The 72,089-nt window shown below is 43.7% G+C and overlaps 1 protein-coding gene across 1 annotated transcript; it reads right to left on the reverse strand.

The window, feature by feature from the left end:
- Window positions 1-39,326: 39,326 nt before the first annotated feature.
- LOC120031496 (F-box/LRR-repeat protein 4-like) lies at window positions 39,327-55,548 on the reverse strand. Its single transcript, XM_038977273.1, has 9 exons — window positions 55,430-55,548; window positions 50,828-51,108; window positions 50,305-50,647; window positions 47,903-48,239; window positions 46,503-46,747; window positions 45,878-46,091; window positions 40,532-40,603; window positions 40,041-40,353; window positions 39,327-39,826 (listed from the first exon to the last, which is right to left on the reverse strand). The coding sequence occupies exons 2-9, from the start codon at window positions 50,979-50,981 to the stop codon at window positions 39,663-39,665; spliced, it is 1,842 nt and encodes a 613-aa protein (XP_038833201.1). The 5' UTR covers window positions 50,982-51,108; window positions 55,430-55,548; the 3' UTR covers window positions 39,327-39,662.
- Window positions 55,549-72,089: the final 16,541 nt, after the last annotated feature.

Genomic DNA, 72,089 nt, shown 5'->3' on the forward strand with positions numbered 1-72,089 from the left:
CGCTGCACCTTGGTCCAATCCATCTCTAAACGAACGTGACAGAAGATCCCACCACAAACGGACCAAGCAGCGTGGCCAGGAGGAGCAGACATCCTGGACATGAGAGGATATCTTGGATGGTAAGGGATCCTGGACGTGGGAGGAGATCCAGGCCGGAAGGGATCGCCTTCCATGGGAGCAGACGGAGGCAGCGAGGTAGGAACAACGACGACACTGGGGTTCGCGACCACGAAGGAAGCCCAAGAGGCAGCCCCCCCAAAAATCTGAGGGGGGCACACGGGGTGGTTGGCGGAGCCAGGTTTCAAACCAGAACCTACCCCCTGTACTCACCGTGTGGAGTTGGTCACCGTTCAGGTGCCACGTTTTCCGGATCTACACACCGTGTCTCCAATGCGCCTCCACAGCCCGGTGCGTTTTGTGCCTGCCTCTCGCACTTGTCGGGCTAAAGTGGGCATCTGTCCAGGACGGGTGGTGCCGGCTCAGCGCGCCTGGTCTCCAGTGCGCCTCCTTGGAACAGGATATCCTGCGCTGGCTCTACGCGCTGTATCTCCGGTGCGCCTTTACAGCCCAGTGCGTCCTGTGCCAGCTCCCCGCACTTGCCATGCGAAGGTGGTCCTTTGTACAGGACGCGTTGTGCCAGCTCTACACCCCAGACCTCCAGTGCGCCTCCATGGCCCAGTATATCCTGCGCCGGCCATACGTACTGTGTCTCCAGTGCGCCTTTACAGCCCAGTGCGTCCTGTGCCAGCTCCCCGCACTTGCCATGCGAAGGTGGTCCTTTGTCCAGGACGCGTTGTGCCAGCTCTACGCTCCAGACCTCCAGTGGTCCGGAGTCTCCAGCGACGGTCTGCAGTCCAGAGTCTCCAGCGACGGTCTGCAGTCCAGAGTCTCCAGCGACGGTCTGCAGTCCAGAGTCTCCAGCGACGGTCTGCAGTCCAGAGGTCCGGAGTCCCCGGCGACGATCTACAGTCTGGTTCCTTCGGCGACGATCCACAAGCCAGCATAGTCCCTGGGCCCAAGAAAGTGAAGGTAACCTGCCTAAACGATTACCACCCCGTATCACTCACGTCGGTAGCCATAAAGTGCTTTAAAAGGCTGGTTATGGCTTAAATGAACACCATCATGCCGAAACCCTAGACCCACTCCAATTCGCATACCGCCCCAAAAGATCCACAGATGACGCAATTTCAATCGCACTCCACCCTGCCCTTTCCCACCTGGACAAAAGGAACACCTACAGTTGAAGTCGGAAGTTTACATGCACCTTAGCCAAATACATTTAAACTCAGTTTTTCACAATTCCTGACATTTAATCCTAGTAAAAAAATTCTGTCTTTGGTCAGTTAGGATCACCACTTTATTTTAAGAATGTGAAATGTCAGAATAAGAGGAGAGAGAATGATTTATTTCAGCTTTTATTTCTTTCATCACATTCCAAGTGGGTCAGAAGTTTACATACACTCAATTAGTACTTGGTAGCAATGCCTTTAAATTGTTTAACTTGGGTCAATCGTTTCGGGTAGCCTTCCACAAGCTTCCCACAATAAGTTGGGTGAATTGGGCCCATTCCTCCAGACAGAGCTGGTGTAACTGAGTCAGGTTTGTAGGCCTCCTTGCTCGCACACGCTTTTTCAGTTCTGCCCACAGTTTCTATAGGATTGAGGTCAGGGCTTTGTGATGGGCACTCCAATACCTTGACTTTGTTGTCCTTAAGCCATTTTGCCTCAACTTTGGAAGTATGCTTGGGGTCATTGCCCATTTGGAAGCCTCATTTGCAACCAAGCTTTAACTTCCTGACTGATGTCTTGAGCTGTTGCTTCAATATATCCACCTAATTTTCCTCCCTCATGATGCCATCTATTTTGTGAAGTTCACCAGTCCCTCCTGCAGCAAAGCACCCCCACAATATGATGCTGCCACCCCCATGCTTCACGGTTGGGATGGTGTTCTTCGGCTTGCAAGCCGCCCCCTTTTTCCTCCAAACATAACGATGGTCATTATGGCCAAACAGTTCTATTTATGTTTCATCAGACCAGAGGACATTTCTCCAAAAAGTATGATCTTTGTCCCCATGTGCAGTTGCAAACTGTAGTCTGGCTTTTTTATGGCGGTTTTTGAGCAGTGGCTACTTCCTTGCTAAGCGGCCTTTCAGGTTATGTCGATATAGGACTCGTTTTACTCTGGATGTAGATATTTTGTGCCTGTTTCCTCCAGCATCTTCACAAGGTCCTTTGCTGTTGTTCTGGGATTGATTTGCACTTTTACACACCAAAGTACGTTCATCTCTAGAAGACAGAACGCGTCTCCTTCCTGAGCAGTATGATGGCTGCGTGGTCCCATGGTGTTAATACTTGCGTACTGTTTTTACAGATGAACGTGGTACCTTCAGGCGTTTGGAAATTGCTCCCAATGATGAAGCAGACTTGGAGGTCTACAATGTATTTTATGTTGTTTCTGAGGTCTTGGCTGATTTCTTTTGATTTTCCTATGATGTCAAGCAAAGAGGCACTGAGTTTGAAGGTAGTCCTTGAAATACATCCACAGGTACACCTCCAATTGACTCAAATTATGTTAATTAGCCTATCAGAAGCTTCTAAAGCCATGACATCATTTTCTGGAATTTTCCAAGCTGTTTAAAGGCACAGTCAACTTAGTGTATGTAAACTTCTGACCCACTGGAATTGTGATACAGTGAATCATAAGTGAAATAATCTGTCTGTAAACAATTGTTGGACAAATTACTTGTGTCATGCACAAAGTAGATGTCCTAACCGACTTGCCAAAACTATAGTTTTTTAACAAGAAATTTGTGGAGTGGTTGAAAAACGAGTTTTAATGACTCCAACCTAAGTGTATGTAAACTTCCGACTTCAACTCTATATACAGAGAAAGTCTATGATTGAGTAAAAGAGAGAGAAAGAGAGAGGAGGAGAGAGAGAGAGTGCTGTGGAAGATGCCAGCAGAAGTCTTGCTGGGCTTACATATGTAAAGCAACGGGGGCCCAGCAGTGTGTGAGACTGGAGGTTCTGGCTGAACCTGAGCTTCTTTCTACTTGTGTCATGCACAAAGTAGATGTCCTAACCGACTTGCCAAAACTATAGGTTGTTAACAAGAAATTTGTGGTGTGGTTGAAAAATGAGTTTTAATAACTCCAACCTAAGTGCATGTAAACTTCCGACTTCAACTGTATGTGAGAATGCTGTTCATCGACTACAGCTCAGGTTTCAACACCATAGTGCCCACAAAGCTCATCACTAAGCTAAGGACCCTGAGACTAAACAACTCCTTCTACAACTGGATCCTGGACTTCCTGACTAGCCGCCCCCAGGTGGTAAGGATAGGCAACAACATATCTACCACGCTAATCCCTCAGGGGTGAGTGCTTACTCCCTGTCCACCCACGACTGCATGGACAAGCAGGACTTCAACACCATCATTAAGTTTGCTGACGACACAACAGTGGTAGGCCTGATCACAGACAACGATGAGACAGCCTATAGGGAGGAGGTCAGAGACCTGGCAGTGTGGTGCCAGGGAAACAACCTCTCCCTCAACGTGAGCAAGACTAAGGAGCTGATCGTGGACTACAGGAAAAGGAGGGCCAAACAGGCCCCATTAACATCGACAGGGCTGTAGTGGAGCGGGTCGAGAGTTTCAAGTTCCTTGGTGTTCACATCACCAACAAACTATCATGGTCCAAATACACCAAGACAGTTTTGAAGAGGTCACAAGAACACCTTTTCCCCCTCAGGAGACTGAAAATATTTGGCATGGGTCCCCAGATCCTCAAAAAGTTATACAGCTGCACCATCGAGAGCATCCTGACTGGTTGCATCACCGCCTGGTGACCGCCGCAACTGCTCGGCATCTGACCGTAAGGCGCTACAGAGGGTAGTGCCTACAGAGGGTAATGCAGTACATCACGGGGGCCCAGCTTCCTGCCATCCAGGACCTATATACTAGGCGGTGTCAGAGGAAGGCCCCAAAAATTGTAGGAAGGCCCCAACTCCAGTCACCCAAGTCATAGACTGTTCTCTTTGCTACTTCACGGCAAGCGGTACCTGAGCATCAAGTCTAGGTCCAAAAGGCTCCTTAACAGCTTCAACCCCCAAGCCATAAGACTGCTGAACAATTAATCAATTACCCTGCTGCTCGCTGTTATTATCTACGCATAGTCACTTTACAAATTACCTCGACTAACCTGTACCCCTGCACATTGACTCGGTACCGGTACCCCCTGTATATAGCCTCGTTATTGTTATGTCATTTTCTTGTGTTACTTTTTGATACAATTTTTTACTTTAGTTTATTTAGTAAATATTTTCTTAACTGTATTTCTTGAACTGCATTGTTGGTCAAGGGCTTGTGAGTAAGCATTTCACAGTAAGGTCTACACCTGTTGTATTCTGCGCCTGTGACAAATACAATTTGATTTGACATATAAGGAAATCAGTCAAATTACATAAATTCATTTGGCCCTAATCTATGTCATAGGCCCACCGAGTGGGGAGCCAAGTCCAGCCAATCAAAATGAGTCTTTCCCCCACAAAAGAGCTTCATTACAGACATAAATACTCCTCAGTGTCATTAGCTGTCCGGGTGGCTGGTCTCAGATGATCCCGCAGGTGAAGAACCCGGATGTTGAGGTCCTGGGCTGGCATGGTTACACGTGGTCTGCAGTTGTGAGGCTGGTTGGACATACTGTCAAATTCTCTAAAACAACATTGGAGGCAGCTTATGGTAGAGAAATGAACATTCGATTCTCTGGGATCAGCTCTGGTGGACATTCCTGCAGTCAGCATGCCAATTGCACACTCCTTCAAAACTTGAGACATCTGAGATATTGTGTTGTGTGACAAAACTGCACATTTTATTGTGGCCTTTTATTGTCCCTAGGCACAAGGTGCACATGTGTAAGGATCAGGCTGTGTGCAAGAGTGTGCAAAGCTGTCAAAAAAAATTAAAAAATCTTTAACTAGGCAAGCCAGTTAAGAACAAATTCTTGTTTACAATGACGACCTACCCTGGGCCAATTATGCACCGCCCTATGGGACTCCCAAACACAGCCAGATGTGATGCAGCCTGGAATCGAACCAGGGACTGCAGTGGCGCCCCTTGCGCTGAGATACAGTGCCTTAGACCGCGGCGCCGCTCACTGCACCACCTTGTCATCAAGGCAAAGGGTGGCTACTTTGAATAATCTCAAATATACAATATTTTGATCTGTTTAACACTTTTTTGGGTTACTACATGATTCCATGTGTTATTTCATAGTTTTGATATCTTCACTATTATTCTACAATATAGAAAATAGTGAAAATAAAGAAAAAACCTTGAATGAATAGGTGTGTCCAAACTTTTGATTGGTACTGTATATATTTTTGCCAACCACAGGAGCCCGCTCTCAATGTTCAAAATACACCAGAGATTTAGCCACAGAGGATCAATAGGTTCTAAAACATAACTGTGGATTCAATTTTATCACAAGCACATACAGGTAACTGCCAAAATAAAGGAAACACCAACATAGTGTCTTAGAGTGTTTGTCCACCACGAGCTGCCAGAACAGCTTCAATGAGCCTTGACATAGATACTACAAGTGGACCTGAACCATGCCAGGAAAATGCACCCAACACCATGACATATTATTTATATCCTTCATTTAGTCAAGTGTTTCCGTTATTTTGACAGTTACCAGTTGCCTACATTTGGGAAGGCTGCATGCACGCCAAATATACAGCTTGTTACATTGTGGCAAAAGACATGCAGTGCCTTCAGAAAGTATTCACACCCCTCAACTTTTTCCACATTTTGTTGTGTTACAGCCTGAATTTAAATAGAGTAAACTGTGATTTTGTGTCACTGGCCTACACACTATAGAGTACCACAGTATGAGTAATAATACCCATAAAACCTAGCAGTCAAACAGAGAAATGGTTCCTATAATTTTTCCACCATTCATTTTTCCCATGGGGGATTTTAGAAACGCACATAAGGGCTTTGCTTCGTGTAGGCTTACCCTGGCGTGATGTTTTGATAACCGTGTAAATCTCTCTTGGACAAGGTGACTTAGGTGCCCTCCTTAGCGCAGCATTGGAAAACCTCCCTGTTCTTTGTGGTTGAATCTGTGTTAGTCCAGCAGATAGGTGAAATAATTGTTACATTTTATGATACAATATAATACATACCTAAAGGAACATTTTAAAGATGGAGGCAATCTGGGAAGCCCGTCAGTCAACCAGTGTGGTCATTTAATAAAAAGCTGCCATCCTGTCACGCCTACTCCCTCTCCAGCGCTCGGTCTACTAACCACCGGTCCTGGCATCATCATTACACAAACCTGCTCCCGATCATTATGCACACCTGGACCTCATCATCACCTTGACTACTTTCCCTTTATTTAGGCCTCAGTAGTCAGGAAGTGTAAGAACCAACGCTGGAGATGAGAAGCAGGTACGGGGAATCAACATTTAATTTGGAACGGACAGGTCACGTTCTCCTGTTTTCTTTATCTGCCTTTCTTATCATTAAACTCACCTTCTGCGCCTGCTTCCTGACTCCAAACGTATACGTTACAGAATACTGCCTCACCATATGGAAGCAGCAGAAGAAAAGGACATCTCCCAGACGGTCGACGAACAGGGACACCTACTCCGCCAACACCACGATCAGCTGGCGCAACTGGGTGCGGCTATGGATGAGGTCCTCTTCGTCCTCCACCACCTCGACACCACCCGAGAGGATTCACCTCCAACTAGTGGAGGGCCTCCTACCACAAGTCGTCCCAGCCCACACAGCAATCCGTCCAGGTCAGCAATGCTCGTATGACGGGACTCCATCCAAATACCGTGGCTTCCTACTCCAGTGCTCCCTCTATTTCACCCATCAGATGAGAGCCCCTACCACTGAGGTCCAAGATTGTCGCGGCCATTTCCCTGCTGACCGGGCGGGCGTTGGAGTGGGGTACAGCCGTCCGGGAGACAGGAGAGGAAGAGCTGGGTTCCCACGAGAAGTTCATGGCTCTGTTCAGGGCGTTCTTCGACCATCCACTGGAGGGCAGAGAGGGAGGTGAGCGACTAATCCTACTCCGGCAGGGTGCCCAGACTGGTATATGCTCTCACCTTCCATGGCAGCCTCCAGCGGATGGAATAAGCTGGCGCTCCGCACCATATTCCAAAGTGGACTGAGCAAGGAGGTCCAGATGGAGTTGGCGTGTCGGGATGACAACCTTTCCTTGGATGTGCTCATCGCGATGGACATCCCCTCGCCCTCGTCCTTTGGCCGTCCTGGGGCAGAGCCTGAAGCCATGGAGGTAGGGGCCACACACCTCTCTGCGGCAGAGCAGCGTCGCAGGAGACCGCTGGGGCTAAGTTCCTATTGTGGCCAGAATGGGCACCAGCTTCAGCGGTGTCCGGTACCTCCCAACCCGCGGTCCACAGGGACAGATGGGCGGTCCCGCGATCATCCGTCTCCTGGGGTAGGCGTGAGTATTTCTTCATCATCGCTTTCCACCAAATCCTTCTGGTTTCCATTTCACTGGCTGGCTGATCCTCGTGTGTTGTCGCTATAGCTCTAGGAGGCCCTTGCCTCCTCCCTGAACACCACCTTGCACTCGCTCTCCTCTCCTTTTCCTGTCCAAGCCTTGGATAATCGACCATTGGGATCTGGCACAATCATGCACATCCCAGCACCACTCACCCTCACCGTGGGACCCCAGCACCAAGAAAGCCTTCCCTTCCTCATCATCAACACACCAGTACACAAAGTCATCCTGGGCGTCCCGTGGCCCCAATGTCATGACCCCACCATCTCTTGGTCGAGGATGTCGGAAGACCTGCTTTCCCTTACCCTGTGGTTCAACGTCAGTTGAGAGTCCTGTGGTAGCCCTCCAGCCCGACCTCCCAGAGGTTTAACAGGATCTCCAGGAGGTTTTCTCCAAGACCCGAGCCCCATGTCTCCCTCTTCATCACCCCTGGGACAGTACCATCGACCTGCTTGCAGACTCTGCGCTTCCATGCAGCCGCGTCTACCCTCTGTCAGTGGTTGAAACCAAGGCCATAGAGGAGCTCTGCGGGGCCAGTTTTGTTTACTAAACTGATCAATCTGATCCGCATGCAGGAGGGGGATGAATAGAAAACGGCATTCAGTACAATATCTGGGCACTACAAGAACTTGGTGATGCCTTGTGGATTAGCCAATGCGCCGTCGGTGTTCCAGTCGTTCGTGAATGAAGTGTTCCGGGACATGTTCGGGCGCTAGGTGGTCATGTATATCGACGACATCGTGGTCTACTCGGCCACCTTGGAGCATAACATCGCCCACGTCCGGGTAGTCCTGGGATGCCTCCTGGAGATCCGCCTGTATGTCAAAGCGGAGAAGTGCCGGTTCCATCAGATCGCTGTCTCCTTCCTGGGATACCAGATCAGCACGCATGGAGTGGTGATGGAGGAGAGGAAAGTCGAGGCAGTCAGGTCATGGCCAGTCCCAACCACCATAAAGGGACTACAAAGGTTTTTGGGGTTTGCCAACTTCTACCGCCACTTCATTAACTTCAGCTCCAACGCCTCTCAAGGATGGTCCCCGTAGGTTGGTGTGGAGTCCTGCAGCCGATGAGGCCTTCCGCCTACTAAAGGGGCGTTTCACCTCCGCCCCATTGCTGAACCACCGAGATCTTATACTGCCCTTCGTGGTGGAGGTGGATTCCTCAGAAGTGGGCGTGGGGGCCATCCTGTCCCAACGGAAGGTAACCCACAGAAATTGTATCCATGTGCATACCACTCTAAGAAACTGTTTTCTGCAGAGAGGAACTTTGACTTCGGTGATCGGGACCTGGAGTACATACGGACAGCTAGGTGGCTGAACCCATGCCAAGCAAGGTGGGCCCTTTTCTTCACTAGATTCAACTTCACCCTGTCATATCGCCCATATTCAAAGGCCATCAAAGCCGATTCCCTGTTCCGTGTCCTGACTGCGCCCATCATTCCGCCCTCCCGAATTGTTGCCCCTGTGCTTTGGGACATAGACGTGGACATCCACCAGGCTCTGGAGAGGGAACCCGCGCCTACTACCAGCCCTCCAGAGCGCATCTACGTCCCCACAGAGGTAAGGGATCAGCTCTTGACCTGGACGTCCACATCCCTTGCCACTGGACACCCAGTTATCACCTGCACCATTCAATCCATCTCTGCGAAGTACTGGTGGCCCACTTTTGCGCAGGACATCGCCCGTTATGTCAACTCCTGCTCCGTGTGTGCCCAAACCAAATCTCCCCGGCACGCTCCAGCAAGGAAACTCCTTCCCCTTCCCGTGCCTCAGCGGCCTTGGTCACACGTGTCCATAGATTTCGTTACTGATCTTCCTCCATCTGAAGCTTTCACCAAATCCTGCCATTTTATTCCTCTCTCTGGTCTCCCTACCGCTCTCCAGGACATTAATGCACTGTTCCAGCAGGTCTTCCGGCACTATGACCTTCTGGAGGACATTGTCTCCGACCGTGGCCCCCAATTAACGTCGCGGGTATGGATAGCCTTCGTGAAGAAGTTTGGGGCCACCTGCCAGCCTCACATACAGGTACCAAATCAAATTTTATTTATTGGTCACAGCCGATGTTAATGCGAGTGTAGCGAAATGCTTGTGCTTCTAGTTCCAACAGTGCAGTAATATCTAATAAGTAATCTAACCATTCCCCAACTACCTAATACACACAAATGTAAAGGGATGGAATAGGAATATGTACATATAAATATATGGATGAGCGATGGCCGAGCGGTATAGGTAAGATGCAATAGATGGTATAATATGCACTATATACATATGAGATGAGTAATGTAAGATATGTAAACATTATTAAAGTGGCATTATTTAAAATGACTAGTGATCCATTTATTAAAGTGGCCAATGATTTGAGTCTGTATGTAGGCATCAGCCTCTCTGTTAGTGATGGCTGTTTAACAGTTTGATGGCCTTGAGAAAGAAGCAGTCTTTTAGTCTCTCAGTCCCAGCTTTGATGCATCTGTACTGACCTCGCCTTCTGGATGGCAGCGGGGTGAACAGGCAGTTGCTCAGGTGGTTGACAAGCCAAATTTCTTCAGCCTCCTGAGGTTAGAGGCGCTGTTGCGGGGGTGGACCATTTCAGTTTGTCCGTGATGTGTACGCCGAGGAACTTAACGTTTCACCTTCTCCACTACTGTCGCATCAATGTGCGCCCTCTGCTGTTTCCTGAAGTCCACGATCATCTCATTTGTTTTGTTGACGTTGAGTGAGAGGTTGTTTTCCTGACACCACACTCCGAGTGTCCTCACCTCCTCCCTGTAGGCTGTCTGGTCGTTGTTGATAATCAAGCCCACTACTGTTGTGTCGTCCACAAACTTGATGATTGAGTTGGAGGCGTGCATGACCACGCAGTCATGGGGGAACAGGGAGTACAGGAGGGGGCTGAGCATGCACCCTTGTGGGGCCCCAGTGTTGAGGATCAGCGAAGGGGAGATGTTGTTTCCTACCTTCACCAACTGGGGGGCGGCCGGTCAGAAAGTCCAGCACCCAATTGCACAGGGTGGGGTTGAGACCCAGGGCCTCAAGCTTAATGATGGTGTTGAATGCTGAGCTGTAGTCAATGAACAGCGTTCTTACATAGGTGTTCCTCTTGTCCAGATGGGATAGGGAAGTGTGCATTGTGATAGCAATTGCATCGTCTGTGGACCTGTTGGGGCGGTATGCAAACTGAAGTGGGTCTAGGGTGGCAGGTAAGGTGTAGGTGATATGATCCGGCCTCAGTCCCACGGGCAGGTGGAGAGGACCAACCAGGAGCTGGGGAGGTTCCTTCCCTGGGCGGAGTATACCCAAAACTCACGTCGTCACCCCTTTCCAGTGCATCCTGGGATATCGGCCCTGGTTCCGTGGACTCTGAGCTAGACCGAAGCCCCTGTAGTGGACGAGTAGTTCTGACGAACAGATGAGGTTTGGAACCCTGCCCACGTGAGGTTCCAATGCGCCGTCTGCCACCAGAAGGAGCAAGCGGACCGCCATCGCAGTATTTGTATTTATTATGGATCCACATTAGCTGCTGCCAAAGCAGCGGCTACTCTTCCTGGGTCCAGCAAAATTAAGGCAGTTTATACAATTTTTTATTATTACAATATATTCACAGATTTCACATCACACTGTGGGCCCTCAGGCCCCTACTCTACCACTACCACATATCTACAGTACTAAATCCATGTGTGTGTGTGTGCCAATGTTTGTGCTGCTTCACAGTCCCCGCTGTTCCATAACGTGTTTTTATCTGTTTTTTTAAATAAAATGTTGTTGCTTGCGTCAGTTACTTGATGTGGAATAAAGTTCCATGTAGTCATGGCTCATACTGTGTGCCTCCCATAGTTTGTTCTGGACTTGGGGACTGTGAAGAGACCTCTTGTGGCATGTCTTGTGGGGTATGCATGGGTGTCATTCAACATGTCAACATGTCAATACCTCTCATAAATAAAAGTAGTGATGAAGTCAATCTCTCCTCCACTTTGAGCCAGGAGCGATTGACATTAATATTAGTTCTGTGTACATCCAAGGGCCAGCCGTGCTGCCTGGTTCTGAGCCAATTGCAACTTTCCTGAGTCCTTTTTTCTGGCACCTGACTACACGACTGAACAGTAGTCAAGGTGCGACAAAACTAGGGCCTGTAGGACCTGCCTTGTTAATAGTGTTAAGAAGACAGAGCATCGCTTTATTATGGACAAACTTCTCCCCATCTTAGCTACTGTTGTGACAATATGTTTTGACTATGACAGTTTACAATCTAGTGTTACTCCAAGCAGTTTAGTCATCTCAACTTGCTCAATTTCCACATTATTTATTACAAGATTTAGTTGAGGTTTAGGGTTCCGTGAGTGTTTTGTTCCAAATACAATGCTTTTAGTTTTAGAAATATTTAAGGCTAACTTATTCCTTGCCACCCACTCTGAAACTAACTGCAACTCTTTGTTGAGTGTTGCAGTCATTTCAGTCGCTGTAGCAGCTGACGTGTAGAGTGTTGAGTCATCCGCATACATAGAAACTCTGGCCTTAGTCAGTGTCATGTCATTAGTAAAAAAGAATAAAAGCAGGGGCCTAAACAGCTACCCTGGGGAATTCCTGATTCTGACTGGATTATATTTGATAGGCTTCCATTGAAGAACACCCTCTGTGTTCTGTTAGACAAGTAACTCTTTATCCACAATATAGCAGGCTGTGTAAAGCCATAACACAAGTTTTTCCAGAAGCAGACTAGGATCAATAATGTCAAAATCTGCACTGAAGTCTAACCAGACAGCCCCCACAATCTTTTTATCATCAATTTCTCTCAGCCAATCATCAATCATTTGTGTAAGTGCTGTGCTTGTTGAATGTCCTTCCCTATAAGCATGCTGAAATTCTGTTGTCAATTTGTTTACTGTGAAATAGCATTGTATCTGGTCATACACCATTTTTCCCAGAAGTTTACTAAGGGTTGGTAACAGGCTGATTGGTCGGCTATTTGAGCCAGTAAAGGGGACTTTACTATTCTTGGATAGCGGAATGACTTTATCTTCCCTACAGGCTTGAGGGCACACGCTCTCTAGTAGGCTTAAATTGAAGATGTGTCAAATAGGAGTGGCAATATTGTTTGCTATTATCCTCAGATTGTCAGACCCCGGTGGCTTGTCATTGTTGATAGACAACCATTTTTTCACCTCTCCCACACTGACTTTATGGAATTCAAAAGTACAAATCCTGTCTTTCATAATTTGGTGAGATATACTTGGATGTGTAGTGTTGCTGGCATGTCATTCCTAAGTTTGCTTATCTTGCCAATGAAAAAGTCATTAAAGTAGTTGGCAATATCAGTTGTTTTGTGATAAATTAGCCATCTGATTCAATGAATGAAGGAGCCGAGTTGGCTTTTTTCCACAGAGTTTAATTTAAGGTGCCCCAAAGCTTTTTACTATCATTCTTTATATAATGTATCTTTGTTTCATAGTGTAGTTTATTTTTATTAAGTTTAGTCACATGATTTCTTAATTTGCAGTATGTTTGCCAATCAGACTTAATTGCCATACCTTTTGCCTCATCCCTCTCAACCATACCATTTTTCAATTCCTCATCAATCCAAGGGGATTTAACAGTTTTACAGTCATTTTCTTAATGGGTGCGTGCTTATTAGTAACTGCAATAAGTAGTTTCATAAATGTGTCAAGTGCAGCGTCTGGTCGCTCCTCATTACACACCACAGAGCAGAAAATATTCTTTACATCATCAACATATGAATCACTACACAACTTATTGTATGACCTCATACACTATATTAGGCCCAGACTTTGGAACTTTGGTATTCCTAGATATGGCGATTATATTGTGATCATTACATCCTATGGATTCAGATACTGCTTTCAAGCAAATATCTGCAGCGTTAGTAAAAATGTGATCAATACTTGTTGATTTAATTCCTGTGCTGTTTGTAACTACCATGGTAGGTTGACTGATAATCTGAACCAGGTTGCAGGCATTGGTTACAGTTTGAAGTTTTTTCCTGAGTGGACAGCTTGATGATAGCCAGTCAATATTTAAATCACCCAGAAGATATACTTCTCTGTTGATATCACATACATTATCAAGCATTTCACACATATTGGTGAGGCTCCCGTGTTCCATCCTGGTGATCACATCTGGCTCTCCACCCCCGGTTTGTGGGGCCCTTCAAGGTCCTTCAGAGGGTCAATGAGGTGACATATCAACTACCCGATCTCACCCTCTTTTTATGTTTCCCTACTCAGACCGGTGGTTCCTGGTCCCCTGGCTGGTGCCGTCCCCTTCAACACCCCTCCGCTTCCCATGGACATCGATGGGACCCAACAGCGCTCCTCTGGGCCGCACCCCTCCCAGTCGACCAGGTACTGGAGCCGACCCCCACAATGTCGGGAGTCCAGGAGAGACCTGGAGACCTTAATAATCTATGCCGTCAGGTTTCTTCTGGACTCCCGACGTCGGGGGGGGGGGGTCGGCTCCAGAACCTGGTGGACTGGGAAGGGTACAGCCCAGAGGAGCGCTGTTGGGTCCCGACAGCCGACATCCTGGACCCCAACATCGTCCGAGATTTCCATCTCTGGCGTCCAGACCGGCCCGCTCCTTACTCTCGGGGCTCTCCCCCTGGCCCACGTCGTCCTGCGGTTGGAGTCACGCGTCAGAGAGCACACCTGCTCCCCATCATTACACACACCTGTCCCTTAAAATTACTGTTCTGTAATTTGAATTGGCCATAACTTAATTAGTAAGTGGCATATTAAATTACGTTTTAGAAAATATGACCAAAAATATGACCAAAATGATGTCCAAATCACTGATTTATAAACATATTTTTCATTCTTTGATTGAGGATAAAATTTCAAAAGTGTGATATCTGTGGATTAGAATATATAACATGTACCAAAACAGTGCTTGCTTAATAATTAATGTAGGCTTAGTAGTTCGTCCCGTACATTAAGTTATACAACGGGTGGGTTGAAGGCTGATTGCTTAAAACTGCATTCCAGCAAGTTACCACCGGCTAAATCTATGACGTTAAATGGCTATTTACTCTGTTCCATCTGACTGCGTAATCCACTGTCTCATCAGCCCAGCCAGGCAATTTATAAACTTGATCACCACTAAAAAAAGCATCTAAACATTATCTTACATTTCTTTTAGACTAACATTTCTCCCGAGTGGTGCAGCGCTTGAGGCGTCACTACAGACCCGGGTTTGATCCCAGGCTGTGTCACAGCCGGCCTTGACCGGGAGTCCCATAGGGCGGTGCACGGGTTAGGGGAGGGTTTGGCTGGGGGGGCTTTACTTGGTTCATTACGCTCTAGCGACTCCTTGTGGTGGCCGGGCGCCTGCATGCTGACGATGTTCCCTCCGACACATTGGTGCGGCTTGCTTTCAGGTTAAGCGGGCGGGTGGTTAAGGAGCTTGGTTTGGTGGGTCATGTTTCGGAGGACGCATGACTCGACCTTCACCTCTCCTGAACCCGTTGGGGAGTTGCAGCGATGAGACAAGATCGCAATTGGATATATATTGAGAATATATTGGCAAGGTTTGCCAGCCCGCGACTTCATCTCGGGCCTAACACCCATGCCAATATATCCTCCAAACACCGGTTTCGACGGCATTATCACTTAAGTAGAGTTCTAGTACGTAAAAAATGTGTCATTTTGGTAGATTTTTGGGCACTTCACCACTTTTCTACCAAATATTTAAAGGATACATATACAGTATATGGCATACTTGGGCCATTTTATTGTGTTCTCCAGACCCCCTCAAATATTTTAAGGCATCATTGGGCTGTATGTAGGCCTAACAATTATTTATTGAGAAATGGCCATGTGAATCCTGTTCATTACGGCCCTTTGGAGCTGGTTGGTGGTCATTTTGGAATCCTGAGTATAATCAAGGGTGTAGTGCTGCTGGAGCGCACCGGAGCAATGAATTACTGTCTCACATCACTTACTGAATTATTAATTAGTATTCTACATAACAGCCTGAATATAATAGCATACTATACCGTTACTGTAGGACCAAAAACACCACGTAATTTAAGGATGATTGTGCTGAATGTTAGCTTCTTTTTTTCTCATGATGCGGCCAAAATCAAACAACGCGTGGCATACGATAAATATGCTCTGATAGAAACAATACAGGGTGGCTAGTCTGAAATTGCATTTTTGTCCCTCCCCAGTTTTATCATTGCATGGGATTCAAAAGAGGCGATGGGGTGCTTTAGGACCATGCAGACACCCCTGAGAAGTCAGGTAGGCTGTTTGGAGTGTTCAGCCGGCTAGATTTAGGACCACTTGTGGACACCACAGAGCGGGCTGACAGGCTGTGTGAAGGCAAAGCTTCTGGAAGGCTGGCTGGACCAGCATTGGAGAGTTGAGAATAGTTCCGTGTGTATGTGTTGCGTTCTTTCACCGAGTTGTAAACAAGCAGAGCAGAAATTGTCTATCCTTTAGTTGACTGATGTAGCTGGCAAGGTCACCAATGTTTAACTTAACAGAACAGTGCTGAGTAAGTATTGTAACCTGACATGTAATGTTAGCTAATGTGTCATCCCCTCTCGACTGAGGTGAATGAATAAGCTACGCTAGCTAGTAGCTACCACAGCCAGGTCAGCTCTAGCCTCTAGTTATCAGTCAGATAGCGATAGCCTGTTGGGACTCTGCTGTTGGGACAGCTTTAGGTAAGCCCTAACAGTTGGTGGGCACCGTTTGAGTGCAATTAATGTATTGTTTAGTGTTGTGGCTTTGCTGGCATCCATCCCCCCAAAAATTTGGGGACCCCACGAAGATTTACATGCTAAAATCGCCACTGAATATGAGTGATCAACATTTAGGCCTATTTCTAGGCAATGTAGTAAACTATGGCCTAGTCATAGGCTTATTTAGGAATAACATTTCCTTGGAAAGATAACTGCTCCGTTATTCCCCGCCCATGAATAGGCTATAGCCTACTATTTAATTGAGAACACCTGATCTTGCAGGTATGGCTACTGAACTGGAGGCAGCAAGGATGATGACAGCAACACTCGCTATGCTTTGCACAGTCCTCTAGGATATAGCCTACCTTTATAGGAGGACGATTTGCAGGCAGAGACAAATGGGTAATCAATATTTGTAGAAAAAGGCTTGCTCACCATTAAGTTGAAGCAGTGAATTCTGAGTGTGTGAATAATGTAACAAAAAAAAGTGCTTTTAATACAATATGTAGGCTAATGCATACAAAGCAGAAAAGAGGACCGTTCCAAATAATCTGTGGGACAACAAAATATGTTCATCCCAAAGTCGTCTGTCTGACAGCCCGCTCCCGCCCGCAGCATGAAAAATACAGACCGCGCCACAATGATCTCCGTTGGGTCCCGCTGGCATTCAGTGGGGATGCAGCGCTCCAGTGCAGTCAGTACACAACACTATACTCATCATGTCTTAGCAGGATCAGAGGGCGATAGTGTTCCCAGCAGGGTCAGACAGCAAGGGAAGATCAGTCTACGGAGCTCAGGTGAATTTTGCAGTAAGCCTTTATTAACAATAACAGTGAATGATACAACGTTCCATCTTGAATTGATGGGTAGACCTGCAGTAGCTACAGGACAGCAGTTTAAGCTTAAAGCTACGGTCTGGGAACTGGGAATAATGGCCATTTCAATTATTGAACCATTGATTATATTATTGGATAATATAATGTATAAATGTACACCAAGGTAATTGTTTGTCATACCTCATTTTAGGAGGATCAGATGGTGACAGGGGTTTCAGCAGGGTCAGGCAGCCAGGGAAGACCAGTTTGTGACAGAGGTGAGGTGAATTTTTGCAGATGCAAAACATTATTGGACAAGCCACACTGGACAAGCCAGATGTTATTTTAAGGCAGTCTGACAAACGTCGAAAGTTGATTTCCAAAATGTATCAAGGGTTGAAAGAGAATGGCTACAGATGTGTTTGAATGCCCAGTCATGTTCATATCATCTCAGACATAAATTACTGCAGTTGAAGACCATCCGTAGAACATTCCATATGCCATTGAAACTGAATTACATGCACTCAGAAATGTAAGTCCTCCGCTGGAGGTGTAAAACACAAAAGGGGACATATTTGCATATATTACAGTCTTATGAAGGCTGGCTGAATTCTTGCAAAGAGTATGGTCTTTTATCTCAGCATGTCTACAGATTCTCCCTTCTCCCGGTTTTTGTTTGCTTGGAAATGTTGATTCTGGAGACTTATCTTAAGAAACTGTGTAACCAAGCATTTATAGCTGCTAAGAAATGCATTGCCATTTATTGGAAGGCTTGTTTATCCTCCCACAATGTCAAGTCATGTATCCCTAGATTTGATTTATTACTAGATTAAGGGTATACTGGGAAACTTTCGTTAGGTCTGGGTGCCTTGTATGGAATACAGTACGACTAAAGGAGTCTGTATTGAAAAGGGGGAGATACGTATTTAGGCAATCCCTAGCTGCTGGGCTGCTCAGTCCTGGCCCTGGTGGTCTGCCATCCTGTGGGTTATCACTCTGGCTTTTGCCAAACACACCCGAAACCAATATGAATGTTTCACTAAGATCCTAAAGGTGAGTGGGGTGTGTTGGGGCGCTGCAGGGTAGTGGATCCCTAGGGACAGGACGGGGCGACCCAGCTATATTGTGTGCAAGGTCTTTTTTTAGGTTTCTGTGTGTTCATGTATATTTGAGGTGTATGTCGTTTTTTTTTGTTTAGTTTGTTTCCCCAAAAAAATGTAAGGTATGAACTGTGAAGGAATTTTTGGGGGGAGAGTTATTGTCTAGACTGGTGGGGGTTGTGCGTGCAGGCAGCTAGGGCTGGCTGGTCGGCCTGGCTGAAATTTTACTTAATAAAGACAATCAAAAGTCTTTATCAAGAGTTGTTCATTTGTTAGGCTATTCGGTAAAAGGTGCAACACAATATTTATTATTCAATTACCTTTGATCTAGTTCAGTCTTTTGAATCACTTAAACATATTTAATAATGATCTCTTACCTAGCTTGTTGACTGTGGGCGTTTTTGCTTAAATGCATTAAAATAAAGGCTATTTTTATACGGAGTGGACAGGCAGTGGACCAGGAGACTGTTTGTGGAGCCACCTAGAAATAAATGGTTTAAACCATGACAGAGAGGTGGGGGTGTTAGTTTCATTTGGAAGCATTTATTTTCATATTTACCACAGTAAAACATATTTCCCACTGCATTTTAAACAAATAGGATAATCGTAAAATTAACATTATTTAGAGACCCCCCCAACCAAAGTTTGACTTTTGTTGCATTTCGGGGAGCTAATGTTTCATTCAGGGGATCCCCCATAATTCGCACCCTGCTGCCTCCAATCTTTAAAATGTTCTTAAAAGGTATCTAGTATTAGTGTACCAAGTTTGATACCTACAGTTGAAGTCGGAAGTTTACATACACATAGGTTGGAGTCATAAAAACTTGTTTTTCAACCACTCCACAAATTTCTTGTTAACAAACAAATTTCTTGTTAACAAAAGTTTTGGCAAGTCGGTTAGGACATCTACTTTGTGCATGACACAAGTAATTTTTCCAACATTTGTTTACAGACAGATTATTTCACTTATAAATCACTGTATCACAATTCCAGTGGGTCAGAAGTTTACATACACTAAGTTGACTGTGCCTTTATACAGCTTGGAACATTCCAGACAATGATGTCATGGCTTTAGAAGCTTCTGATAGGCTAATTGACATAATTTGGGTCAATTGGAGGTGTACCTGTGGATGTATTTCAAGGCCTACCTTCAAAATCAGTGCCTCTTTGCTTGACATCATGGGAAAATCTAAAGAAATCAGCCAAGACCTCAGAAAAGAAATTGTAGACCTCCACAAGTCTGGTTCATCCTTGGGAGCAATTTCCAAATGCCTGAAGGTACATTTGTGTGCAGAACTGTATAAACGTTCATCTGTACAAACAATAGTATGCAAGTATAAACACCATGGGACCACTCAGCTGTCACATCGCTCAGGAAGGAGGTGCGTTCTGTCTCCTAGAGTTGAATGTACTTTGGTGCGAAACGTGCAAATCAATCCCAGAACAACAGCAAAGGACCTTGTGAAGATGCTGGAGGAAACAGGTACAAAAGTATCTATATCCACAGTAAAACGAGTCCTATATCGACATAACCTGAAAGGCCGCTCAACAAAGAAGCCACTGCTCCAAAACCGTTATAAAAAAGCCAGACTACGGTTTGCAACTGCACATGGGGACAAAGATTGTACTTTTTGGAGAAATGACCTCTGGTCTGATGAAACAAAAATAGAACTGTTTGGCCATAATGACCATCGTTATGTTTGGAGGAAAAAGGGAGAGGCTTGCAAGCCGAAGAACACCATCCCAAACATGAAGCACAGGGGTGGCAGCATCATGTTGTGGGGGTGCTTTGCTGCAAGAGGGACTGGTGAACTTCACAAAATAGATGGCATCAAGAGGGAGGAAAGTTATGTGAATATATTGAAGCAACATCTCAAGACATCAGTCAGGAAGTTAAAGCTTGGTCGCAAATGGGTCTTCCAAATGGACAATGACCCCAAGCATACTTCCAAAGTTGTGGCAAAATGGCTTAAGGACAACAAAGTCAAGGTATTGGAGTGGCCATCACAAAGTCCTGACCTCAATCCTATAGAACATTTGTGTGCAGAACTGAAAAAGCGTGTGCGAGCAAGGAGGCCTACAAACCTGACTCAGTTACACCAGCTGAGTCTGGAGGAATGGGCCAAAATTCACCCAACTTAATGTGGGAAGATTGTGGAAGGCTAGCCAAAACGTTTGACCCAAGTTAAACAATTTAAAGGCAGTGCTACCAAATACTAATTGAGTGTATGTTAACTTCTGACCCACTGGGAATGTGATGGAAGAAATAAAAGCTGAAATAAATTATTCCCTCTACTATTATCCTGACATTTCACATTCTTAAACTAAAGTGGTGATCCTTACTGACCTAAGACAGGGAATTTTTTACTAGGATTAAATGTCAGGAATTGTGAAAAACTGAGTTTAAATGTATTTGGCTAAGGTGTATGTAAACTTCCGACTTCAACTGTATATCATGAAGTGGAACAATACGGGGTACATTTGGTTCTTATTGGCGGGACTGTATCAGGAGAGCAGAGATTACTGAGGATTAAAGAGTCCTCTCTCTCAACTCTGTGTTCTTTTTTCACTTTCTGGTTGCTTAAAGAACTTGAAATACAGTACAAAACCGACACAGGTCAGCTCAAAGCATGGGCATGATGTATATGCAATGATGTATATAAACACTGGATTGCTAATGCTATGTATTGGCCATTGAGAGGCTTGGAAGCCACCAGTCGGCCATATTGGCACTCCCCAGTAGGAGCAGTCCTCCATACAGTAGGAATGAATGGAATTCTACAGTATTTCAATAAAAAGTTTCAAGGACAAAATTACATGTATTTAAGTCGTTTTTTGTTGTAGTCGGGATAGAAACATTAGTTATCTAAAAAAAATCATACTTTAAGAAAAATGTTTTATATATTTGTAATATATATATATAGTCGTATGAAAAAGTTTGGGCACCCCTGACAATTTCCATGATTTCCATTTATAAATAATTGGGTGTTTGGATCAGCAATTTCATTTTGTTCTATCAAATAACTGATGGACACAGTAATATTTCAGTAGTGAAATGAGGTTTATTGGATTAACAGAAAATGTGCAATATGCATCAAAACAAAATTAGACAGGTGCATAAATTTGGGCACCCCAATAGAAAAATCACATCAATATTTAGTAGAGCCTCCTTCTGCTAAAATAACAGCCTCTAGACGCATCCCATAGCCTCTAATGAGTGTCAGGATTCTCGATGAAGGTATTTTGGACCATTCCTCACAAAACATCTCCAGTTCAGTTAGGTTTGATGGTTGCCGAGCATGGACAGCCCGCTTCAAATCATCCCACAGATTCTCAATGATATTCAGGTCTGGGGACTGGGATGGCCATTCCAGAACATTGTACTTGTTCCTCTGCATAAATGCCCGGGTAGATTTTGAGCAGTGTTTTGGGTCGTTGTCTTGTTGAAATATCCAGCGCCGGCGTAACTTCAACTTTGTGACTGATTCTTCAACATTATTCCCAAGAATCTACTGATATTGAGTGGAATCCATGCGACCCTCAACTTTAACAAGATTCCCAGTACCGGCACTGGCCACACAGCCCCACAGCATGATGGATCCCCACCAAATTTTACTGTGGGTAGCAAGTGTTTTTCTTGGAACGCTGTGTTCTTTTGCCGCCATGCATAACGTCCCTTATGACCAAATAACTCAATCTTTGTTTCATCAGTCCACAGCACCTTATTCCAAAATGAAGCTGGCTTGTCCAAATGTGCGTTTGCATACCTCAAGCGACTCTGTTTGTGGCGTGTGCAGAAAAGGCTTCTTCCGCATCACTCTCCCATACAGCTTCTCCTTGTGCAAAGTGCGCTGAATTGTTGAACGATGCACAGTGACACCATCTGCAGCAAGATGATGTTGTAGGTCTTTGGAGGTGGTCTGTGGACTGTTTTTGACCGTTCTCACCATCCTTTGCCTCTCCGATATTTTACTTGGCCTGCCACTTCTGGCCTTAACAAGAACTGTGCCTGTGGTCTTCCATTTCCTCACTATGTTCCTCACATTGGACACTGACAGCTTAAATCTCTGTGATAGCTTTTTGTAGCCTTCCTCTAAACCATAATGTTGAACAATCTTTGTTTTCAGGTCATTTGAGAGTTGTTTTGAGGCCCCCATGTTGCCACTCTTCAGAGGAGAGTCAAAGAGAACAACAACTTGCAATTGGCTACCTTAAATACCGTTTCTCATGATTGGATGCACTTGTCTATGAAGTTCAAGGCTTAATGAGCTCACCAAACCAATTGTGTGTTCCAATTAATCAGTGCTAAGTAGTTACAGGTATTCAAATCAACAGAATGACAAGGGTGCCCACATTTTTGCATAGCCTATTTTTCACATCTGATTTAATTTCATACAACTTAATATTGCTACACTAAAAATCTTTGTCTGGACAATAGCCCAGTACTCAGCTTTTATTAGAAAATGAATGGCATGCCACTGTGATCATTTTCTGTGACGACAGAGTAAATTATTATGCAACCTCAGAGGGGTGCTTCTTCATACGACTGTATACACACACACACACACACACACATATATATATATACATATATATACACATATAAACTCAGCAAAGAAAGGTTCCCACTGTCAACTGTGATCCGGGCTCTTCGCTGGCCATGGCAGAACACTGACATTCCTGTCTTTCAGGAAATCACGCACAAAACGAGCAGTATGGCTGGTGGCATTGTCATGCTGTAGGGTCATGTCAGGATGAGCCTGTAGGAAGGGTACCACATGAGGGAGGAGGATGTCTTCCCTGTAACGCACAGCGTTGAGATTGCCTGCAATGACAACAAGCTCAGTCCAATGATGCTGTGACACACCGCCCCAGACCATGACGGACCCTCCACATTCAAATCGATCCCGCTCCACAGTATAGGCCTCGGTGTAACGCTCATTCCTTTGACCATAAACGCGAATTCGACCATCACCCCTGGTGAGACAAAACCGCGACTCATCAGTTTTTGCCAGTCCTGTCTGGTCTAGCGACGGTGGGTTTGTGCCCATAGGCGACGTTGTTGCCGGTGATGTCTGGTGAGGACCTGCCTTACAACAGGCCTACAAGTCCTCAGTCCAGCCTCTCTCAGCCTATTGTGGACAGTCTGTGCACTGATGGAGGGATTGTGCGTTCCTGGTGTAACTCGGGCAGTTGTTGTTACACGTGGTCTGCGACTGCGATCAGCTGTCCATCCTGTCTCCCTGTAGCGCTGTGTTAGGCGTCTCACAGCACGGACATTGCAATTTATTGCCCTGGCCACATCTGCAGTCCTCATGCCTCCTTGCAGCATGCCTAAGGCACGTTCACACAGATGAGCAGGGACCCTGGGCATCTTTCTTTTGGTGTTTTTCAGAGTCAGTAGAAAGGTCTCTTTAGTGTCCTAAGTTTTCAAAGCTGTGACCGACCTTAATTGCCTACCGTCTGTAAGCTGTTAGTGTCTTAACGACCGTTCCACAGGTGCATGTTCATTAATTGTTTATGGTTCATTGAACAAGCATGGGAAACAGTGTTTAAACCCTTTACAATGAAGATCTGAGAAGTTATTTGGATTTTTACGAATTATCTTTGAAAGGCAGGGTCCTGAAAAAGGGACATTTCTTTTATTGCTGAGTTTATATATGCCGGGTTGGCAGGTAGCCTAGTGGTTAGAGCGTTGGGCCAGTAACCGAAAGGTTGCTAGATCGAATTCCCGTGCTGACAAGGTAAAAATCTGTCGTTCTACCCCTGAACAAGGCAGTTAACCCACTGTTCCTAGGCCGTCATTGAAAATAAGAATTTGTTCTTAACTGACTTGCCTAGTTAAATAAAGGTTAAATAAAAAGTATATACACACACACACACACACACACACACATCATTTAAAAGTGTATAATAGAATAACGTGGCAAAAACAAATGTAGTCATTAATAAATGCATTTCTATATCTTCCTAAATATTTTCTACAATGATGGGGGAGTGCCAAGATGGACGCACGGTGGCTTCAACACAGCACCCTCTATTAGTCAGTTAGTGTATACAGTGCCTTTTGAAAGTATTTAGACCCCTTGACTTTTTCTAAAATTGATTAAATTGTTTTCCTATCATCAATCAACACACAATACGCCATTAATGACAAAGCAAAAACAGGTTTTTAGACATTTTGCTAATTTTATATTTTGTATCATAATATCACATTTACATAAGTATTCAGACCCTTTACTCAGTACTTTTTGAAGCACCTTTGGCAGTGATTACAGCATTCTGTCTTCTTGGGTATGATGCTACAAGCTTGGCACACCTGTGTTTGGGGAGTTTCTCCCATTCGTCTCTGCAGATCCTCTCAAGCCCTGTTAGGTTGGATGGGAAGTGTCGCTGCACAGCTATCTTCAGGTCTCTCCAGAGATGTTTGATCGGGTTCAAGTCCGGGCTCTGACTGGGCCACTCAAGGACATTCAGAGACTTGTCCCAAAGCCACTCATGCATTGTCTTGGCTGTGTGCTCTGGGTAGTTGTCCTGTTGTAAGGTGAACCTTGGTCCCAGGTTTTCATCAAGGATCTCTCTGTACATTGCTCCGTTAATCTTTTTTTCGATTAGTCTCCCAGTCCCTGCCGCTGAAAAACATCCCCACAGCATGATGCTGCCACCAACATGCTTCACCGTAGGGATGATGCCAGGTTTCATCCAGAATGATGCTTGGCATTCAGGCCAAAGAGTTCAATCTTGGTTTCATCAGACCAGAGAATCTTGTTTCTCATTGTCTGAGAGTCTTTAGGTGCCTTTTGGCAAACTCCAAGAGGGCTGTCATATGCCTTTTACTCAGGAGTGGCTTCCATCTGGCCACTCTACCATAAAGGCCTGATTGGTGGAGTGCTGCAGAGATGGTTGTCCTTCTGGAAAGTTCTCCCATCTCCACAGAGGAACTCTGGAGTTCTGTCAGAGTGACCATCGGCTTCTTGGTCACCTCCCTGACCAAGGCCCTAGGAAGGCCCCAGCTCTAGGAAGAGTCTTGGTGGTTCCAAACTTTTTCCATTGAAGAATGATGGAGGCCACTATGTTCTTGGGGACCTTCAATGCTGCAGAAATGTTTTGGTACCCTTCGCCAGATCTGTGCCTTGACACAGTCCTGTCTCTGAGCTCTACGGACAATTCCTTCGACCCCATGGCTTGGTTTTTGTTCTGACATGCACTGTCAACTGTGGGACCATATATAGACAGGTGTGTGCCTTTCTAAATCATGTCAAATCAATTGAATTGACCACAGGTGGACTCCAATCAAGTTGTAGAAACATCTCAAGGATGATCAATGGAAACAGGATGCAACTGAGCTCAATTTCTAATCTCATAGCAAAGGGTCTGAATTTCTGTTTTACATTTTTAAAACATTTGCAAAAATTTCTAAAAACCTATTTTAGCTTTGTCAATATGGGGTATTGTATGTACATTGCTGAGGATTTTATTTATTTAATCAATTTTAGAGTAAGGCTGTAACAAAATGTGGAAAAAGTCAAGGGAAAAAGTACTTTCCCTGCTGCAGGCTATGTACCTTGCGCATATACACAATAGATCATTGTGTGTATGCCCAAGGTACATAGCTTACAGCAGTGTTCCCCAATTGACATTTTACAGAATGTTCATTGTTGGTCATAAAAGACAAACACCAGGAAATCAGCTCCAAGTTATTTTCATTTTGGATATCTGTTCCTAAGTATTCCTACATATAATAGAGAGACATGATCGTATACAAATGTAAGCAAAGGTTTCAAATGATGACATTTTAGTCAAATACTGGGCAAAAACGGGTTGAATCAACGTCGTTTCCACACCATTGTGATGACGTGGGAATCAACGTGGAAAACTGATTGGATTTGAAAAAAAGTCATAAATATAAGGGAATTTAGTATTTTTTTCACCCAACTTTTAACCTAAATCCAATGACATGGTGAACTGTTTTGTTGATGTCACGTTGAAGTCACCTTAGTTGACAACTCAACCAAATGTAAATCAAAACTAGATGTCCGTGCCCAGTGGGATGATTCTCTCGCTCCCTCTATCCCTCTCCCTTAGACAGATAACTGGGACAAAGGCTCACCAGTGCCCATAATTCCACCATTTGACATTGTTGTTTTTCAACCTCACTCAGATGCATCTGCGCTAACTACACTGTGCGCCCTTAAGTACACAAATGTTTGTGTGCGTTCATTTGTAAACAAGTTATTGTTAATTATAACTTTGCGTGAACTTTGCTGATCAGTGGAGCGAAGCATGTCTCCCCTTCAGCGAGTAATTATTCAGGCTAATTGCTTGTCCTGTTCACGGAGTATATAGCACTGCTCATCCCTCAGCATGGCCATCTCACTTGCCTTCATTTCACTGGCTGTGTTCCAAATAGCACCTTATCCCCTACATAGTGCACCAGTTTTGATCAGAGCCCTGATCAAAAGTAGTGCACTATATAGCGAATAGGGTGCAATTTGGGAAGCGCCCACTGGCTGTCTCCTCAACAGAAACATTAGCAGCCTTTTAAATGGTTCAATGTCTCTTATGATCCTAGTTGTCAAGATAAAAACATATGGTGCTGAAAAGAAGGAGGGGGTGGTTATACATGTTTTTTTTTTTATTCTCACGCCTTAAAATGGATATAATAATAATGATGTTAGCAATTTGTCTGTCTTTACACCGTAAACATGCATTGTTGTTCCACCCAGTCTGCCCTCCTTCCAAATCAAAGCCGGGTAATCAGAGAGGACACAAAGCCACATAATGACGACTGTCGTGGTGAGGCCTCCCTCAGGCGGGTTAGGTTGAATCTCTCTCGCTCTAGCTCGCTAAAGATGAGCAAAAAAGACTACATAAAATAAATAATACAATTACTGAGCTATAGTGTATGCTACATTTTTTTTTAAACAATGATATTATTGTATCCCCTTGATAGAATAACGACACTTAGCCTTTTTCTAAAATGCTTTATGAGATTGGAGAACACATTAAGAGGGATCTTAGACCATTTCTCCATACAGAATCTTTCCAGATTCTTGATATCCTTCCTCTGTGCTTCTGGACTGCCCTATTCAATTCAAACCACAGGTTTTCAACAGGGTTCCAGTCCAGAGACTGAGATGCCCATTGCAACATCTTGTGGTCAATTAACCATTTCTTTGTGGATTTTGATGTGTGCTTGGGGCTATGGTCTTGCTGGAAGATCCACTTGAGGCCAACATTCAACCTCCTGGCAGAGGCAACCAGGTTTTTGGTTCAAATGTTCCGGTACTGGGTAAAGTTCTTGATGCCGTTGACCTTAACAAGGGCCCCAGGACCAGTGGAACCAAAATGGACCCATAACATCAAAGATCCACCAGCATTTTTTACAGTAGGTATGGGTTTTCTTTTCATATTAATCCAAGTGCCAATGCCGTTAAGCAAACTCCAGACATTTACATTTGTTCCATGTCATGAAAATAGAGCTCTTTGGCCACGACACCAGTGGTGAGCTTTACTTCGGGGGGAAAAAAAGATTGGCACACTTGTACTTTTGACCTGAATGCATTTCCTCCTCACCTTTGAGACCACATCCCGCTCTATAAATCTCACAGCAGTTCAATTTTCAGTTCTTCCCCGTCGCTCACAACAGTTACGACGGCATCTCTGTCTGTGTCAAACGACAACTTCTCCCTGATTCTCTTCAAGAAGACCAGCGAGAGGAACAGCGAAGGAAACCATCTTCTCTCCTCTGTTTATATTCAGAACCACATTCCTGTAAAGATTAAAGAGGATCTCATGTTAAATACTGTTGAAGTAATATGGCTACAGGTTCATCTGCCTCACCTAAAGCCCATTCTGGTGTGAAGCTGCTACAGACCACCAAGTGCTAACTGTCAGTGTCTGGATAATGTGTGTGAAATGCTTGATAACGTATGTGATATCAACAGAGAAGTATATTTTCTGGGTGATTTAAATATTGACTGGCTATCATCAAGCTGCCCACTCAGGAAAAAACATCAAACTGTAACCAGTGCCTGCAACCAACCTACCATGGTAGTTACAAACAGCACAGGAATGAAATCATCAACATGTATTGATCACATCTTTACTAACGCTGCAGATATTTGCTTGAAAGCAGTATCCAAATCCATAGGATGTAATAATCACAATATAGTAGCCATATCTAGGAAAACCAAAATTCCAAAGGCTGGGCCTAATATAGTGTATAAGAGGTAATACAATAAGTTTTGTAGTGATTCCTATGTTATTGATGTAAAGAATATATGTTGGTCCGTGGTGTGTAATGAGGAGCAAACAGACACTGCACTTGACACATTTATGAAATTGCTTATTCCAGTTGCTAATAAGCATGCACCCATTAAGAAAATGACTGTAAAAACTTAAATCCCCATGGATTGATGAGGAATTGAAAAATTGTATGGTTGAGAGGGATGAGGCAAAAGGAATGGCAAATAAGTCTGGCTGCACAACCGATTGGCAAACGTACTGCAAATTAAGAAATCATCTGAATAAAAAGAAGAAGAAACTACACTATAAAACAAAGATACATGAAATAAAGAATGATAGTAAAAAGATTTGGTGCACCTTAAAAACTTCTTCTCAATAGGGGGTGCTGTTTGCACTTTGTAATAATTTCGTTCCCAAATTAAACTGCCTCGTACTCAATTCTTGCTCGTACAATATGCATATTATTATTACTATTGGATAGAAAACACTCTAGTTTCTAAAACCGTTTGAATTATATCTGTGATTAAAACAGAACTAGACTTAGAGCAATTTTCCTATGAGGATGTGAGAATGCTGAAATCTGCTTGCTGTTCTGAGATCTGTTTATAAATCTGCCTGTCTTTTATTAGTTGAGATGCACTGCATACGTCTTCCCCTGGGTGTCAGCGAATAGTGAGAATTGAAATGGAGTTGCTAGGCAGAACTGAGAGGTTATAAATGGCCTGGGAACGTGGGGTCCGGTCTTTGTTCACTTCGCTCTGACGCAGGAAGGACCTCTGGCTGTGGCTCTAGAACGCTCCGGTTATAGGCCTTAGATATATCCGGCTCTGTTTTTATTCGTTATAGGTGTTAAAGACATCATAATGTTGTTATATTAAACCGAGTTATATCAGTTTATATCGGTATATTGCGATTTTCGGATATTTATTTGTCCTGCGTTTTAGTGAGTCGGACACGTCTTTGCCACATGGCTAATGTTTACTGCTAATTCGAACGTTGAAGAGGACAATCTACAACCAAGCAACGATTCTTTTGGACAAAGGACACCTTGCCCAAGATTCTGATGGGAGTTCATCAAAAAGTAAGAAGTATTTATGATGTTAATTTGTTGTTCTGTTGAAAAATGTAGGACTCATAATCTGCCATTAATATAGGTGCGGTCTCGCTTTAACGCACGCTGTATGTTGTAGTAACGTTAATTTTAAAAATCTAACACAGCGATTGCATTAAGAACTAATGTATCTTTCATTTGCTGTCCAACCTGTATTTTTTAGTCAAGTTTATGATTAGTTATCGATTAGATTAGGTGCCTCTCCCAAGATTTCTCCCGACTTATTGGCAGCCTGGCTACTTTTCTCATTGTATAACCACGATTTGTGCCGCTAAATATGCACATTTTCGAACAAACTCTATGTATTGTGTAATATGATGTTATAGGACTGTCATCTGATGAAGTTTTTAGAAGGTTAGTCAAAAATGTAATATCTTTTGCTGGTTTATTCGCTATCGCTAACGTGCATGAATCAATGCTGCTGTGTGGTTGGCTATTGTAGTAAGCTAATATAATGCTATATTGTGTTTTCACTGTAAAACACTTAAAAAAATCTGAAATATTGGCTGGATTCACAAGATCTTTGTCTTTCATTTGCTAAACGCTGTGTATTTTTCAGAAATGTTTTATGATGAGTATTTAGGTAATACACGATGGTCTCTGTAGTTATTCTAGTTGCTTTGGTGAGAGTTGTGATGGTGGCTGCAATGGTAAACTATGATTTATACCTGAAATATGCACATTTTTCTAACAAAACATATGCTATACAATAAATATGTTATCAGACTGTCATCTGATGAAGTTGTTTCTTGGTTAGTGGCTATTTATATCTTTATTTGGTCGAAATTGTGATAGCTACCTATGCAGGAAAAAAATGGTGGACAAAAAAAGTTGTGTCTTTTGCTATCGTGGTTAGCTAATAGATTTACATATTGTGTCTTCCCTGTAAAACATTTTAAAAATCAGAAATGATGGCTGGATTCACAAGATGTGTATCTTTCATCTGGTGTCTTGGACTTGTGATTTAATGATATTTAGATGCTAGTATTTACTTGTGACGCTATGCTAGGCTATGCTAGTCAGCTTTTTTACTGATGGGGGTGCTCCCGGATCCGGGATTGTGTGGAAGTAGAGGTTAAATGAAATTCTGGGGGAAAAGGCAAGCTCAGCTCCGTCATTCATTGAATCAGATCGCTCATTCATCACAAAACCAACAGATATTGCCAACTACTTTAATGATTTTTTTCATAGACAAGATTAGCAAACTTAGGCATGACACGACAGCAACAAACGCTGACACTACACATCCAAGTATATCTGACCAAATTATGAAAGACAAGCATTGTAATTTTAAATTCCGTAAACTTAGTGTGGAAGAGGTGAAAAAATGGTCTATCAACAATGACAAGCCACCGCCGTCTGACAACTTGGATGGAAAATTGAGGTTAATAGCGTCCTATTTGCCACATTTTCATATTTAAGTCCACTAGAATGTGTGTGATGTGTGTGCCCCCAGGCTTGGACAGAAGCAAAAGTCATTCCGCTACCTAAGAATAGTAAAGCCCCCTTTACTGGCCCAAATATCTGACCAATCAGCCTGTTACCAACCCTTAGTAAACTTCGGGAAAAAATGGTGTTTGACCAGATACAATGCTATTTCACAGTAAACAAATGACAACAAACATTCAGCATGCTTATAGAGAAAGACATTCAACAAGCACAGCAATTACACAAATGACTGATGATTGGCTGAGAGAAATTGATGACAAAAGATTGTGGGGGCTGTTTTGTTAGACTTCAGTGCGTCTTTTCACATTATCGATCATAGTCTGCTGTTGAACAAACTTGTGTTATGGCTTTACACCCCCTGCTATATTGTGGTTAAAGAGTTAGTTATCTGTCTAACAGAACACAGAGGGTGTTCTTTAACGGAAGCCTCTCCAACATAATCCAGGTAGAATCAGGAATTCCCCAAGGCAGCTGTCTAGGCCCACTACTTTTTTCAATCTTTACTAATGAATTGCCACTGGCTTTGAGGAAAGCCAGAGTGTCTATGTATGCGGATGACTCAACACTATACATGTCAGCTACTACAGCGACTGAAATGACTGCAACACTTAACAAAGAGTTGCAGTTAGTTTCAGAATGGGTGGCGAGGAATAAATTAGTCCTAAATATTTCTAAAACTAAAAGCATTGTATTTAGGATCACTAAACCCTAAACCTCAACTAAATCTTGTAATAAATAATGTTGAAATTGAGCAAGTTGAGGTGACTAAACTGCTTGGAGTTACCCTGGATTGTAAACTGGCATGGTCAAAACATATTGTCACAACAGTAGCTAAGATGGGGAGAAGTATGTCCATGATAAGGCGCTGCTCTGCCTTCTTGACAGCACTGTCAACAAGGCAGCTGGCCCTTGGATGTACACAGAGAGCTAATATTAATAATATACATGTCAATCTCTCCTGGCTCAAAGTGGAGGAGAGATTGACCTCATCACTGCTTGTTTTTATGAGAAGTATTGACAAGTTGAATGCACCGAGCTGTCTGTTTGAACTACTGGCGCACAGCTCAGACACCGATGCATACCCCACAAGACGTCTCTTCACAGTCCCCAAGTCCAGAACAGACTATGGAAGGCGCACAGTACTACATAGAGCCATGACTACATGGAACTCTATTCCACATCAAGTAACTCATGCAAGCAGTAAAATTAGATCTAAAAAAACAGATAAAAAAAAACACTTTATGGAACAGCGGGGACTGTAAAGCAACACAAACATAGGCACAGACACATGCATACACACGATAACATACGCATTATACACACACGTACACATGGATTTTGTACTGTATATATGTGGTAGTGGTGGAGTAGGGTCCTGAGGTCACACAGTCTGAATGTATTGTAATGTTTAAACTGTATAAACAGCTTTAATTTTGCTGGACCCCAGGAAGAGTAGCTGCAATGGGGATCCAAAATAAATACAAATCTCCTCTGCTTTGGCTATGGTATTCCTAGAGGCCAAGTATAATACTGCTACACAGATGTCAGAGGCGCTGCACCTCCACAAAGCTGAGGGTGACATCCATGATGGGTTAAAAAAAACTCATGTCTGAGCTGAACAAAGACAAACCCCATACACACATACACACTGAGCCTGGCCAACCGTCTGTTTGGAGGGGTCAGGGGCCAATAGTGGGGCCAGGAGCAATACTGCCACACGGATGTTAGAGGCCCTGCCCCTCCACAAAGCTGAGGTGTTCAGAAAACTCCTGTCTGGGCCCCGTACGCACTACCCCCATGCACTGAACCTGGCAAAACCTTTTCAAAAGCTTTCCTCTGTGAAACTAGGAAGTACTACGGTGCCAGGTCAGAGTCTGTTGACTTCGAGTCCAATGCGGAGGCGGCTAGGGTTAACATAAACAACTGGGTGGATAAAAAGACAAAGGGACCAGGACCGGTTGCAAAAGGGAGCTGTCAACAACCAAAACTTGTTGGTGAATGTCATTTATTTCGAGGGCAAGTGAGGAAAGCAGTTCAAGAAGAGATCCACTAGAGAAGCTCCGTTCAAGGTGAGAGAAAATTTGAGTAAGTCAGTGAAAATTGTGTATCAGGAGAGCATGTTCTGCTTGACCTTAATCCCTGAGGTCAACTGCCAGATTCTGGAGCAATCTGAGCATGCTCCCGGAAGAGATAGAGGACAAACTGGGCTGGAGAAGCTGGTGAGGGAGTTCACGTATGATAACTTTGTTGCATGGACCTGGCCCACGTGGGACATATGCACTTGTCCAGACAGAAGATGGAGAAGACCTGCAACCTGAAAGCCGTTCTGGTCAGCATGGGCATGATGGACTTCTTTGAAGGGCTCAGGAGCAATTTCTCAACCTGGAGTTGTCTGAGGTGGTGCACAAGGCCTTTGTAGAGGTGAATGAGGAAAGCGCAGAGGCTGCGGCTGCCACAAGGCTGTGTCCCCGAACAGTAATGTTAAGAAAGCATAATATACGTACCTTCAAAGCCGACCACACTTTCTGTTCTTCATCCGCCACAACAGTAGTCAGAACATCCTCTTCTGTTGCAGGTACTACAGAGGTTTTGTATAAACGGACCCCAAAGATTTTGCCCAATTGTGTGCAACGTCATCCAATTCGTATGATGTTACGTTCTGGAAAAAAAAAATGTTACGAATTCCAACTCGTACCCTTGGACTTTGAAATGCTTGTCAACAATGTTGTAATCTGTAATAATTATGTTAATGTATGTAATCTCGGTTAACCCAGAAGTAAAATCTTGTGTAATTTTGTCAGCTGGATGATTAACTTCTGGGACTATACGTGTTAGAAGTTGAGAGTTCCGGCAAAGATGAAGGCCTAGATTCAATCAGATCAAGCACTAACCGGCGATAGCCAAAACCCGCATCGCTGATGTTTTGGCGGTGTAAGAGGTGGAACTGTGTTGGAGCTGTCAAATCGGTGAGGAGCTGCTCTTGTGATCATTGTCTCGAAGCCACACCCGTCCCATAGAAATAATGACGCTCAAATTGAAAAATCATTAAATGTGATCATGAGGATTTCTATCAGTTTAAATCGAGGTGTATACACAATTTCACATTCTAGTGTTAGAACTTGTAAGCTCAGCTGTATGGGATTTCTCTTAAAGCGACTCGGTGCAACCAATGGCAATGTCTGCTTTAGGTATAATGCTGGGAGCCGCTTGTGGATTTGACAGCTCTAAAACAGTCCCACCTCTTACACCGCCAAAACATCAGCTATGCGGATTTCGGCTAAAGATGATTTGATTGAATCGGGACCAAAGTCTCCACCCTCACATAGCCAAAGCCCCCCCATGGGCAAAGCACTTGAATCTAAGCAGTTTAAGCACGGCCTTCGCCCAATCCTAAAACATCCAAAATAACAGAACTACTGCTGCTTGTTATCTCACGCAATCCCATTCAGTTCCAACTGATTCTTTGGTCTACACACAGAATCTCCCTACAAGAGATTATACTGTTCTTTTATGTTTGCGGAATTATGTTTAATAATGTAATTATGTAATCGTTTTAAAATTGCATAATAATGTTTGCGTAATCTTGAGTGGAATATTTTGTTTGTAATTTGTGTCTGAAAAAAACGACAAAAAGGTTTGGCAACCTACAGAAACATGCATTATAAAATCAGAAATCATCCATAAAATCAGATAAAGCCCATTTTGACTTTGTGGCTGTGGTAACTAGTGGAAACCATAAAATTAACAAAGGAACACCACCATTCTGAAAAACTACAGCTTGGACAGAGGGAAATGTCCAACAGTGACATCACTGATCCAAGCACTGCTTTTTCACGCAAGTGTGCCAACATGATCCGACCTGTGATGGCTCAGATATTTTATTTTCACATGATCCTTTCCCGCCTAGTTCCAGCAACTACGATGGATCCATAACCAGGCCAAGCTTGGTTTGGTTCGGCTCAGTAGTGTGGAAGCTCTCATTATGCCATGCTTAGATATTTGCTTGTTAGACCAGCAGTAACCACAATAGTTCAACATCATCTGTTGGGACAGTTAACAACTCCTCAATTGTTTAGGGTTCAAACATTTGACTTCAGAACTTTTCATTTAAGAGGCAATAATTTCATCCAGACTTTTTTCTTCTAGATTCATCTGGCCTGGCTCTTGCAAAACAAATACAAGCTAAACTAATTGCGGAGGATCCCCTACGGATGCATCAGGATTATAGTAGAGCAAGACAGTGAAAAATCAAGCCGCTGCATCGAGCGGAAAGTCTCCATGAATCACGTTTTGTGGGGGGGGGGGGGGGGGGGACAGGCAGCAGCGGTGGTGGTGCAGTAATCATCGGGAGGCAGTCCAAATTAATACTTCATCGACGGTCGCCTCGTTCTCCATCATTAGGGCACATTACAGGGCCACAATATACATCATTAAACCCGGGCATAAACAATTCATTAAAAGGCCATTAAGGAGACAAGCGAATGTCACTTCTCCCTGTAGTATTAATAGGCAGTAAAACGGCAGAGGGTTAAGGCTAATGCTGAACTCCCAGTCAACCTGACTAATGGCCTCTAGTTGTTCCAGAAACACAAGATGGCCCTTTGCCTGGCTACCCAAACTCCTGGCTCCGGCCAAATGCTACGCCACGCCCACGGATGTCTCTTCTCTGCAATGAGTCTGGATCGGAGTACCTACATGACAATTTCTAGAACGGAAAAAAACATTAACCGTTCTGATTGGTCCCAGAAACCGATGGGCTGGGCAAGAGCCAGAACACACGCGTGTAAAGCCTATGTGTAAAGCGGAGGTTTGAAAATGTGTCATTGGCTTTGTTACTCAGATTGGTTAGAGATGATCCAATCGCTGATTACATTGTTTGGTACAACACCCGTCATTTTGGCGTCACCACAAACGACTTCAACGATGGCAATCTCAGACTGAAGTTTGTAGCAAACGGTAGAGCAGCGGGAAAAAATTCAGTTTGAGTCGTCAGACAAGATGACCTTACCCCTACACTTCAATATAGTCAATACTGTTGAGTCACCGCTCATGATAAGGCACCTCAGAAAAAAGGGTTCTACATTGAACCTTTTTTTTTTTTATCTAAAGACACTTGTCATTTTAGGGTTCTTTGTTGGCTGAAAAGGTTCTACCTGGATCCAAAAAATAATTATCCTACAGGGACAAGCCAGAGAACACTGTAATGGCACCTTTCTAATTAAAGAGTGATCAAAACAAGGTGGTGAAATGTCAACACAACGTACACTATGAGCCATAAATACAAGGCAGTCGAACCTGGCATTTCAACGGACATACAGCTGGGGATAAATACGCAGTCTCAGTCATCAACCTTCATTTTATTTCAAATTAAAGCACCCCGTTTCGTCATAGTACAGGTGCAACCTTTTCAATAGTTTAGAGTGGTTATCTGCCAGCGGGTCTTGAGGACACCACACCTGACATTCACACTTAGTTAAGGGTACATGACTAAAAGTTCTACAAATGGCACAAAGTTTGACCACACACACACATCCAAAACTGACTGGGAAATGTGTAGCAATGAAAAAATAGCAGGTCCACGTAAATAAATGCCCCTAAATAAAAGTAGCATTACAACGTGGTGAAAATTGTGGCGACTTTGGTCAGCTAGTGACCGGACAAAGGAGAGAAACTAGATTTGTGTAGCAGCATTACAGATTGTGTGTGTTCGTTGTACGAGTGTTAACATTAATATGTGTTTTTCAAAAACTAGTGTTGAGGACAAACGTAGACAAAGTCCACTAAATTAGGTATGGAATGTGGTAGTTGTAGTGGCCAGAATTTGTTCTATAGTTCCATTTCTTTTACAGGTTACTTTAGTGATTGGAGTGTGACCAGACCACGTTCCCACAGATAAAAAATCAAATGTAATCCAAAAAGCAGACATTCACATAACTGCCACTTAATAAAAAAGAGAATTGAAAGATGGAGATAAGATTCCGCTTAAAATAAATATGGCTTTGCATATGTCAATCAATATGACTGATCTGCACAGGTTTCTTCACTGGTCAAATAAAGCTATAGCGAGGGACCTGGGATTAACTTTGGTAGAGGGCAGGAAGCAAAGCATCACAACCACTGACACAGACACCACATTCAGTCATGAATATAAGGCACAAAAATACCTCACATACTAGCTAGCTACTGCTCAAAACTTCAAGTGTTTGCTTAAAGGTAGATTCAGCTGTACAAATTTCAGTAGCTGCGGATCAGGCCGATATTCCCCAACAACAAAGAGAGTGAAGCAAGAGGCTAATCTACTCCGCAGTAGTTGTCCCTCAGCTATCACATTTGCAGGAGAGTGAAGCGGCATCCCATGCACATGCGAAGATGCTCTGTATGGGACTGTGGGTGCTCACAAGTACAGCCTATTGTATAGCGTTTATTCCTAAATATCTTTGTTTCACACTGCTGCTCGTATCGCTGAGTCTCAGTTTGAAGGAAATGCTAACGTAGCATTGGAGATGTGCAATAATATATTACAAGATCAATAAATAATTAAGGATAGTGATATCATTTTACAATCATACAATTTGTACAATATTCAACAATAAATACACCCCAAAAACATTTGTCTCAGTATTAGTGCCAAATGTAAATTTTTCCCAGAATTTTCGTTGTCTCAGAACAAATCAAATCAAACAGGACTCAAATGTTTCTCTCAGAATAAAGGAGGCTCTTCAGCTGGTTTCTGAAAAAATATATATAATAACTTAACAATATGAACAAGATAAAAACCCTGAGATTTCAGATTCAGATGCAACACTGAGGTCAGACATTTTACAAATGCGTCACAGGAGGGGTGGACAGATGACAAGCAGCCACCACCAGATGTGTCAGTTACTAGGCTGACCAACAATGAAATCTAGTGGCTTTGGCACCCGTGACCCTGATTTCAACCAGTTTCTCCTCTCAAGACTCTCTCTTGCATTCAGCTGCTTAACTTCTTATGGCTGCAGGGGCAGTATTGAGTAGCTTGGATGAAAGGTGCACAGAGGTGCCCAGAGGAAACGGCCTGCTCCTCAGTCATAGTTGCTAATATATGCATATTATTAGTGGTATTGGATAGAAAACACTGAAGTTTCTAAAACTGTTTGAATTATGAGTTCTGTTATACTCACAGACATATGGCAGACAAAAACCTGAGAAAAAATCCAAACAGGAAGTGGAAATTCTGAGGCTGGTCGATTTTCAACCAAGATCCTATTGAAATCACAGCGAGATATGGATGAGTTTGCACTTCCTACGGCTTCCACTAGATGTCAACAGTCTGTAGAACCTTGTCTGATGCCTCTACTGTGAAAGGGGGGCCGAATGAGAGGGGAATTAGTCAGGTCTGCCATGACCTGACCAATTAGTCAGGTCTGCCATGACCTGACCATTCTTTGACCATGCGCGTTCACATGAGAGGGAGCTCTGTTCCATCGCTCATCTGAAGTCAATGTAATTCTCCGGTTGGAACGTTATTCAAGATTTATGTTAAAAACATTCTAAAGATTGATTCAGTACATTGTTTGACATGTTTCTACTGACTGTTACGGAACTTTTGGACATTTCGTCAGCTTTTATTGAACGCGCTTCCTGACGTTGGATTTGTTTACCAAACACGCTACAAAAATAGCTATTTGGACATAAATGATGGACATTACCGAACAAAACGAACATTTCTTGTGGAAGTGGGAGTCCTGGGAGTGCATTCCGACGAAGATCAGCAAAGGTAAGGGAAGATTTATAATGCTTTTTATGAGTTTTGTTGACTGCACAATTTGGAGGGTAACTGTATGGCTTGCTTTTGTGGCTGAACGCTGTTTTCAGATTATTGAATATTGTGTTTTGCCATAAAGCTTTTTGAAATCTGACACAGCGGTTGCATTAAGAACAAGTGTATCTTTTAATTCTATGTAAAACATGTATCTTTCATCAAAGTTTATGATGAGTATTTCTGTTATTTGACGTGGCTGGCTCTCTGCAATTTCTCCGGATATTTTGGAGGCATTTCTGAACATGGCGCCAATGTAAACTGAGGTTTTTGGATATAAATATGAACTTAATCGAACAAGACATATGTATTGTGTAACATGAAGTCCTATGAGTGTCATCTGATGAAGATCATCAAAGGTTAGTGATTCATTTTATCTCTTTCTGCTTTTTGTGACTCCTCTCTTTGGCTGGAAAAATGGCTGAATTTTTCTGTGAGTTGGTGGTGACCTAACATAATCGTTTATGGTGCTTTCGCTGAAAAGCCTATTTGAAATCGGACACTTTGGTGGGATTAACAACAAGATTACCTTTAAAATGGTATAAGATACATGTATGTTTGAGGAATTTTAATTATGAGATTTCTGTTGTTTGAATTTGGCGCCCTGCACTTTCACTGGCTGTTGTCATATCATCCCGTTAACGGGATTGCAGCCATAAGTTAACATGAGGAGACTGTGTTGAGATGTAGGTGAGGTGTTCAGCTGATGCTCATGTCACCACAACACAACACTCCTAACCATTCAGTCCATATTATAATAGGCCTCAGTGCTCTCAGCCATCAGACCAATTCATTCTAGCCACTGGGTATCCAGTAATACTCCACCCCACTAGTCAAAAGTAGTGCCTCCCCCTGGTGTCCCTGTGTCACTGCCCCTGTGTGAGGGTGTGGCTGGGTGAGGTCACTGGGTAAAGCTCTTCTTGATGGCCACGTTGGGGAAGAGTCCGCAGAGCTCTTGGACAATGCGGGCGTCCACCTGCGCGCAGAAGGACACGTCCAGGAGGAGCAGCTTCGGACACGCCTGCAGCAGCTTCCTCAGGGAGGAGGAGCTTACCATCCGGGTGCCTGTCATTCAACAACACAAACATACCACATAAGTGAGCAACATGTGACCACTCGGTGAATACTGTGTTCTAAATGCGGCAAGTAAAATACTATATTCAAATATCGGGTGTGAACATATCTGTGGTTGTACCTAAAAATGACTGCGTATAAACTTGTGTGATAGAACGAGAGAAAGAGAGACAGATTACGAAAGGAAGAGGGAGGTAGTACCCACCCAGTATGTCGAGGTGCTGCAGTGCGGGGCAGTTGGCAGCCAGCTCCTCAATGTCCGAGTCGCACACGGTGCGGTTGGCGGTGAGGAAGAGCTTCCTCAGGCACTGCAGGTTGCGGGCCAGGTGCTGGAAGCAGCCCGAGCTGCTCTGCAGTGTGGAGCACCAGCCCAGGTCCAGCTCCTCCAGTAATCTGCATCCTGCAGCCAGCTCGGCCAGGCCACGCTCCGTCAGGTTTCTGCAGCGCCACAGGTCCAGGGAGCGCAGTGAGCGGCAGCGGACAGCCAGCATGCTGACCACTACGTCATAGTCCTCTATCTGCAGGGAAAACATAGGGGTGGTGACCTTGGGGCTGTTAGCTAACACAGAATGACTGAATCAATTGTCATGATTATTGGTTGTGGTTCAGAGTTAAGGGGTTAGGCTGATTCTAGAATGTCTATCTGGAGCAAGAGCAGGGTATGATAGTGAGTGCATTTGTGGGGGGGCATCTTACCATCACACAGCTCCCCAGGTTGAGGTGTCTCAGCTCAATACAGAAGGTTAGGATGCTCAACATGGCTATTTGCTGCAGCAACATAAACAAAGCAAGCGAGAGAGAGAAAATGTCAAAAGTTGAGTTAAGTTTCTATCAACTGACCCAAAATATGATGATTGCACCCCTTTTTTTTGTACACACACAGTAAAATGAGACTTAGGAATGTGTATCAAAGGTGTCACGTCAAAAATTACAATAAACAGGTCTACCCATGTTATTCAATATCTCTCCAAGACGACTTAGTCTGGCAAATACATAAGTCAACAGTATTAGGGTAGTATAACATATCAAAATGTTTTTAAAAAACCACATTTGCTTATCACCTATCCACCATCGCTAGACAGGGATAGAGGTGAGGTTTCAATGTGGAACTGTCAACATGCCACCCAATGGCAATTGAGTGTGCGTGACGTGTACTTTAGCAGGCATCTCTAATGTGTACGCTGTGGTTTTTCGAGTGTGTGTGTTTGGTGGTCTCTTTTTATGTCTTCTGGCAGTCAGAGAACTATTTAATTATACAGCAGTGACAGCTTTAATGACAGACTAATGACAGACAACAGGGCTGGATGACACATAGGACTGCAGACACACACACAGCCTGCTCAGTCTGCCTGCAGTAAACAACTTGAAAGCTTAGACCTTAACCTCACTGCACTGGAAAGACTACGGTATGGTGTCTGCCTTAGGAAAAGGCTGAAACACGAGAACAACACTCAGAAATGCCCTGTAAGGTTTTGTAGCAGGCCTGGGCGAGAACAGTGACCCGAGCTCTGAGTTCATTACAAATGATGACAGCAGAGAATTAGTCCTACGTAAACCACAAAGGTGCCATGCACAGGCCATGTATCTAATAGGAAACTCAACTACCTCTTAACCCATACACCACCAATATACCCATGTGCATTAGCCTAAAAATATGGCATAATTTGTGTTACAACATCGTCTCAATATATGCTACTTAGCAAACACTTTTAACAAACTATAGTTTTGGCAAGTCGGTTAGGACATCTACTTTGTGCATGACAAGTCATTTTTCCAACAATTGTTTACAGACAGATTATTTCACTGTATCACAGTTCCAGTGGGTCAGAAGTTAACATACACTAAGTTGACTGTGCCTTTAAACAGCTCGGGAATATTCCAGAAAATTGTGTCATGGCTTTAGATGCTTCTGATAGGCTAATTGACATAATTGACATAATTTGAGTCAATTGGAGGTGTACCTGTGGATGTATTTCAAGGCCTACCTTCAAACTCAGTGCCTCTCTGCTTGACATCAGGGGAAAATCAAAAGAAATCAGCCAAGACCTCAGAAAAAAAATTGTAGACCTCCACAAGTCTGGTTCATCCTTGGGAGCAATTTGCAAACGCCTGAAGGTACCACGTTCATCTGTACAAACAATAGTAAGCAAATGTAAACACAATGGGACCACGCAGCCGTCATACCGCTCAGGAAGGAGATGCGTTCTGTCTACTTGAGATGAACGTACTTTGGTGCGAAAAGTGCAAATCAATCCTAGAACAACAGCAAAGGACCTTGTGAAGATGCTGGAGGAAACAGGTAAAGGTAAAACGAGTCCTATATCAACATGAAAGGCCGCTCAGCAAGGAAGAAGCCACGGCTCCAAAACCGCCATAAAAAGGCCAGACTACGGTTTGCAACTGCACATGGGGACAAATATCGTACTTTGGTGAAATGTCTTCTGGTCTGATGATTCAAAAATAGAACTGTTTGGCCATAATGACCATCCTTATGTTTGGAGGAAAAGGGGGAGGCTTGCAAGCCGAAGAACACCATCCCAACCGTGAAGCACGGGGGTGGCAGCATCATATTGTGGGGGTGCTTTGCTGCAGGAGGGACTGGTGCACTTCACAAAATAGATGGCTTCATGAGGGAGGAAAATTAGGTGGATATATTGAAGCAACATCTCAAGACAGTCAGGAAGTTAAAGCTTGGTTGCAAATGGGTCTTCCAAATGGACAACGAGCCCAAGCATACTTCCAAAGTTGTGGCAAAATGGCTTAAGGACAAAAAAGTCAAGGTATTGGAGTGCCCATCACAAAGCCCTGACCTTAATCCCATAGAAAATTTGTGGCCAGAACTGAAAAAGCGTGTGCGAGCAAGGAGGCCTACAAACCTGACTGAGTTACACCAGCTCTGTCAGGAGGAATGGACCAAAATGCACCCAACTTATTGTGGGAAGCTTGTGGAAGGCTACCCGAAACGTTTGACCAAAGTTAAACAATTTAAAGGCAATGCTACCAAATACTAATTGAGTGTATGTAAACTTCTGACCCACTGGGAATGTGATGAAAGAAATAAAAGCTGAAATAAATCATTCTCTCTACTATTATTCTGACATTTCACATTCTTAAAATAAAGTCGTGATCCTAACTGACCAAAGAAAGGGAATTTTTACTAGGATTAAATGTCAGGAATTGTGAAAAACTGAGTTTAAATGTATTTGGCTAAGGTGTATGTAAACTTCCTACTTCAACTGTACGTTATATAGGTATGCAAGATAGCTTTGATATCGTTTGCAATACCGATGTTGTCATTTTTTTGTTAATATCGGACGATTCCGACACGTTCACTGATATATTGTGCATCCCTAGTTGGAGTGCAGAGCACTGCAAAATAAGTGTACAAACGGTGTGTAAAAGACCCAAAACAAGCTTAAGATTTTACAACTCATTGATAATGAGCACTGTAGGACAGAAAATTAGAGACCAAAGTGATGGTGAGAGCTTCCAAAGAGCTATCTTTTATCAGGTGCTTGGCAGTCTCACAGCTGAGCTGCAGAGGTGTTTTTCAAAGAATTGCGAGATAATGCAAGGGGTCCAGTCTCTCAACCCAAAGAGAACAACATTCTTGAATGAGGAGCCTCTGTTTGCCTTTGCTCAGAACTTTGAGTCAGATTTAGAAGGACCTCAAACATGAGGTCCATGAAACCAAGCGGCTTCTTGATAGGAGAGAGAAAAGTGGAAGGGACAGATCGTCTACTTTCCTTGACTTTGTTGTGTTTCTAGAACCTTATAAAGAGGTCTTCCATGAGCTATTTCCACTTTGTAAGATTTCTGTTGTTACACCAGTCAGCAGTGCGTCTTGCGAGAGAAGCTTCTCAGCTTTAAACCCACCTTAAGACGACAATGGTTGATGACATGTTAAGTCACCTCGGAATTCTCAGTGTTGAGCCAAGGAGGGCAAGCTCCCTCAACATGGATGAGTTTGTGAAACATTTAGCCAGTTCTCACCAGGAACGCAGAATTATGCTGTTTTAAAGCTACCTAGGATAATTTGACACTTAGGCGGTTCCTCTGGTCATGATTAAAACCTGCACTGTGTACTAGCTAGTACACTGACATTCTAAAATGATAAATCCAAAGGGTATCATGTCACACAGATGTAATTTGGTCTTGATTAGGCCAATTCCAAAACCTTTCTTTGCTATTAGTTAACATAATATAAATATCGGCATAAATATGATAGTGTAAGTTTGTAATATTGATGGGCATCAAAATAATTTTTATTTTTCAAGTCAATTTCTGCTTGATACCAGGTATGTCAAATTGCAGAGTGTTTTTTTTTGTCAATTAATTTTTTTGTAAATAAACTATGTAAGTTATGTAACACACAAATGCCATCTTATCTCCTTGGTGCTTGAGCTTAATTTTCAGAAAATATTTTGGATGTTCAACACTTATCGACACAGATTATATATATTCATGAAAACAGATTATATATTCATGAAAACAGAGTGACCCAAGTCTCTCCAGTTTGTGAGTACAGTACAGGGTGTGTGTGTGTGTGTGTGTGTGAGAAAGAAATTGAGCTGCAGTTCCGAGGTAGAGACACTGACTATTCATGTTAAAGAATTCTAGCAAAGTAACCCTTTGGACCACACTATCTGCCACATTGAAGAACTCCAGGTTAAGTGAATTATCACTTCTACCTCTAATCAGTAATCATAGGATTCATTCATGCTCCTTAGATGCCAGGTTAGGGTTACACACTACATTTTCTGTCATGGTCTATGGCCCCCCTGAAGTAGCCTTGGCCACCCCCTGTATAAAACTCTAGTTCTGCCACTGGTGATACAGTCAGTTACACGCCTCCCATTCCATGGTCAGCTTCCACGCCTCCATTCTCTCTCTCTCGACAGACTAACTAGAGTTCCGAACCTCGGACAGTTCGCAGTGCTAGTTAGCAGGTTGTCTGTAGTTGTGATAGTGACAGCTGAGGTTGACGCTTCGTGAGCGCTGTCCAAATTTACCGTTACGCACAACCTTTCTTGCCTGACAGACTAACTAATTAGCTAGCTAGCTATAGCAAGCAGTTTCCATATAATTACATTGGTAGAAACAAGACAAAACAACCAACTAGTTAGTTGACTATATACAGCTAAACACTGCAAATATTTCCATGAGACAGAGAGCAATCATTCGATCTTGACCGCTGGCACGGATGTGCTGGCCTGTACCAACCAAATGATGATTTGCTAATCTGTGAGCAGATTCGTGACAACACCAAACCGCTGTTTACTTATTTCACTCACCTCGACATCGTCGCTTTTCAAAGTGCAAGGACGTGTGTGAACCGTATCACCAAGCAACATAGATAAAGCCTCTTTCACAGTGAAAAGTCATGTCTGCTTCGGCGATGTCATTTTCTGTCATGAAGTTTTTAAAAAGTCAAAATAAGAGCATACCCTGTTTCCGGTTGACGACAACAGCCACGCCAATACGACAAAAGATTGTTAGAAAGTTCACTTTGCAATATTGACACAGATATTATTGTTAGAAAAACAAGGCCGTTCGCGGCCGTTATAGTAATTTAAGGAAAGGCCGTTCTAAAGTTAATATGTTTTTTGAATGACTACCTCATCTCTGTACCCCAAACATACAATTACCTGTAAGGTCCCTCAGTCGAGCAGTGAATTTCAAACACAGATTCAACCACAAAGACCAGGGAGGTTTTCCAATACCTCAAAAAGAAGGGTACTTATTGGTAGATCAATACAATACACCCAGTCACTACAAACATACAGGCTTCCTTCCTAACACAGTTGCTGGAAAGGAAGGAAAAATAAAACAGAATGGAGCCAAGCACAGGAAAAATCAGTCAGTGACTGTTCCTGAGTGGCCGAGTTAGTTTTTTGCAAAATATCTAAAAACACTGTCATTATGGGGTATTGTGTGTAGATAGGTGATTATTTTTTTATTTTTTTAAACCATTTTGAAAATTCAGACTGTAACACAACAAAATGTAGAATAAGTCAAGGGGTACTTCTGAAGTCACTGTACCTCTATCTTTGTGCGGTAGAGCACTAGCCTGCGCAGGCGGGTGAGCTTGGAGATGTGTGTGAAGGCCTGCGGGTGGAGGCGGTCGCACGAGGACAGGTTGAGCTCCTGCAGCCCGGGACACGTCTGGGAGATGACCTCCAGACACGGTTCACTCAGGAAGTGACAACACGACAGCTCCAGACACACCAGGCTCCCACCACACGCCTTCATGAAGCTGAGAGGGAGGGAGGGAGGGAGGTCAGACCTGTGTTGTGGCGTGGCAACAACTTTAACACGGAAGTTCAGGATTTGACAACTTTATGTTAGTTTCAGTTTCAAGTTGTATTAGTTGTATGCACGGGATACACATGGTATACGCTGTCCAACTAAAAAAATGCTTACTTGCAGGTTCCTTCTCGACAATGCAACAACAATAAAAGGTAAGAATATGAACATAAAGTGAATGGCTCAGTAGAATAGAATAAAGATTTTAGCACGAGTAAAATACAGGAAAGCACAATTTATAGTCCAATATTTACACAGATGGTTCCTCACACAGAAATCAACCGAAGTGATGGGCACACACATGCCACTCTAAAGACAGAGACCGATGAACCACAAATGTCCCCCCAGCCCCATCCCTCACCTGCTGAAGCCGGTGAGGGTGAGGGCTCCACGGTTGCCGGTCCAGGAGAGGTTGAGCCTCTGGAGCAGGGTGCAGCGGCCCTGCAGGTGGCCCAGGGAGGTGTCACTGAGGCGAGCCCAGTATGGCTGCAGGCTCAGCTGGATGTACTGGAGGGGGTCACAGCAGTGCTGGTGGAGTAGCTTACAGGTCTGGGTCAGGCGACACAGGTCGGGCAGGGTCAAGTGGCTAACTATCAGCTGGATCAACTGCAGGGGGAGAGGAGGGAGAGAATTACAGAGAGATAATAAGAGAGAAGGGAGGATGGTGGGAGAGGGGGTAGAGGGAGAAAGATAAATAATGATGGAGGAAGAGAGAGACAAGGAACGCAAGAAAGAGACAGCGGGGATGATGTCAGGCAGAGCAGAATAATATAAAAAAAGTCTGTGGAACACACACACAAAGCAATATTCTTGTGGCAGTGAGTTTCAGTGTGGCAGTGAATCTGCCCGTTCCAGCAATATGGAGGTGTGCTTCTCAGTAAGACAGAGGTAGAGAGAGAATAGGCGTGTATGTGTGCAGTGAATACACAATACGCTGTGTGTTCCAACAGGGTATCAGCTAGCAGATAATAGCTCTATTGTATTTCAGATACACACACGCACATCGGTTGTGAGGAGCGAGGTGAATGGCAGCGGTTTGGAGAGTAGCACATAAAACCAAGAGAACAGCTTGTCTTAGAAATGATGACATGTCTTTATAACATGAAAATTACTATTTTGTAAGCTTAATACCAAATATCTCCACGGGTCCAAGACAGTACGTGTAGGTCTATGGGAGACATCTTTTGTCAAATTAAGTCCTGGCAATGTACAAAAACTGCCCAAGATACCATAAGCATAAACATTTTCAGTAGATGGGACTACACTTACAGCTGCAATATGTCACTTTTTGGGCGACCCAAACGAATTCACATAGAAATTATATATCATATGTTATAGATCTGTCATTCTCATTAAAACGACATCTAAGAAGCATGATATCTGTTCTGTGTGTGCTATTTCTATGCTTCCATTATTAAGTTTCGTTTCTTCGTCTTTTACTTTAAGTTTTGTACACCAGCTTCAAACAGCTGAAAATGGTTATGAAAAATATATTTCATAGCAGTTTAGATGGCACAATGATTCTCGACACTATACTTGCATGTTTTAGTCACATAAACTGAAAATCAGGCGAACTAGTCACGTTTGCAAACAGGAAATGGCGGAGCGATTTCTGCATAGTCCGTCATTAAAACCAAAGTGAGAATTGTTTGGAAAACAGCAACTTGTAATTGTGTGCTGTTTTGTGGACAGAAAATGCAGCCAGCAGCCATATACGAGTGTTGTAGTATATGTGAGTGTCTAATAGCGTATTCTCCCCACCTCGTAGGGCAGTTTATCAAAGTATCCATTCCCCAGGTTAACGTGCTTGCCATCCCCGGCCTGTCTGATCGAGGCTCCCGGGTCAGACAGCTCCTCATCGCTGTCACTCAGGTCACAGATGTCGATCCTGGGCATCTTATAAAGGGAGAGGATGGGCCTCTCTTTCTGGCCGCGCAGGACGACGGCATCCAGCTCCGTGTAGTACTTTAGCAGGGAGCTGTTGACCTCCACGCGGATCAAGTTGGTGGGGAAGCTCAGCTGCTTGATGCTGGGGGAGAACTGCCTGGCCTGGGGGGTCAGCACCTTGGTGGGCTCCTCGGCCCACAACACCTCCCAACTGGGGACAGACAGAGGTACACCTGTCAGAGGTACACACGGACTCACCACTCTTTAATCTGAGACGTTCACTTAGGGCAGTTTGCCCATGCTAAGCCCAGTCCTGAACGAATAAACGTGCTCAATGGAGAATCTAATTGAAAGTGCTTCTTATTCTGAGACTAGGCTTAATCTGTGTCCGGGAAACCAGCCAATAGAGTACAAACACGAACTCCGTTGTGGTCCTCTGTAGCTCGGTTGTTAGAGCATGGCGGTTGCAACGACAGGACAGTGGGTTAGATTCCCAGAACTACCCATATGTCAAAAGAAATACAAATAAAAGTGCAAGCATGACTTTAAAAAGATCCAATGCAGCCGTTTAATTGAAAACAAACAAAATGGCTTCTTAGCAAAGAGCATTTTCTCAAGCAAGAATTTTGCTAGGACTGTCAGAGTGGTCTGAGTGGAGAGGGGGAAACTGAAAATTAGCTGTTATTGGCAGAGAGGTTTGGAACTCGCTTTCTTATTGGTCAATTAACTAATTAGAAAAACGACATTCCACAATTGAGAGCATCTTGACTGACATTGCTTGGTACAACAACTGCACCGCCCTCGATCGCATGGCACTACAGAGGGTGGTGCGGACAGCCCAGTACATCACTGGGGCCGAGCTCCCTGCCATCCAGGACCTCTAGATCAGACGGTGTGAAAGGAAGGCCAGGATAATTGTTAAAGACTCCAGCCACCCAAGCCATAGACTGTTCTCTCTGCTTCCGCACAGCAACTGGTACCGGAGCAACAAGTATGACAACAGCAGGCTCCTGAACAGCTTCTATCTCCGAGCCATAAGACTGCTAAACAGATAACAAAAATGGCTACATGGACTATATGCATTGAACCTTGTATTACAGTTTTATTATTGCACCGACTATGCACACACTCACTCAGTACTTAATTTGCTCACACACACACATACTGACTCTACACACACACACACACACACACACACACACACACACACACACACACACACACACACACACACACACACACACACACACACACACACACACACACACACACACACACACACACACACCTGTCCATTTTAATAGTCGGGCATCTGCACACATTTCAGCACATAAAAGCCTGTTTCAAAATGAATGGTTTGAGGTTACCATGGACACAGCTTTGATATTCCTACGGTCATGTGCATTGAAAACATTCTTTCAAAATGCTGTCATCGTTGCTAGCCACGACGCCACCAAAAACAAAAGGTGACTTCAGTGATTACCGGTACTGCTCTCCATGGAGCTGAAGGGAGAAATTGGGGTGTATGATAGGCAGCCTAGTCTTTGCAAGTCTGACCTTCGATAGATGTGTTATTATAAATGGTTACAATAAACAATGTGGTAGTCTTTTCAATAATGTATTGAGCAACAGCTGTGTGCATTAAGGAAATAGACGACTGCCTCAAATAGAAGCACCGGTTGTGTTGAGAGATTGAAGCAAATATATATATAAATGTACCCTTATTTTACCAGGTAAGTTGACTGAGAACACATTCTCATTTACAACAACGACCTGGGGAATAGCTACAGGGGAGAGGAGGGGGGATGAATGAGCCAATTGTAAACTGAGGATGATTAGGTGACCGTGATGGTACGAGGGCCAGATTGGGAATTTAGCCAGGACACCGGGGTTAACACCCCTACTCACGATAAGTGTCATGGGATCTTTAGTGACCACAGAGAGTCAGGACACCTGTTTAATGTCCCATCCAAAAGACAGCACCCTACACAGGGCAACGTCCCCAATCACTGCCCTGGGGTATTGGGCTTTTTTTTTTTTTTTAGACCAGTGGAAAGGGTGCCTCCTACTGGCCCTCCAACAGCACTTCCAGCAGCATCTGGTCTCCAATCCAGGGACTGACCAGGACCAACCCTGCTTAGCTTCAAAAGCAAGCCAGCAGTGGGATGCAGGGTGGTATACAGGGAAGGTGTGAAAGTGGCTATGGACGAAAAACAAAAATGTCATAATAGAATACATTTCTACAACCCGAGTCCCACACCACCACTGGTTCTTACCGGACATCGGTGGGAGGGTTCTGGGAGAAGGGGTTGAGGGAGCAGGCCATGATCTGGACGACAGCCCCCGGGTGGTAGGTCTCCAGCACCTCCACAGCTGTGGGGTAGACGGGTTCCTCGAAGGCCAGCTCGATGTAGTCCTGGCTGTGGAAGGCCTTGGGCGTGCGGCGGAAGGGCAGCGGCGCACTGGCACACTGCTCCCACCACGTCCCGTAGGCCCTGAACACGGCCGTCTGGGTGAAGTCCCCAGAGCTGGGGTAGACGTTGGGCATGCCGGCCAGGTTCCACATGGTGTACGACATGCTGTTCTCACTGCCGTAGTGGGAGCTGAAGTCCAGCACCTCTATAGGATAGGATAAGGTTAGTCCATCTGCTCCCAATCCACCAGACAATAGCACACAAACACACAGCACACATTATGGGACACACAAGTGCCGGCTCCAGTGCAGCACACCTGGAGCTATTTTAAGGGGTTGGACTAAGTGCCTTGCTCAAGGGCACAATAGCAGGTGAATGATCATACCTTTGGCATACTGGTCCACCTCCACACTGATGGGCAGGGTAGCCCGCTGGCCTGACTCCACGGCGCGCCTGCTGGTCAGCGCCTCACCCCGGGTTCCGCTCCTGGACCGGCGCCGCAGACAGATATAGTAAAACATGCTCAGAAGGGTTAGCATAAGGAACAGTGGGTCAGGGGAGCAGTGGGCTGGGTGTGGCTTTTTGGGAAGCGGCCCCAGAAACCCGCCTGGCTCTGGTGATCGTGCCCAACACAGCGCAGCCTACAGGCCCAGCCACATACAGGACCTGTGGGTTAGGGGGAGACAAAAAGACACACAAGGCATTAGAAAAGCAAGACAGAAAAATGATCCTTGTTGATCTTCAAGAGTGCTAGTAGTAAAACTTTGGGCCAATCCTTTTTTTTCACAAATTGCTAAGAAATAAGCAAATGTATCTGTTTTAGGGATGGATTGAAAGAAAAAAAAGTATTTATTTTTTATTTAGTCCAGTGGCGGGTCATGTCATTTGTAATTTATGAAATGTATTTCTCTGTGTTTTAGAATTAATTGCTTATTAGGTTGTATAAACTCAGCAAAAAATCCACTGTTTCCCCGTTCTGTGGAACGGTCGTTAAGACACTAACAGCTTACAGACGGTAGGCAATTAAGGTCACAGTTATGAAAACTTAGGACACTAAAGAGGCCTTTCTACTGACTCTGAAAAACACCAAAAGAAAGATGCCCAGGGTCCCTGCTCATCTGCGTGAACGTGCCTTAGGCATGCTGCAAGGAGGCATGAGGACTGCAGATGTGGCCAGGGCAATACATTGCAATGTCCATACTGTGAGACGCCTAAGACAGCGCTACAGGGAGCTGATCATCCTCGCAGCCGCAGACCACGTGTAACAACAGCTGCACAGGATCGGTACATCCGAACATCACACCTGCGGGACAGGAAGAGGATGGCAACAACAACTGCCCGAGTTACACCAGGAACGCACAATCCCTCCATCAGTGCTCAGACTGTCCACAATAGGCTGAGAGAGGCTGGACTGAGGCTTGTAGGCCTGTTGTAAGGCAGGTCCTCACCAGACATCACCGGCAACAACGTCGCCTATGGGCGTCACTAGACCAGACAGGACTGGCAAAAAGTGCTCTTCACTGATGAGTCGTGTTTTTTTCTCACCAGGGGTGATGGTCGGATTCGCGTTTATCGTCGAAGGAATGAGCGTTTCACCGAGCCTTATACTCTGGAGAGGGATCGATTTGGAGGTGGAGGGTCCGTCATGGTCTGGGGCGGTGTGTCACAACATCATCAGACTGAGCTTGTTGTCATTGCAGGCAATCTCAACGCTATGCGTTACAAGGAAGACATCCTCCTTCCTCATGTGGTACACTTCCTGATGGCTCATCCTGACATGACCCTCCCGCATGACAATGCCACCAGCCATGCTGCTCGTTCTGTGCGTGATTTCCTGAAAGACAGGAATGTCAGTGTTCTGCCATGGCCAGTGAAGAGCCCGGATTGCAATCTCATTGAGCACGTCTGGGACCTGTTGGATCGGAGGGTGAGGGCTAGGGCCATTCCCCCCAGAAATGTTCGGGAACTTACAGGTGCCTTGGTGGAAGGGTGGGGTAACATCTCACAGCAAGAACTGGCAAATTTGGTGCAGTCCATGAGGAGGAGATGCACTGCAGTATTTAATGCAGCTGGTGGCCACACCAGATACTGACTGTTACTTTTGATTTTGGCCCCCCGTTTGTTCAGGGACACATTATTCAATTTCTGTTAGTCACATGTCTGTGGAACTTGTTCAGTTTATGTCTCAGTTGTTGAATCTTGTTATGTTCATACAAATATTTACACATGTTAAGTTTGTTGAAAATAAATGCAGTTGACAGTGAGGACATTTCTTTTTTTGTTGAGTTTATATATATATATATATCGATGCCACCCCTCATCTCTGATTCACCGCTGGGCGCACAATATCAAGTGCGCCTATAGGCTATTTAGTGTGGTCTCAATCAAATGACCCATAGCATATAGGCTATAGCATTTGGATGCATTTTAATCATGTAGACAATGTTAGAGCACAGTGTAGAATTTGCCAAAACAAAATCTCATATAAAGCCGGTTCTACGCACAACCTACACCGGCATATGTGAACTGTGCACCCAACTGTGAAGCTAGCTGTAGAGGAGCTTTGAGAAACTAGCGGGTTTGCTAGTGATAGTGGTGGAGCCAGCACCTCGTATCCACTCAGTCAAGTAGGCCTACTCCGCGACCCACAGCAACGCAGTCTTCTATGGACCAGTTTATGACAAAGTCTATGTCTGTAGCAAAACAAGGCCAAATTGATATTGCATTGGCTAAAAGGATTGCCACCGATTTCCAGCCATTTTCGATCGTGGAGGACAGAGCTTTTAGAAATTATAGCAACAGTCAAAATCCAATGTACACAATTCCAAGCAGGAAAACCCTTTCAAAATCAGTTATTCCACAACTGTACAAGAGCACACAGGCTTCAGTGCGGGAAAGAGTCCAAAAAGCTACTGCATTTTGCCTTACCACTGACTGCTGGACATCAAGGGTAACCACTTCTTATATGTTGGTTACATGTCACTTCATTGAAGATTTTCCGATGTCTAGCTGTCTTCTGGACTGCTTTGACTTCAGCGACAGACACACCTCAGAGAACTTGGCAGAGGAACTGTTGAGAATGGCAAGTAGATGGAAAAGTGGTCTGTTGTGTTAGCGACAATGCAGCTAACATAACCAAAGCCATGAAAATGTTAAAATGGACACATCATCCATGTCTTGCCCACACAATCAACCTGATTGTAAGAGATGCTCTGAAGGTGATGAAGCCCACTGTGGACAAAGTGAAAGCAGCTGTGGATTACTTCCAGATGGGGATGCCTGAGCTGAGGCCTAAACAAGACTGCACTACAAGGTGGAATTCAACATTTTATATGTTGAAGTGGTTTCTTGAGTCAAAGGATGCCATCATTTCTACCCTGGCCATTGTCAATGATGCTCTGACCCAAGAGGAATGGGAGGTGGTGGGGGAGGTGTGCAGAGTCCTGGAATCCTTTGAGCAGGTCACTGTGGAGATCAGTGGAGAGGCACAGTAAGCAGTTATTACTACATCATTATTTAATCCAGTATTATATATGTATATGAGCAGTAGATGAGAATGTAGTATCAGTAGACAAAACATGAACCTGAACTAATAAGTTACTGTTCTCTCTTTTCAGCTATGTGACAGCCTCAAAAATGATACTCCTGTGTAAGGGTCTGCAGCGAATCACAGCCAGCCGCCAGAGAGAAGCAAATGTAACCACAGGACATGTGACAGAGTTGATGGACACCCTATGTTCATCAATGGACAGAAAGTTCCACAGAATGGAATATAATCACATGCTATCAGAAACCGCTGCACTTGACCCCAGATTTAAGAGGTTAGCCTTCAGTGATGCCAGAACGATTGAGGAGGCTCTTCAAAGAATAACCTCAGCAGCAGGGAGGGACAGCCCCAGCAGTCAGCTGGCTCAGGCACCAGGAAGAGGGATCAGATGGAGCAGAAGCACCAGCAGTAGTGCCACAAACGTCTGCTGTTTGACGAGAGAGCAACTGGGGATGCAGCACGAAGGAATCCCTCAGCAGATGCTATAATGGAGGACCGATCCTATTTGGAGGAGCCCCTCCAAATAGATCTGCAGATCCTCTGAGCTGGTGGAAGAACAAGGCCTCTGTCTACCCACGGCTTACTAAAGTCATGACAGGGAGACTCTGCATAGTGGCCACATCGGTTCCCTCTGAGAGGGTCTTCTCGAAAACGGGACAAATAATTACTGAGAGAAGAAACCGCATCAGCCCCTCGAAAGTGAGGCAGCTTGCATTTCTGAATGCAAATCTCTCATAAAAGCAACATATGGTCAGCATTGCTGTGTGCTGCTGGTTATAACATGGCAATAAAGAAGAGAGAGAAAAGAGGGACCAGTTTAATGTTTTAAGTGGGATGCTGCAGTGTCAAATTACCTTTCCTCTACTTCTCTCTCCGTGGGTCTACCCCCATTCTAGCCAATTTAAGTAGCTAGAATCCCTAAAGTTTACACACGTTCTTGACATAGCTAGCTAAGCTAACCCTACCCTCAAACACCTGTCAACTAGCGACAGAACATGCCATTGCAGAAATGCCAGATATAGCTTGTTACGTCGATGTTGTTGTTGTGACGTTAGTTGTTCTCGTGATGTACTGTAGCGAGCTAATGATTAACCAACTTGTCGCGTTGACGGAACCCACAAAACATTAACGTTAATCACCCAGGAATGTGGCTAGCTCAGCTGTGATTATCTTGACATATGGTGGACCAAAATTAACCCAGTAGAAATAAATACATCAGTTCAGCTAAAGTTGATGCAAATGCTCACTTAATCTATTAAGAAAACATGACATGATAATATGACGTTTGTCACTAAAGAACATTCAAGTAGATATTGTAGCCAGATAGCTACTATAACGTTAGCGATGGCTAGCATGATTTGTCTAGCTAGCAAACGACCAAACTACTGTGGCAGACTCAATAATAAGAACAAATATAACAAGGATTACATATGTACTTACGTTAACAGTAGATCAAATTAAGCATTCATATAGCAAGACTGTCTTTGTTCCATATCTGTGATTATTTTAGCAGAAATCCTGAAACCACAGACTTTTGTTCTCACTTCTGTTTACATCGAGAATTAACGCCTATGAAGCGGAGCATTATGGGAATTATAGTATTTTGTACTGGAAACAGATTTATTCTTGTAACAACTGTGTGTGTGTGTGTGTGTGTGTGTGTGTGTGTGTGTGTGTGTGTGTGTGTGTGTGTGTGTGTGTGTGTGTGTGTGTGTGTGTGTGTGTGTGTGTGATTATAATCAGGGCTGATAAAAAAAAGTGTGAATAAAACATTTGTCCGTCAGAATTGACTGAGAATGTAGTGGTGTGACATTTATCCTCTCCTAACAGAGCACTCTCCTGCCACAACCTGCCAATGACCTCTCAAGGCAGAGGCAGAGGGACTGCATTGTTGGCTGTCCATCACACACAAACACACACAAAATCAGAGAAAGAGAGAGAGAGAGAGGCAGAGATTAATGGATACTTATGGTCATGTCTTGGCTGGCATTTGCATAGATGAATGACTTGTCCAGTCACTTTGTCTCTCTGGTGCGTTGAGGCCCTATTGTCACCACAAAAGAGCAATGGGTCCCTACGGAACCCTCAGCAGTCAATCACAAGTCAAGCTCTCATTAGCAGGCATCCTTTGTGGGTGACTAGAGCAGATTAATTACCTTTGACTAACAGAGCTCCATTTCTCTTTTCTTTCAATTTTAACAATAAATAACCCTTTGGGTTATTTAGTAATAAACACATAATTTAATAATCACAAATCCCTTTAGCATTTTTTTTTAAAGCTTTGATTTCCATTCAATGACCAAATAGCCAAAAATATTTGTCATCATAACTTAATTGACACAATTAGCATATTTTTCTTGTCAGACAAAAATTATAAAGGAGAACAATTCAATGCGTTCAATTGTATTATATGTAATATAATAAAAAATCTAATAATTTCCTTATATTTCCTTTGATTATTTCTTATCCCTAGAATAGGCTTTGAGGCTGCTGCGGTCACTGGCCACTGGCTAAGGTACATTACCAAGACACTGGAACAGAGGAGAATATTAGAGGAGAAGCTGGTGTCCATCCAGCTAGAGAGTTAACGAGAGAGAAGGGGGGTGATTTGGAGCCAGCAGGCACCGGGGCTGCCAGTTCTGTGATTGACAGTCCAGGCGGCTGTCAGCTCCCCTATGCATCACCGCCGTCTAGCCTGTCTACTGTCAGGCCTTTGTTCCGGCCCACTGTGCCACACATGCATATACACATGGGTGAGCACACACAAATGCAAATGACCACACACACATAGACACACTCACACACACACAAAAAAAAGTTAATTTCTGTCCCTGTGCTTTGCCCCAGCTGTCAGAAACTTAGTTAAATAACGAATCTGCCCCTCTCTTGCCTCTGTGGAGAGGCTAAAGAGGAGGTCAGACTAACCTAATGTAAAATGCGTAACGCTGCTTGTTTAGCAAGTACCACTTCCTCCCAATTCGGCCCATACCTGGGGCAAACTCAGGACCTCTGCCTTACTAGCACACGTGATCATCCTCCTGAAGCGTCTTACCGGTCGGCGCCACACGAAAAGCTGGCTATTCGCTGGCACAAGTGGGGACACTTCAAGCTGAGGAGTAAGTTTTACACATCCACATGTGCTACATTCACCCCTCAAACTTACTCAACAGCGACCCCAGCACAACTGTAGATCTGGGTCACGGCACCACTGTAAAGGACGTCACACTGCTTGCTTAGTGAGTACCGCTTTCTCCCTATTCGGCCCATAATGGCACGAACTCGAGACCTCTGCCTTGCTAGCACACGTGACCGCCCTCCTCAAGCATCTTAGCCGATCGTGCCACCTCAAAAGCCAGCTAATGAGGTGACGCAAGCGGGACACTTAAGGCCGAGGAGTAAGTTTCACCCGTCCATATGTGCTACACTAACATAGCAGGCGTAAAAGAAATGCCTGAACGGGATGCCTCACATTCTGGTCCTAAAGGGGGGGGGGGGGGGTTCTCTTCTCTTCTGTACTGTTCAACCAAACCAATAAATGTGGAGGAGGAGTTCAGATGGAGTGTCGCCTTGTTAACGTCCAAAAGCGGAAGTTGCGCCCCGGGCTTTCTTCCATTTCCCCTGGAAACCGACAGACAGTAGAGAGAGAGAAGCCGCTCTGCATCGCCAAAGCCATGCTCACCTTCCCAGGCAGCCTTAGTCAAGCCACATGGGGTAACATCTCATGGGGTGCATAGAACATCCAGCCATGCCTGGTCCCCATCCCCCTCGACATTAGCATAGAATCTGGCCAATGCCATGCCTTAACATAGAAATAGATAGGGTGCACTCAATATGGCCACCGGTCCACCCATCATAAAACATTGATTTGATTTGAATGGGAATGTCCAATCTAATAATTATATTTATATGTTCGCCAACCCTCTATCGAAGTTGAATACAGAAAACAGACAATAGTAGACAATGTTACAATAGCTCTGATTAATTATTTCCATGTGCATCATTTTTTCTCTCACGTCAAATAAGTCAGCGATCAAATGTCCCAGCTATTAAAACATGACTTCCAGGTGCCAGTATGTTTATTATTCACATACATTTAAATGCATTTGATATCCCAACAGGTGTTAACAAATGTATGCTGCACATCACCCCAGCATGATGCTCGACTGAAGTCACATCACAGGCTGCTACACAAGGTCTCCTCTACAAACACAGAGGGTAAAGAAAGGTGAAGATAGACTGAGGTTGAAAAAAAGAGGAGGTGATGTGTAAGTGGGGGGGGGGGGGGGGAGCAGTGAATGCAGTAAATAATAGAGGAAGGTAGGTGTATACTGTATCAATATGAAGAATAGAAGATGGAGGAAATGACAAGAAAGTGAGTAGAATGGCACAGAAACACAGCAAAAGACACACACACACACACACTCACTTGAAATCATACACCTTTTGCATTACAACCAAGGTTTTTAGTGAGGTTATAGGAGGCAATGCTAGGAGAAAACAAAAAAGACTGAAGAAGACGAAGGGCATTCTTTGCACTTCTGAATCGGATATACTTCAATGTGTATTGAGAATGCTTAGCAGAAGAAGTTACACTTCTTTTGTTAATCATGGTTTGTCCAAATCCAAGAACAAAACAAATATTGACTTGAGGGCGGCAATATCCTTTGCATAAAACAATCATTAGCATTAGGCGGTACCTTTCACCATTCATCAGGGCCAACCTTCATTTGTAATCATTTATAAGATAACATGCCATGAATTAAGTCTTAAATTCCAACCTCCCAATCAAAATGATCCCATATCTAGCATTTGACTCCAGTTTTAAAGGTTGGCAATACTATCTAAAGAGCATTTGAAATGTTTCACCCTGATTACAAAAGCTATCTGGCTTTTGTCTAAATGACAGAATCTGCAAATATAATTAGCACAGGAAGAAATACAGCAAGATAGCGGAAGAGCTGTCATCTCCTTCTGCTATTGTTTCCCAGTGCGCGTCCTCCAACTGAACTTCACCGCTAACTCTTTAATTGGTTTCAGGAAATAGGTTGCGATGAAAAGTCATGACCTTGATTTTTCCTTTCGATAAATGTTTTTTTTTGTTGCCTGCTACATGCAAATAGGAGGTTGGTTGTGGTGGAAAGTAAACAGACACAGATTGTTTTATTTTATTTTGTGTTCAATGGCTGATTAGAAGCCTAATTAAATACACTGTTAAAGAGTTCCCAGGCACACAGAGGAGACTCTGACCCTGCAACTTCTAATAGACCCCAGAGATCCACTAAACAAAGAGATTATTAAATGCACCCCGGAATAAAGAGCATGTACTCAGAGTCTTTAACAAACAACCATCATTAGACCTTTGTTATTATCAGATCCTGTTCTTCATTTACTTTTCACCAAACAGCTGAACATTAATGGGGGTATAAAGGAAAAGGAAGCCGACCAAACATTAGCTCATTAGGTTGGTGATATACTGTATATCAACTTGGCACTGTTCCAGCTGACGGCAGGGTCAACACACGCACAGTCAAATATCATGCCTAGAACAGGAAGGTGAGTCAAATGTGCTTGTAATGTAAATCCAATAGAATTCATTAGATTCATTTTATGACCCAATGGTGAAAACAAAAGAGATTTGACAAATAGCCCACATCATCGCTGATTTGGTCAGCAATGATGAGCTCCCCACATCGTCTCACCACCCCTCCCACTTTCCTTTCAGTTCAGAAATTCAGTGTACCAGGGCATCTCCCATCCTCCCAATTCATCTATGGAGTAGACAGAATGGCATTCTTGTCTAGTCATTCTATTTCTATGAGCCAGGACTACAGTAAACACCAGTCCTGGTGCAGGAGAACTCTTTCACCTCTCAAGGTCTCAGGGATGCTCTTATACTGTAAAGCAGAGCTGCCTTGACGCAGTGCGTCATCGACTCGTCGCTATGACAGCCTCAGACACAGAGGGCACACGTTACACCACAAAACTCACAGCAGGCGCTTAGCTACTCACAGTGAACTAACACACCACACACTCCTGGAGGTTCTCTCATCCAAAAGGTTAACATGGCTGCGCAGAGGGGATTATGTTTGTCATCCTATCTATCTCTCTGGACTCACTCTAGCTGGTGGTGGAGGGCAGTGGTCAGAGGAAGGGTATTAGTCAGGTAAATTAGTCATGTAAAGCCAAAACATTGTCGCTATGTAACGGTACATTGGTGAAAGGTAATACTGAAGATTCACAGTCATATCCAAATATGTTAGGGATTATCTAAAGGAAGATACACGTTCGTCAAAACAGGCCATAATACAACTACGGTGGCCAGTTCCTATTTAGTCCATATTCCTCCTCCTCCAGCTGTGAGGGCTATTTCAGAAGCCACCCGTCCTCTCCTCAACACCTCTATCCACTCCACCGCTGACAACAATACACCTCTCTTCCCTCCTTTGCCCTCCTCCTCCCTCTCAACAGGCGGAATTTATTCAAATATTTTGACATTTCGCCTCCTCACTTCCCGAGCAGAAATGATTTGTGACAGACGGAGATGGTCCTCTGTCTGAAGAGCTTCCTCTAACACCCACCCAAGGGCTCTTTTTCCCCCTCTTTTCAAAGGCCAGTTCTCTCCTCCTTTCTTCTCCACTGCTCCTCCTGTCAGCTGTTGCAGCCAATGAAAGCAAAGCTCTACTCCTGGTTTTCTCCATGTGCCGCTCCACTGCCGTCAACAAACTGTGTGAAATTGCAGTTGCTGACATAGTTTTATGTGCTTTTAGCTCAGTGGCCACCTGTGATCCTGACACTATGTATAACAACAATGTAAGGGTGTAAAAGTACTGTAACCTGGCAGGCCAAATACTTTAGCACACCCCCTTGAGGTGTCACGCCTTCACTACACAGAAAATTCTCCTGTGTTAAATCAACACTGAGAGTGTTAAATTTAACACTGAAAGTGTAGACCCGCATAAGTAATGGAAGAGTACTAAATTAACACACTGCTTAGTGTAAAGCCTTATTTGCATATATCCCAGTGTTTTGCCTTTGGAATGAATTGTAGAGTTACAACCACAGTATTTATTAGTGACGGAGTCATGGTTGTTGTGTTCCTCCATTTTCAGTCCTGTGGACTTCACCAGGTGAGATCCTAAGCGAATATCTTAACATTAAAATGCAATTCTTTAACACAATACATATTGGTTTAGTTTAGAAAATGTATGTACAAGCAAAAAAACATAGATATTGAAACAAACAATTCTAAAAATCAACCTGCAATAGAGCATGCTGGAAATTATGATAATGATGTGTGTGGCTTTGGTTCAACTCTGGTATAAACACCAACACTGGGCTTCTTTTAGTTATCCATCCCTGTGTAGTTATCCATTATACGTTACTGTGAACGTTGAACCGGTCAGAGTAGTCTCCAGCGGAATAAGTTGCTATTGTACTTTTCTAGAAGTCGTGGTAGATGGAGTACATTTCTGCATAATCAAAAGGAGGATGCTGTGTCCACTGAAGGAAGCAGCTCAGATAACAAGCGATGTAGAGTACACTGCTGTAGACTGTTCTGCTCTGACAAAACAGCCTTTATTTGAATAATGGTGCTTATTAGCTTATGGAGAGGATATTCTTTTCTGCTCCTGTCTGTCCCTGGTCACTTTGCTCCGCCACAATAGACAAACAAGGGAACTGAGCAGGAAGGTAGACATCCATCAACAGAGAGAGAGAGAGAGAGAGAGAGAGAGAGAGAGAGAGAGAGAGAGAGAGAGAGAGAGAGAGAGAGAGACCAACCCAAAAAGGCCTGTGGTGTTGATGGTATCCTTAATGAAATGATCAAATATACAGACAACAAATTCCAATTGGCTATACTAAAACTCTTTAACATCGTCCTTAGCTCTGGCATCTTCCCCAATATTTGGAACCAAGGACTGATCACCCCAATCCACAAAAGTGGAGACAAATTTGACCCCAATAACTACCGTGGAATATGCGTCAACAGTACCCTTGGGAAAATCCTCTGCATTATCATTAACAGCAGACTCGTACATTTCCTCAATGAAAACAATGTACTGAGCAAATGTCAAATTGGCTTTTTACCAAATTACCGTACAACAGACCATGTATTCACCCTACACACCCTAATTGACAACCAAACAAACCAAAACAAAGGCAAAGTCTTCTCATGCTTTGTTGATTTCAAAAAAGCCTTCGACTCAATTTGGCATGAGGGTCTGCTATACAAATTGATGGAAAGTGGTGTTGGGGGTAAAACATACGACATTATAAAATCCATGTACACAAACAACAAGTGTGCGGTTAAAATTGGCAAAAAACACACACATTTCTTCACACAGGGTCGTGGGGTGAGACAGGGATGCAGCTTAAGCCCCACCCTCTTCAACATATATATCAACGAATTGGCGCGGGCACTAGAACAGTCTGCAGCACCCGGTCTCACCCTACTAGAATCCGAAGTCAAATGTCTACTGTTTGCTGATGATCTGGTGCTTCTGTCACCAACCAAGGAGGGCCTACAGCAGCACCTAGATCTTCTGCACAGATTCTGTCAGACCTGGGCCCTGACAGTAAATCTCAGTAAGACCAAAATAATGGTGTTCCAAAAAAGGTCCAGTCACCAGGACCACAAATTCCATCTAGACACCGTTGCCCTAGAGCACACAAAAAACTATACATACCTCGGCCTAAACATCAGCACCACAGGTAACTTCCACAAAGCTGTGAACGATCTGAGAGACAAGGCAAGAAGGGCCTTCTATGCCATCAAAAGGAACATAAATTTCAACATACCAATTAGGATCTGGCTAAAAATACTTGAATCAGTCATAGAGCCCATTGCCCTTTATGGTTGTGAGGTCTGGGGTCCGCTCACCAACCAAGATTTCACAAAATGGGACAAACACCAAATTGAGACTCTGCATGCAGAATTCTGCAAAAATATCCTCCGTGTACAACGTAGAACACCAAATAATGCATGCAGAGCAGAATTAGGCCGATACCCACTAATTATCAAAATCCAGAAAAGAGCCGTTAAATTCTACAACCACCTAAAAGGAAGCGATTCCCAAACCTTCCATAACAAAGCCATCACCTACAGAGAGATGAACCTGGAGAAGAGTCCCCTAAGCAAGCTGGTCCTAGGGCTCTGTTCACAAACACAAACACACCCCACAGAGCCCCAGGACAACAGCACAATTAGACCCAACCAAATCATGAGAAAACAAAAAGATAATTACTTGACACATTGGAAAGAATTAACAAAAAAACTGAGCAAACTAGAATGCTATTTGGCCCTAAACAGAGAGTACACAGTGGCAGAATACCTGACCACTGTGACTGACCCAAACTTAAGGAAAGCTTTGACTATGTACAGACTCAGTGAGCATAGCCTTGCTATTGAGAAAGGCCGCCGTAGGCAGACATGGCTCTCAAGAGAAGACAGGCTATGTGCACACTGCCCACAAAATGAGGTGGAAACTGAGCTGCACTTCCTAACCTCCTGCCCAATGTATGACCATATTAGAGAGACATATTTCCCTCAGATTACACAGATCCACAAAGAATTTGAAAACAAATCCAATTTTGATAAACTCCCATATCTACTGGGAGAAATTCCACAGTGTGCCATCACAGCAGCAAGATTTGTGACCTGTTGCCACAAGAAAAGGGCAACCAGTGAAGAACAAACACCATTGTAAATACAACCCATATTTATGCTTATTTATTTTAACTTGTGTGCTTTAACCATTTGTACATTGTTACAACACTGTATATATATAATATAACATTTGTAATGTCTTTATTGTTTTGAAACTTCTGTATGTGTAATGTTTACTGTTAATTTGTATTGTTTATTTCACTTTTGTATAATATCTACCTCACTTGCTTTGGCAATGTTAACACATGTTTCCCATGCCAATAAAGCCCCTTGAATTGAATTGAATTGAATTGAATTGAGAGAGAGAGAGAGAGAGAGAGAGAGAGAGAGAGAGAGAGAGAGAGAGAGAGAGAGAGAGAGAGAGAGAGAGAGAGAGAGAGAGAGAGGCATGAAGCAGTGCAAGACAAATGTATTTCTGTATTGTTATTTCTTCACCAATAATACGACTTCTCTACCTTTCACATTCGTTCTCCCCTATCTGAAACCCTGGTCTCCACACAGCTTGAGACAAACTCCAGTACATTTTAAACCAGGCATATTACCAAACTGCACAGCTAGCAAGTGAGTGTTGCTCAGTGTCACATATGACAGCTCACACACACTCACACACAGACACCACACACGCATACAAGCCAGTCTATATCAGGCGGTGTCAGAGGAAGGCCCTAAAAATTGTCAAAGACTCCAGCCACCCTAGTCATAGACTGTTCTCTCCATTACCGCACGGCAAGCGGTACCGGAGCGCCAAGTCGAGGTCCAAAAGGCTTCTTAACAGCTTCTACCCCCAAGCCATAAGACGCCTGAACATCTAATCAAAGGGCTATCCAGGCCACTCTTTAACGCTGCTGCTACTCAATGTTTATAATCTATGCGTAGTCACTTTAACTCTACCTACATGTACATATTACCTGAATTACCTCGACTAACCGGTGCCCCCGCACATTGACTCTGTACCGGTTCCCCCTGTATACAGCCTCGCATGTTATTTTACTGCTGCTGTTGAATTATTTGTTACTTTAATTTTCTATTTATCTATTTTTTACTTAAAACATTTGTTTTTTCTTCCTTAAGGGCTTGTAAGTAAGTATTTCACTGTAAGGTTCACCTGTTGTATTCGACGCATGTGACAAATAACATTTGATTTGATTCAACGTGGAAAACGTATTGGATTTGCCAAAAGTCATCAACGTAAGGGAATGTCGTCTTTTTTTCACCCAAATTCTTACCTAAATCCAATGACAGGGTGAAATGATTTATTGAGTTCACGTTGAGTTCACGTTAGTTGACAACTCAACCAAATGCAAATCAAAATAGACGTTGAACTGACATCTTACACACACATTCACATTCACATACACACACATTCACACAAGTAAACACACACAGACACACACACACATTACAGTTTTGTGGTGAATTTTCAAATCTCTTTGTACAAAACTATAAACTGGTAACTATTAGAACTCAGAGTCTTATATTCAAAACCTTTTATTTTGTTTGGAGACATCTTTCACCACACAACCACTGATCCAGTTCACTGTGAAATACCATGAGAACACTGATTTAATCACCAAAACCATTGATCCAGTTTACTGTGAGATACCATGAGAACACTGATTTAATCACCAAAACCATTGATCCAGTTTAGTGTGAAATACCATGAGAACACTGATTTAATCACCAAAACCATTGATCCAGTTTAGTGTGAAATACCATGAGAACACTGATTTAATCACCAAAACCATTGATCCAGTTTAGTGTGAGATACCATGAGAACACTGATTTAATCACCAAAACCATTGATCCAGTTTAGTGTGAGATACCATGAGAACACTGATTTAATCACCAAAACCATTGATCCAGTTTAGTGTGAAATACCATGAGAACACTGATTTAATCACCAAAACCATTGATCCAGTTTACTGTGAAATACCATGAGAACACTGATTTAATCACCAAAACCATTGATCCAGTTTACTGTGAGATACCATGAGAACACTGATTTAATCACCAAAACCATTGATCCAGTTTAGTGTGAAATACCATGAGAACACTGATTTAATCACCAAAACCATTGATCCAGTTTAGTGTGAGATACCATGAGAACACTGATTTAATCACCAAAACCATTGATCCAGTTTAGTGTGAGATACCATGAGAACACTGATTTAATCACCAAAACCATTGATCCAGTTTAGTGTGAAATACCATGAGAACGCTGATTTAATCACCAAAACCATTGGTCCAGTTTAGTGTGAAATACCATGAGAACATTGATTTAAATCACCAAAACCATTGATCCAGTTTAGTGTGAAATACCATGAGAACACTGATTTAATCACCAAAACCATTGATCCAGTTTAGTGTGAAATACCATGAGAACATTGATTTAATCACCAAAACACATCAATGTTGTTCTAACAACCAGTTAATCCAATAGCAAAAAATGCAAGATACATGTTTCAAAATCAGCCTTTGAATATTATATGTACATTACACTGCTTTTACATTAGGCAATAAACTTGCACTACCCATCAAATTGACCTATCAGAAATGTAAAATCAAATTTCCATCATTCTATCCCATGTGTGATCAAAGGTGTGATCATTGAAGACATATTTTACAATGCAAAAAATAAATGCATTGTTCATATCTAAGTACAACATAGATGGACTGTAATTAAATGAAACAAATTCAATGAATTAAAGAAACATAACATTTCGTTTGCATCAAGCCTGTCTTGAGCATTTGGCCATTCTCGTCGACGTCACATTGTTCATGCACCTGGCATGGTAAATCTAAGTCTGACATAGGTCTGGATTGATGTCATTGCATGCCTCACCCTTGGCCTGGAGGGGGGTGGCACGCTCATGGGGATGGCGATCATACCTTCCACCTGTATTGTAATCATGCATTGTATTTTACAATATTGTATTGTACTTATGTATTGTAATGGTCCTGTCTGGCTCAGTTAGTAAGAGCATGGCACGAGCAAAACACAAGAGTGGTGGGTTATATTCCCACTGGGGTCACATACAGAAATGTGTGGACTCGCTGTCACTGTCACTTTGGATAAAAACAGCTACTACATAAATGGCATATACTACGGTTTTACAGTACTGTATCGGCCAATGTAATTTTAGTAAAGGAGTGTGGAAAGCCCCCATCAAAAAGACCCCAGCAACTTTGGATACATGTACTGTACAACATGCTGACCAGACTGCTCGTGCACGTGCATCACGCGCATGTTGATTTTGTCCACCCACACCTGTCACGTGTGCGCCCTCTCCGGCCTCTAGGTCACCAGGCTGCTCATTATGGCGCACACCTGTCACCATCATTACGCACACCTACGCGTCATCAGACTCACCTGGACTCAATCACTTCCCTGATTACCTTCCATATATATGTCTCTCCCTTTGGTTCCTTCCCCAGGCGTTGTTGTTTCTGTTCCAGTGTCATGTCTGTGTGTTGTTTGTGTTTCTTGTTTTGTATTTAGTTGTAGTCAATTTAATAAAACACTCACTCCCGGAACTTGCTTCCCAACTCTCAGCGCACTCGTTATGACACCAGACATGATTAGGACAAGCAGGATGAAATATGAAAACTAACTCTGAACCAACTAAATTGGGGACAGGTCAAAAAGCATTAAACATTTATGGCAATTTAGCTAGCTAGCTTGCTGTTGCTAGCTAATTTGTCCTGGGATATAAACATTGGGTTGTTATTTTACCTGAAATGCACAAGGTCCTCTACTCCAAAAACAAATCCACAGATAAAAGGGTAAACCGAGTTAACTAGAAACTATCTCTCCTCCTTCAAGCTTCTTCTTCTTCTTTGGACATTATATAGTGGTTGGCAACCAGGTGCATTACCAGTACCAGCGGGACTGGAGTGTGGACCTCAGTTCATCTCTCAATCACCCACGTGGGTATATGATCCTAAAAACCAATGAGGAGATGAGAGAGGCGGGACTTGCAGCCAATCAAGCGTCACAAATAGAACCAAGTTCTATTTTAGCGCCAGGCTACACAGACGTTCGTTGACCCGCGCAAGCAGTGTGGGTGCAATGAGGTGTAAATGTATTTTGCAATGCTCGCGCACCCGACGCAAGCGGCGTGGTCAGCATTTAAGGGATGCATTAAATACAGTACATATCTGATCTTGTCAAGATCAGATTTTTTTAAATATTTTCTAATGGTACATTACAATATATAATACTTTATATGTTTATATGTAAAACATACATTTTCATTATGTAGCTCTCAAAATCTGTTGTAGACAAACCAGTTTAAAATCTATAGGTTTACAAAGTAGTTAAGTGATTATCAATTGAGAACAGTCAGATTAAGTCAAATGTATTTTAACAAACGATATCAAAAGTAATGTGAGCATTGATTTGTGAAAAGCAATGACTTTATATGAGCATGTATTGCAATGTGAAACAGGTATTTCTAGATGAAACCCTGATTTCGTTTGGCGAAAAAGTAAAAGTGCATGATTTTGTGTGTTGTACTTAGTCAATTGAAAATGTGCTTAGCGTTTTGAAAGAACTGCCTTTTTGATGATCTGTTTTGAGTTTTGTACTAAGCGTTGTGAATACCACATACTTGTGAATAATGCACCAACGCGATTGGCAAAAATGTTATCAATTTTCCAAACCACACATCCCAGAGAGGACCAGCCTGAGCTAATACGAAAACAGGCTATTTCTAGTGATCCAGGGCCTGCTCCTGGACACTTCATCATCATCACTCAATCTCAGTGATCTTCTACTAACTCCTATTTCTCCCCCTCTGACTCCTCCTCGTCCTTTGCTACCTAGAATGAACTGTGGCAAGCAACCCCTCCACTCACAGTGCCTCACAAGTTATGTCAAATCAGATCAATTTAAAACAATAGAGAGAACTGATCTTCCAAACAGAATGTGGATGTGACGGGTGTAAACATTTGGAAAACAGGTGTGAGTCAGTTGTTGATGAGACTAAAACTAAGCAATAGGCCAATACCCCACTGTAGGTGATGTGAAATGACCCCAGCTAGAAGAGTAATCTGCTATTATGACAGGCCTGAAAAACAGACTCCGGCTTCGTAACAGAGAGAGAAACAGCAGTCAACTGCTACAGACAGCCCGTGCTAATAAATGTGTAACATGATGGAAGGAATTGAACTAATTCCATCTCATTGATGAAGAGCCAATCAAAATCAAAGCGAAACAATCCATGCAGATTGTGTTTTGGAATTCAAATAGGCAATGCTTCAAAATGACAAATCAGTGCATCAGTGACGCCTGTTGATTGATTCCATCCATGAAACTCCTAATAGATTTAGTCCTCTGTGAATTTGGCACTCGTTAACCTCGCAGCGTTTTCATATGAGAATGTATTGGAGCCATTTTATCCACCACTCAAAGGCAATTCACTGGGTGATAAATCCTTTGGCTTATCTGGATCCAGGCGACAGCACAGGGAAGTGCAAAGGACAAAAACACACACACACACACACGCGCGCGCACGTACTGTAAGTGTGTGCATATACACACAAGTGCGCACGCACAGACGTGCGCACACACAGACACAAACACACCACACCCAAACATGCATGCACATACATACACATGGAGGTGTGCACACACACACACACTGGTTGCCTTCATCTGTAGGCTCCTATGGCATCTTCAGATAACGTTCTTCTGAATAGGTTGTCATGGTGACCCGGGCGTATGAAGAGGATGCTGAGCACGGAGAGTGTGATCCAACCGGAACCGAAGAGAGACACTCCATGACCTGAGTGACTGAGCGCAACAGAAAATGCTCCCCCCCCCCCCCCCCACACAAAAAATGGAGAAAAAAAAGCTGAATTCAATTACACAGCTGAAACCCCACTCCTACCCCTCGGGAGTGTTACCAGTGCCATTTAAAAGTCTTATTACTCACAAAACCAATAACATTTTGACTCCTTGGTAATGGACCAGTAGATTAGAAAATTTAGATTACATTTAACCTCCTGTAGACTCTCATTAAAACACCACAAACTAGTTAGAAACAATAGGTAATTAAGAGTTTAATGAAGCATGTTAGCGTTAGTGCTAGTCGGCTGTATGCTTCTCTTGTGGGACCAAGCCTTACTTTGCACTTCCTGTATCCTGCAGCGAAGCCAGTGCAGCGTCTCATTTGGGCAATACGACATATTTAATTAGATTAATGAATTTCTGTGGCGTCTCCCAAGGGGCTCGATGAGCTCCTCGCGGTGACAGAGTAACAACAGATTATATATTAGGGGAGGCCCGCGACGCTCCAGGCAGACTGGTATGGGCCGGTCCCTCGTGATGGAACTGCGATATGTGACAGGCACGATGGCTGTGTAACCTGTAGCCCGTTTCACCTCCTACGAAATTGCGGAATGCAAATAACTTTCCCCACAAATTTGTTTATGTGAGTAAACAAGAACTTGATTGTTAAGCCATTTAAGATTTCATTCGGAAGGTGGTGTTAACGATACATAAATCAAAATTTGTGAGGTGACAACAGAACGGTAAACTCAGTCCTGCCAGTTCCTTTTTTCAGACGATTGTGTCGAACTGGACTGTACTCTCACAGTACGGTTCAGGACGATATGATAGTGTGAAAAGGGTACTGTAAAGCCCCTTTGGCTCTGACCTGAACCAAAGGTCCATAGATAACTGCTGGAGTTACCACCCATTGAAAGCTAATAACACGTTGGATATAAAGGGTCTCTATGATCTGAGAGGACTTGCAGCAGATTGAATCATTTTTCTTGCCATTCTTTGTTATCACTCTATCCAGACAGATAAGATCAGAGTTCAAGAAGGACAGGAGACAAGGAGAGAAACCTGAGTTGTATTCATTAGTGCACACTGTAGCAAAACGTAGAAAAACATTTGCAACGGAAAATGGAAACAAACGTTTTTTTTAAATGGACATATCCAGGTTGTCCCTTCCTGTTTTAGTCTGTTGTGCCTCGTGAATACAACCCAGGTGGGTGAGGCACGTAGGTATAAATGCACTGTGCTTCACCCATAGATGGGAAATTAAAATGTCTTTTGGTATTTAAATGTGAGTGCAGTACAGTCCTCTATACATGTCTTCTCTGACATTAGTGGGGTCAGCGGGGTTCTGCTAATAGCAACAGGTCACTGTTCTGTAGTAAAACAATGCCTCTATAGGTCGTCATACCAACCTGTACTATATATATTCATTTTTTTATTTAACCTTTATTTAACTAGGCAAGTGTGTTAAGAACAAATTCTTATTTACAATGATGGCCTAGAAACAGTGGGTTAACTGCCTTGTTCGGGGGCAGAACGACAGATGTTTACCTTGTCAGCTCAGGGACCAAGGCTCTCAACCCTGTTCCTGGAGAGCCACCGTCCTGTAGGTTTACACTCCAACCCTAATCTAGCACGCCTGATTCTAATAATTAGCTGGTTGATAAGCTGAACCAGGTTACTTACAACTGGGGTTGGAGCGAAAACCTACAGGAGGGTAGCTCTCCAGGAACAGGGTTGGAGAGCCCTGTCATACACAGACACCATTACCCCTCTGTGGAGTTTCAATACCATTTAAACTGCTGTGGGTCTGACTACTGAACCATCTTGACGATAGAAGCAAACTGTACACTGTCATCCAATCATCTGGGGCTACTATAAACCAACACAACTGTGAAACATCTCTGTATAAACCATGGAGACTGAAATACACTATTATGCATTTAAACCCTCAGACACCTCCAAAGTCTAAACTGCACAGCAGACACGTATTAGGAGAATGTGTTTTCTCTAGACCTGAGCTCTGAATGACACAGACACAGCCCTGCACCACCAGGGGAATTCCGCAATATCAGCAGAGCACACACACATACACTCACACACACACCTCCAGCCTAACTGTGTTTGTAAACAGCTGAATAATTGAGCCACATTCGACACATTCAAATCCACTGCCATTCCAGACCGAGAAAAGAGGAGGAGAGGAGGAGGAGAGAAAGAGAGAGCGAGACAGATGGCCTAGCGTAGATAGTGCTAGAGACTGGGAACTGGGAGCGTACTCTGAAGGACGGGACCCGGCATTGTTCTGGCTGTGAGGGCCACTCTGTCAGGACACGTACCATTGGTCCCCAAAGAGCCCAGGTCTTATGGTGTCAGTGTCCCCATCCCCGACCCATTGTCATTCCCTCATTTTTTAATTTCTAAAACGCAATCGAGTGTGACACAAACTGTTTACCTAGCGCGTCTGCCACCACAAACAGGAAGGAAAAAAACAAAAACACCCGCCAGGATCTCGGCACAAAAATAATCCCCCACAAAGCCAGAGAGTTTAAAGAGGCTTTGCCAATATCCCTCTGCTCTTCAGGAAAAAAAAGAGAGAAAAAACATGAGAAAAAAGCTGTTAAATTTGCCCCTCAGTCTCGTTTGGG

This window comes from Salvelinus namaycush, chromosome 37, assembly GCF_016432855.1.
Source record: "Salvelinus namaycush isolate Seneca chromosome 37, SaNama_1.0, whole genome shotgun sequence".
Lineage (NCBI taxonomy): Eukaryota > Metazoa > Chordata > Actinopteri > Salmoniformes > Salmonidae > Salvelinus > Salvelinus namaycush.

Excerpts from the sequence above, each read along its gene's own strand:
- LOC120031496 (XM_038977273.1), bottom strand. The coding sequence starts at position 50,981 with ATGCTAACCCTTCTGAGCATGTTTTACTATATCTGTCTGCGGCGCCGG. Across the intron at positions 50,648-50,827 it reads GGTGGACCAGTATGCCAAAG|AGGTGCTGGACTTCAGCTCC; the intron begins GTATGATCATTC and ends CCTATCCTATAG. Across the intron at positions 46,092-46,502 it reads ACCCTCACCGGCTTCAGCAG|CTTCATGAAGGCGTGTGGTG; the intron begins GTGAGGGATGGG and ends CCTCCCTCTCAG.